This window comes from Amblyomma mixtum, chromosome 1 (assembly GCF_055824585.1).
Source record: "Amblyomma mixtum isolate Tamu chromosome 1, ASM5582458v1, whole genome shotgun sequence".
Taxonomy (NCBI): Eukaryota; Metazoa; Arthropoda; class Arachnida; order Ixodida; family Ixodidae; genus Amblyomma; species Amblyomma mixtum.
The window spans coordinates 261,503,809-261,575,897 of record NC_143012.1 but is presented as its reverse complement, the minus strand read 5'-3'; the positions used below and the strand labels follow the sequence as shown (position 1 = coordinate 261,575,897).

At 45.2% G+C, this 72,089-nt stretch overlaps 1 protein-coding gene across 3 annotated transcripts; it reads left to right on the top strand.

The window, feature by feature from the left end:
* The first annotated feature begins 16,733 nt into the window (after positions 1 to 16,733).
* On the top strand, positions 16,734 to 65,150 carry LOC149371584 (uncharacterized). Of its 3 annotated transcripts, none has more exons than XM_089565860.1 (2): positions 16,734 to 17,990; positions 65,128 to 65,150. In XM_089565860.1, exon 1 carries the CDS (start codon positions 16,779 to 16,781, stop codon positions 17,955 to 17,957), a length of 1,179 nt encoding a protein of 392 aa, XP_089421986.1. In that variant the 5' UTR covers positions 16,734 to 16,778; the 3' UTR covers positions 17,958 to 17,990; positions 65,128 to 65,150. The 3 variants fall into 3 exon arrangements, with proteins under 3 accessions (XP_089421986.1, XP_089421985.1, XP_089421984.1); XM_089565859.1 differs by lacking the exon at positions 65,128 to 65,150 and adding an exon at positions 20,492 to 20,546; XM_089565858.1 differs by lacking the exon at positions 65,128 to 65,150 and adding an exon at positions 20,328 to 20,478.
* The last annotated feature ends 6,939 nt before the right edge of the window (positions 65,151 to 72,089 follow it).

Here is a 72,089-nt window from a genome sequence, read left to right as displayed (position 1 = left end):
GTAATGTTCGCAATCGTTTTTCTCCCGAAACTGTCTTAGGTTTTGGGGGGAAGAGAAATTCATAACGCTGAACTGAACATAAGCCATTTAGGTTCAAAACAGCATCGGCGTTTAGCATAGCAGCGGTCAAGACCGGACCTGTTCATGTAAACATTTCAATTCAATTCACTTTTATTTTCAACATTTCACAATGTTGACGGTCTCCCACGCAAAAAGCTGTAGTAACAGCTTGACGAGGCCTTGATTTCTTCACTGAAATACAATTTCCATCGGTGCAGTTTGTGGTATAAAAATCTAGAATTTATGAGACACTCCGGTCGTTTTGAAATGAGTTCGCGACCTGCCCGTAGTAATCCTAAACTAAATAGGCTTAGAATTAAGAATGATACACTAGAACGGAACGCATTGGAAGTTGGGGAAGTTGGCGAAAAATATGTCCGATTTTTATCGCATCTAAAACGAATTATTCTCTTCATTTTTCACTACATTTTAAATCTTGAGCCTTCTTCAAGCTTGCAACAACACATTCATCTGTACTCAATACTGAAGTGAGCAAAAAGCTAAGCTTCTATTTGCTATTACTACTAGAGAGACATTGTTTTCATCCTCAGCGTTCATTTTGATTCTTTATCCGCAATGCAGTTCTTTCGTGCACAGCGTTACAGAATCGTTATTGCACTTCCACATGTAGTGTAAAGTCATTATTAGAGATTGAAGTCTTACTTTGAGGATTACAAGTCTATTTAGGCACAGCTAAATGTCGCTTACTGTCGACTACCTGAAACTGTCTTCCAAAAATTTCCTTCTCTGAAATACAGCATTTCAGTTCTCCATGTCTTCCCCCTAGGCTACACACAGTCCATTAATCAAGCGGCATGGGATGAATGGCACTACGTTTGTAGCAAGAGCTACACTGGCCGCATTCTCGCCGTTTCACTGTGGCTGGTGGCCACACAGCGAGCTGAGCTGCCACAGCTGCATCGGGCATGATATGAGAGGAGGAACCGGGAAAACCGCGTTGGACAACAGAGGAGGAGCCGGCGTTGCATCGCAAATATAGAAGAGGCGGCTCGGGGAAATTCGTCGGCAGATATGCAAAGTTAGTCGGAGACTGAAAGAAGCCAGGATTCGTCGGCGGATGAAACCAAGAGGAGGGAGCGAACCGAGGAGACGGAGGAAGGACGAGCAAATAAGCAAAAACAATAACAAGAACCAACAAGAACAAACGAACAAAACAAACAAAAGCAAGAACAAAGAAGAACAAGCCTTGGCCTCAAAGTGCTGTGTCAGAGCCATTGAGACGGCTGCTTGCTACTTCACCGACCATCGGACCGTATTTGTGGCAAATGAGAAATAACAAGATGAAGGCTTTGAAAATAAATGCGTTACACTTTAAAAATGTCTAATCTTTAATATAACCATAACTTAACGATACGTAACAACAACACCTAAACACTGAGACGTACCAAACTAAACGATAAAGATGTAACCGTAGAGATAACCAAGCAAAAAAGCAAGATTAACCTTACCTCTCGCAAGGCATATCCAGGCATAACTGAGTTAAGGCACAGCCAATTTTTTCAACCGCAATTACTTTAAGCAAAAGATGCAATGGCACTTTTCTTTTGTGGCGGGGCCCTGAAGGGAGACATTTTAGCCTGCCCATTACGGGAGGACTTAAACTGGTTTACTAAATGAAAAGAAACAGAGTTCTGCGAGCGATAGGAGTCGCGATACTCCAGAAAAATAGTGGTCATTTTGGTCCTTTAAACGAAGACAATTTTAAAGCCTCCAAGATGAAAACAACCAAGACAGAGTCCATTTTCAGCAGGTAGTTCCTTGCGTCGAGACGCTCGCAGTGGTCAGAAGAAATGAACCAATTTCACAGCCGTTGTTTAACGGTCAGTCGTCTTGAGTCAGCATCTGCATTTTACGACATACAGCAAATTTACTACGGTAAGGCAGTTCAAGTCCCCTTCGGCGCGTATGGCGGGGAGCTATATTCTCCGGCAAATATCCGATCCGAAAAATTGCGCCGTAAACCAGAAACGCGTTCTTGTGTCTGACAGGGCCGAAATGAGACCTGTATTTTTAACGACATATTCATCTCGTACAGATATAAGGCACTTCGTCCCTGATGAAATAGGTGGTTACAATATGAAAATAATTTATCCTGCTTTAATTAAGCCCTTGACGTGACAGCAAAGCCTGGCGGGTGTTATCCAGGGTGGTTACCATAAGAAACTAACTTATTCTCCTCTAAATTAAGCCCTTGATGCGAAAGCAAAAGATAATGTGTATTATCGAGGAAGAAGAATTTAAAAAAGTGTTAGCAACTGAGAATTTTTCTTCTGTAGGCCCTTATTGAATGCCCGCTGCAGCCGCGAAAGGACTGCCGCCATACAGAAGTTTGGGTTAGCAGTAAAGAGAAAGAGAGGAGAATTGAAATTGACCTGTGTTGTATTTTGCCACGCTTTATTGCCAATGAGGCTACTTCCTGTGAAAACACAACTTTTTAACTAGAACAGAGCAAAACGTTAAATACAGCTGACATACCAATGAGTTCGTTCCCATTAGAGAAAGAAAGTGAGACGGCATTAAGGCGCGTTTTTTTTTTCTTTTTGAGCTCGCCTTTCTTCGAGGAATTAGTTTGTCTCCCTGGTTTCAGAAACACCTCGGAACACAATGAAACCACCTGTCGCGAATTACCTAGTTTAGTAAAAATGCATTCCTCTCTTACTCTCTATTTACCATTAAACATTAAACCTGTGAAAGCTGCTACCTTTGACGTCCGAGTTGATAGCCAGAAAGCAATAATGCTTTGCCGTACTTGATTTTGAAGGCTACGCTCAATTATACGTAGAATAGATAAGGATAAATTGGAAAACTAGTATAATTGTTGTTCCCTGATATTTTAAATACTCACTTTCTGCAAAATTTAATTTCTGTTACATGGAAATGTTTTTACGAATGCGCTAAATAAGCGAATATCGTAATGAGTACTCGCAAGGTCGTGAAGGATCGCATTTCGTATGAGAGGCTGCTTCGGCAGGGCTAAGATTCCTGACATAGGTAGGAATCATGCCGGTTCTTTCTTTTAAATGATTTTTCTCTTTGAACGGTTGTCGCAAAACGGTATCTACCGTATGCCCTGTGTAGAATTTTAGCGCAACTTTGTTCGCTCAAGAGTCAACACACTTGAAATAAGAAACCAGGAAGGACCAAACGCTTCCTGGAAATGATATCACGACAGCCACCTCCTGGTGTCACTGCTTCGGGGCTAGATGAAACCAAATAGCGTTTCCTACGCTTCGACAAGAACATTCTTGCAGGCTCGCATAACCACCCCAGTCAGCAGGCTGAGAGCACATTTTGAAGGCAGCCTTAAAGCGCAGTGGCCTTTTGCATGTACACCTAGTTAAGATGCTAAACCAAGGCGCTCAAATGCCAAGTAAATTAAGCGTATCGATGTTCGAATGCAGTCACAAGCCGCAATAAAGGAAACACCTGTGACACGAAACCAAGACGATTCCTCATTTATCGCTTTCCAGGTGGTTTGAAATAGTGTCATCTACCTTCTGTCATTGTTTTTTTTTTCTATTTTTTGGATACGAAAAGCGATTACACTATTAGTTTTTACCTTCGTATTGTCTAGCTTAGGCTGACCATAAAATATAATGTCACACATTGAATGTTACCTTTCGAAAAGATTCTGATGTTCTAGGCTGTGGCGTCAAGTATTAGAGATTTATAAGCATTGTAAGGAATTTTTTATGGAATTTAAGAGATCGGTTTTCAGGGGCACTTTTGGGCTTGTAAATGTTCTCGGAATAGTACGTAGCAGCCCCTACCAGCATCCTTTAATAACTGGTCAAAGAGGCTCTCGTCCATGAAGCTAGTAATGAAATTAGTAATTATTTCATCTTTTGCGTTTCAGAAACGAAGTTGATCATATCAGTCGAATGAAATTGTTGCTAACAGCAGACCGCAGGTAGAAAACTTGGGTGACGCTTCAAGAGTAGAGTGCAAAGCGTAGTGTGCAACATACGCGTATATCACTTCTGGTTGTTCATTGTGCACAGGATGTCTTTAATTCGTGACTATATTTGGTGACTCTAATTCGTGGCACTAATTATGAACTATAAGTCACTAAGTGTTTATTGAGATCACCGTGGCATGCGCTGGCCCTGCAAGGGCTCTAAACTGTCGCACTGAACCAGTTCTCAGTTGTGTGGAGGTAGCGCAGTAGGCTGGTGGCACAAAGGCTAGTGGTTTGATTCTGTTCAACCACCTGTTTTTTTTTTCTTTTCTACGAATGTGTTCGCACGATGACGCCATCATACGTCACGACCTTCTCGGTCATTAGGAATTTCTTGACCTAGACACTGGCGCCATTAGCTTTTCTCAAAAATAGAAACTCCAATCCTATCGCATTAAAACGATGGAATTCCGTTTACGTTCAGCAACTCTACAACACACATGGGGTCCGCAAACTAGTATGAGTCCTTGCACAGAGTGGGTCAGTGAACAAAGCTGGTTACTGGCATCGTAGTCGAATGCAAGAAGAAATTGTATAGGGTAGAGCAAGTAATGCGACGGCAAGAAAACCTATGGTCGCTAGGGTTTTTTGTGAGGCGTTTTCACCGAGCTTTAAAATATAATGCCCCCCTTTTTTTAAAGCAAAATCCATTCACATAACGCTCTACCGAATTTGTAATCTCAACTTGTCCTTGTCTCGCTTTCAAGCAGAGAATGATTCAACCGCTTTTTACTGAGGTTTTTGGTTTATGGGGTTTAACGTCCCGAAAGGCTCATGCTGCGAGTGTCGCCGTAATAGAGGGCGCCGAATAATTTCAAATACCTGCATGCGGTTCTTTAATGTGAACTGTCATCGCGCAGTTCAACGTTCCAGAATAATTTAACCGCCTCGGCCGTCTGTTTTTAACTGATGTGTACAGCAGAAAAATCAACGTAATCTTGTGGTATCACGCATGGCGACTGTGACAGCGTCAACATCTCTGTGGATGCTGCCAAATTCTAGGAAAACATGCTGCGTTGTTCTGCAAATTAACGATGCACCAAAGGCACAATTTCTTGACGAAAGCGTTTATCAACTGAAAATAGCTTACGAACTAAATTTTTTTCACAGATCACATTTCAATAAAACGGTGACTGTATACGCAGATCTCTTCTCGGCACGCTAGCATTTTTTTTTTTGCTAATTGCGTTTTTGTTGTCGCCGAAAACGTTCCCTATTGGTTTTTACCCATTGCTCCAACTGCTCGTTAGGAACAATGGCCAAATTTTCAAGGAAAGATTCTTCTGGGCATCATAAGTACGTACAGTTACCTGAAATATTTTCATAAAAGTATGGTACAATAATTCTACAATTAAAACTGATTTCCAAGAATTGTTGACTTCAGGAGATGTGTCACTATCTAGTTATATTTTCGTAGCTTCGCGTTCTTATGAACTAAGATCTCCCCTGAAACAGGAGGTCACTACCTCTCGAATTATTATAGAAGGAATAATTTCTGATTGTCGTTTTCTATTTCCAATTTAATTAAAGAATCTGTATTTTCTTTCATGTCGGTAACCTAGTTCCACCCGCTACTTTTTGACTCGGCATGTAAAGCACTCTATTTCTCTGTTCAAGTTTTCTGCATGCTTGCTGGTAGTTTTCTGATACCCTTTCACCACATTAGGTCAACGGTTTGTCTCTAAAAATTCACAAATACCTTAGCTGCTCATTTATTTTCGTGCAGTGTTTGCAGACGTTCTTTACAAAATATTTTACCAGCTGTTTCTCGCCTCTCACACCACACCCAGCCCCACTCCCCTATGCTCCCTCATTTATTGCCTTGCCATGAGCACCTAAATATAATTTCCTAGCAAGTCTCCGATTTTTCTCTTCTGTCGACAGACCTTCTGCCCTTAGGGACCGAACTCTCTAGCGCCATTATTTCTTTGTAAATATTTCTGCCTACGCTATAAAAGTTTAAATACAGTTGCTAGTGAGTGATAATGCTCCTTAGTAGACAAGCAAAACGCCAACACGTTTTGTCCGCTCACCACACATTTAGCTTTGAACCACTAATTGTATGTTCACCTTTCTTTCTGCCCTTCCTTCAGGCGAAGTGGAACATTATGAAGGGCCGCCGCGGTGGCTCAGTGGCTATGGTGCTCGGCTGCTGACCCGAAAGACGCGGGTTCGATCCCGGCCGCGGCGGCTGGAATTTCTTTGGAGAAGAAATTCTAGAGGCCCGTGTACTGTGCGATGTCAGTGCACGTTAAAGAACCCCAGGTGGTCGAAATTTCCGGAGCCCTTCACTACGGCGTCTCTCATAGCCTCAGTCGCTTTGGGACGTTAAACCCCATAAACCAGACCAAACCAAACATTATGAAGCTCTAAGATTTCTGTGTGCGCTTTAGAGCACCGGGTCGTGTCAAGACACTCAACAGTCGACGTGCGTTTCTGTTATTTTGTAAAAAAGCTGAATTCTAACATCTTCTCTTCATATTGGCGGTTTTTTATGAGTGAAGGTCTTGTCTTAATTATTAATCTTGCGTTAATAAATACGTTAAGGCGTCCTTTATTTCCTCTTTTTTTAAATCCTCATCTGCAGCGGACACTTGATTAATGTTCTCTAAGATCAAAACATTCATTAACCGTAAGGCGGATTCACATTCTCTTAAATGAACTCGTGCCTAGCTGTTTCTTGAGCTGAGCTGCGCAGGTTGAACGCAGATATCTACGTTTTCCTCAGTATTCGACCCAACTTTTCACGTAATGAAACCCAGCCGCGCACCAAAAAATTGCAGTGAACCCTTTTCATCAATATTCTTCTCAAGACTTGTCCTGATGGATGGGATTACTACGCTACCAGTGAAATAATTATTCAAAAGGATGTCTTTAATGAATGCTGTGGGTAACCGCTTGGTCCTTTTCTTCTAGGCTTCTGCAATGCAGCAGGTGCCCGGATAAAATGCTGCGAGTTGCACGAGGTGGTCGCCATGTTACCCGTTTTCTTTCCATTTACGCCCAGAAAACTGTCCTGAACTTGAGTCAGTAATCTAATGATGCGCCTTTCTTCATGCAGCCTGCGTTTCGGGGTTTTCTGGTTAGAGGAAGGCTGGAAGTGTATAACTTTTTAAGTGAAACTCACCCGAGTAAAGCTCACCCGAGGGCTATTAAGCCTCTCATTACTTTTTTGCCTCTCTTTTATTCCGTACGTAAATCAGCACGGTACATGGCACGCAGTAAATGATGCCGTTTTCAAGTGGTTCTTAAAAAAAAATTATGTTCACATCGTAACCTATAAGAACGCTATACAGGCGTTATCCATCACAAATTCTTTGGTATTTTTCCGCATGGGAATTTTTCTCAGTCGCTCTAAAAGAACGCGGGAGTTGCGGGTAGCTCTGCACAACGCACACACGCGGAGTAAGCTGCTTACGGGGCTGTCAATACAAAAATGAGCGAAAATATGTGCGGTCAAATCCGCATAGGTTCCACATGGCGCTGCGGAATATTATCGAAACGGACGAAATTACCGAATTCAAGAAAGGTGAGCCGTCCTAGAATTAAAATTTGCAGAAGTCCTGTGGAACTATTTCCTAACGCCTTCTCTCAACAGCGCTGCGAAATCATTTTGTTGTCTTCCTGTTAGCCTGTTAACCGAATTTTCTTTGTATCCACACAATTCTCTTGTGTCACGAACGCAGCGAAGTGTTGTTCAAACATTGTGTTGCGAAACACAGGAGGAAAAAATTCCCTGCTTCACGAGTTTTCCATTACAACCGGGTTCACTTGTCCTCAAGCTGAAGTGATGCCCTCAAGAGAGCCCAACATATCTCAGTAGTCGCAAAGTCAAAGAGTCGCGTATCGTCAGTGCCGTTTGTGGTAGCACATTTTTTTATGTCATCAACTGCCGATCAACCCTGCAAGACCTGATGGAAAGAAAGATGACAAAAAAAGAAAACTGCATCCTGCAACACTTTCTTTAGATGGCATACTTACCCACTCTGAAGGGCGGCGAAAAGTTATGACCCTACTTTTATCGGTAGTGAAGCTGTGGGTTCCTGTAACGAAGCACACAAGCAGAACAGCCCTTTATTTTGTTTATTACCGATGCTTTCGTAAGAGAAACGCCGCAAAGCTTCTTTCTCTGAGGAAAGGTAGCTACGGAAACCGTCAGGCCGAGTAAAGTAACCTATGATAAAAAACGACTGCCATTATGGCTTTCTTGACACCATCACTCAAGTGTGGAATGCCATTTGGCGCTCTAAAAAATTCTGCATAAGCAATACAATGGAGTTTCTAACTCATCATTGTTTGCCTAAAAGATGATCATATGTTTTGGAGCATTTCTGTGTCACGAAATTTTACGCAACCACTTCACAGTAAGTGGGTCCATACCAGACTTTTCAGACTTTAAAAAACAATAATATTTTAAAACTGCGCGAACAAAATACAAGGACCGAGCAAGAACACACTTCGCGCAGTTTTAAAATATGAACGATTCAGACGAACTAGCCCGCCAGAAGATACTTCTGATTTAAAAAACAAGTTTGATTCAATTCAAGGATTAGCAGCGATGAAGACGTAAATGTGTAAGATACGTAAAAAATGTTGTCGGAGAGATCCGTTCTTTTTAAGCCACGTATTGAAAAAAAAAATCAGAATGGGAAATTAAGAGATGTTACGTGCAGGGCTTCACAACGAAGTCTTGAACAACTTACAGTTGACTAGAAACGTCACTCTGTTGATCTGTTGAGCTAGTCAAGAGATACGAATTCCAAGAGTGAACGATGAGGGACGAGCTCGGAATGAGATCGTCCTGTTTTCTTCTCTCCTGTGTCCTGTCTCCGGCTCAGTTTTATGCTTTATAATTATGTGACAGCCACCAAATTACGATTGAGGCATCGAAAAGACAGCTTTGTTTCTTCGTAAGCTTCCTGTGACTAAAATGATTATTTATAACTAGCGTGATTCAGTAGGTTTACTGTAGGAAGTAAAGTACTAGAATGTGCGAGTAGTTTTCTCTTAAGACAGGTTTTAAAGCATATTATTGCAAAGAGAGAGAAAGAAACAGAATAATTAAATTTGTTCTAGATATGATTGCCCTCACACTCAAACATTACAGAAAAACTGGCTTGTGCTTTATTAGCAATGGGAGCTCTCCCCATTGTTCCTCCAGTACACAGATAAGAGGCACCAGCATGAACACAAAGTTGCTAAAATTTCAGCTGCTTCTAACAATCGTTTCGTACCCCTCTTCTTATTCGCGCATTAGACGCTGTGGATCAAACCGAGATATTGGGTTCTGCCTTTTACCCTTCTTTCGCAATTTTACTTTTCTTTCTTTTTCAATAATAGGAAGAAGTCCGTGGTTTACTCACCAAGAATGCATTCTACAAACGCAAACAAAAACAGCGACCGAGCTGTCTCTCGAGCGTTTTTCTTCTCTGCGTCCGAGCGGTATGTGGAACTTCTGCGCTTAATAGAGTTGTTTCCCGATAACTCATTGGTCAGCGCTTTGTAAATGGCATTTTCGCAAAGCTTCACCAAGTGATCTCATGAAACAAGTATGTGTCGGCGTTTCTGGTGGATCGAAGCCGCTTAAGTCTCCTTGCTCCAAAGCTGGAAATGGTTTTACTCGCTTATACTTCTTTCGGGAAAGGAAACCTGCAGCACAATAGAAGCCGCCTGTTTCCGCACTAATCATTTCTGTGTGCGCGGACTTGGCAGCGAAAAGGACAATGAAAGGAAGCTAAGCTTAAGTGCAGCCCTACACCCATGCGTTGCAATGAAGAATAGTCGGAAGGGGTTCCGAAAGGAATTTCCTGCTGTCATTGCGGGGCACAATAAATTGCTTTCTCGACGTAGCGCGAGGACTTACCCACGTCGTTAGCGCCTGAGAGTCCGCACGCACGTTGTTTGTTTCCAGCGCAAAGCACCATTAGTGACACTATACCGTTTCAACAGCGTGGGCTGCTTCACAGGCTACTGAGTGCCATCGCTACAACTGGATATATTCTGGTTCCACGGCAAGATTCTTGTGTGGCATGGGCAGGCGCACAGGATTACACAAAATAGCACAGGAGAACAGTCCCTGTGGAGCAGCAGTCATAACGTAACAGTTTTATGACGCACGCGGCTGTTGAAAAGAGTTTTCAGTACTAATTTATTCTTAGATGTGTCGCATCACAAACAGCTACAAAGACACCGGAAAGGAGTTCCACTAGCCAGTGCCATGTTCGCCACCGTACATGTGCGCGGGAGAGAAAGGAAATAAAGATAGACAACAGGAATAAAGTTCGGCTTAGTTCGTAGTATGCAGTTTATCCATGTTGTCCTTTTCCCTAGTAACAATCCTATAGCCAGTGGATAATCTCGGACCCAATGAGGGGGGGGGGGGGACTTTAAAAGGATTAAGAGTAAAATGTTTTGTATTAAGAGTATAAAGAACGCATCTCTATGAAACTTGGCACAAATAATGCCCAGAAGTATTACCACCAAAAAAGCGTTAAGGTTACAAACACATTAGAAGTTTTTAACTTGTTAGTTTCTTTACATGTTCTCCCCTTTATATCACTAATGGCTTGAAACACAGGGCTGAAATTTACAGTGTGGAAAGTACATTTATACGTCCGAAGAGGTGCGAGATATAAAACTCCTCAGAAAAAACAACATTTGAAGGAATTTCGCTTCATTTAAATTAATCCAAAACACTCTTTTAAAAGGAAGAAAAAATTCTTGAAAATGCGCGTTTAGATTTGCGGCAGCTTTGTATTCTAGGTACGCTTCGTTAACATAAATATGTATCTATCACAGCTCATTTTAGCCCCATGCTACTAACCATTCGGGAGACAACAGAGAAAATGTCTTAAAAATGAAACGAAGTTGTGAAGTTTTACTTCGGAATTCTTAAATTTTCTTACAAGTGATATTTATGGACATTACTGATCACAAGTTAAATTAATGTACCTTTTCTTATACCATTGCTTGAGAAGGGCAGGAGCATAGCCTTAAAAACGGAGTTCTAATCCTTCATCTACATCGGGTGCTTTTTGTTTCGACGGCGAAAATTTAAAAAAATACGGTTTTACAGGTTAAGGGAAGCGTTTTGAGCTATAGTAATATAAATGTTGGCGGACATCAAAAAACAGGCAAGTCATTCTAACTAGGAAAGCGACTAACTAAATTCTAATGGTTACCATTGTAGCTATTGCCGTTTGGCGTCTGACTAGAAGAGATTTCTTGGCCGGCCTTTAGTAATATTTCGATCAGTCCTGAAAAGTTAAAAAACACGGTTTCCCTTGCCGCTGTCACTCAACTAATTCTGGCTACATCGCTCCATAATGCATGCGCTTATGAAAACATGCAGGTAAAGCAACCCTTCCCCTTTAGGTAATTAGTCGAAATAGCTGAATTGTGTCGAGCCCCAGCGTAGAGGGTAATCCCGCTTTTGAAATCATAAAAAGTGATATGACTATTACTAATGACCGGCTACAAATCTGTGATTGAAACCATGCATGCTTATCGGTAATAGTTAAAAATGAGCTATTCGAAATTAATAACCAGTTAACTAGGTAACATGATTCGCCTGCTTCTTGACGCCCACCAACAATGATATTACTGTGCAGCAAAAGCTCATCTTTGACTCAAAAATCACAGTTTAAAAAAATTTGAACAATCTAAAAAATAGCAGAGGTCAATTGCCACTACTTACGTGTGTGAATGCGAGATTATAAAGATAATATAGATAGAGGGGTTCGGCGATAACGTGCAACTCTAATGCAGTGGCCAGTGAAGCTGATCTGCTCGCGCCTTCCGAATAAAAGTTCATGAAGACGACGATGCCCAAACCCCGCGCGACAGCCTGGCAGCTAAGTGAGCCAGTTATTGTGCCGTAGTGATGTCGATGCTTTGCACAAGCTGATTGCGTCGTCTGGCTGCTCTGATCGTTCTTTTTTATGCGAATTTACGCATCATGCTAATTTGCTGAGCGCTTTCTCCCAGTCCGTTTTTCAAAATTTCTTCTCTCTCCTTCTATGCTTCTCCCTCCTCCTATTTACCGCTCAATGTAGTTTGAACAGCCAGGACAGCATGTACCTAAGCGGGTGCGAATGTTACTATAACAGTGTGCTAAGACTTTCTTCTACAAGCTACATATTAAAACATTGCCCGAGAAAACTTCGGTTCAGAAAAAGGGCATTCTTGTTGCGTCTGTGAACTGCCGCCTCTGTGATTTTCCTGAAACAATCGAACATCTCTTCATCAATTGTAAGGTCGAAATTAGGTTTTGGGATGTCTTGCAGCTGATCTTCACAAAACAAATTCATTTGGCTTGTCATATTACACATTATCTCATCTGAATGCAATATGTTTATCAAACTCTTGCTATGTTTTTTTTTTCTGATTGGACTACAGAAATACATGAGAAACTAGAGAGAGCCGCCACGGTGGCTAAGTAGTGGCAGTTTGTACACTTACGTATAAATTGGTTCTGCGCTTCGGTCCATACCCACAATCATATAGCAGCAGTACCCATAGCGAACACTGCAAGTAGAAGCGAGATGATTGCAAAACATTCCTAGAAAAGCTGTGGCCGCGTGATTCTGAAACGAATATGTAATGATTCGCATTGCAGGGCTAGGCTAATTTTATCCATTTGCTAGAACAGAGACCTCTGCCCTAAAAAAGGGTGCGGCACATTTCGGGGGTAGTTTACATTAAGGAAATTGGGATATTTACCACTAGTTTTTTTAATAAGCGCTTCCTGACCGCTGCTGCTAACGGCTCCCCTGACCCTAAACAGAAAGGAAATGTGCAGTGCTACAACGGCAGACGCCTGATTGCAAGTTTCCGCATTTTTCTTGCAGTATCATTTTTTTTGGCTTCCTAAAGCCATTCAGTGCTCTATGCCTATTTTTTTGTATTCCTAAAATCGATGTGTTAATCAAATCGTATAAAAATTACATGACCACAAAAATCGCGCTCTGGTAATGAAATCAGGCCCCTTTATATTGCCGCGAATATTTATAGTGTTTGTTTGATCATTCCTGAAAGCTGCCGGCACGCTGCTTTATCGTTTTGTTTCTGATGCAAGACGTGACCAGATTTATCTCGATTGATCGCATCCAGTCGGAGCAGATTCTAGATTCTTCCAGAAAGTTCTTGTAACTTTGCATGTCGTATCTCGAACGTTCTCCATCAGCTTTAAATTGAGCACTGCCGAAAGCGGCGGGCATTCTGTTGGACGACCACCGGGCCTTCCGTTCGACGACCGCCGAACACGCTTGTGGCTACGCCGCCGCCGAGTGATCCAGTCTATTGTGGGCGCAAGTCAGCCCAAATAAAGCTCTTCCTTAGAACCTATTTCCGCAGTACTCCTGCTCTTCACCACTACGTCACCGCTACGTGACAATATAGACTCTAACGGAATCATCTATCAGAAAAGTAACCGCGAAAACGTGACCACGGCTACGTGCCCTGCGGCTGTTCCTTTTAAAACGTCTCAACATGAAGCTCGTCTTGAACCTATCGTGCAATTACTTATCATCGGCAGCAAATTCGACTTTAATGTAAGTAGTTTTGCAAGGGCTCCAATGAGCACTTATCAGCTTCATCGTGCTCTTCATGCAAAAGTAAAGTAGAGGATGGAACGAAGAATTAATTGCAGGGGAAACTGTCACTCCTCACAAAAGAAGTCCACTCGACGAATTCGTTCTCCTCCGCCTTTTGCTCTTTGAGAGGGGGATGTCGATGCGTGGGGCTTAATATTATGTTACACTCGGTCGATTCAATATTCATTTTCTGTAAGCGCACTGGGGGAAAATAAACGAGCACCTGTGCGTCGAAAACGAAAAAGATCTTATAGTGCGGACGCTTTGAAAACTTCGATTCATTAGCGTAGCTCAGGTGTGCCTTTACAATAATAAAACTCTTTTATGATTATCATGGACGCGCATTATTAAAAAGGTTGACTGGGCGAAATCGCACATTAATATTTGAAGCCTGTCGACCTTATTTATGAGGTGAGAGTCTGGTTCACGTTCCATATAAAACGAAGTCCTCTCCTCAATGTCTTTTATTCAACGTTCCGTTTTTTTTTGTAATTCGCGCGAACTCAGGAAGTATAAAACAGTATTTCAACAATCCTTGAAAATTATTGGCAAAATAGAATTTTAACCACAAAATTGAGCATTGTATTTTCGTAGTAAATTTTTTATGTGATGGTAGTCATTGCAAAAAGATGTCGCATAAACTTAACCCCACGAAAATAGAGCAAAAGTGGGGGGTCCCGTCTTGTTTCTGTTCTCATAGCTATATTGTAAACCTTATTGAACTGCTTCTCCTGGATACGATATAATAAAAACTACTCGCGTCCGCTTGCAGCTTTTCCTGCGTGCTTTGCGCGCATTAACTCTCGAATGATATCCCAGTACATCAATCCGATCGAGCTCATACCTTTGCTTTTGCCTTGAGGGCTCCATACCGTGCATAGAGAAAGTAAGGGATGAGAGAAATAAAAGAACTAAGGAACGAAGAAAAGGGGAAAGAAAGAAAAAGGGAGAAAAGAAAGAGATAAAGAAGGAATTGAAGAAAGAAAGAGGGAAAAAGAGGAAGATAGAAACAAAGATGAAAAACGAAGAAGGAAAGAAAGGAACAAAGAAAGAAAGCAACAAATAAAGAAAGAAAGAAACAAATAAAGGAAGAAATAAAGAAAGGAAGAAAGAAAGAAAAAGAGAAATAAATAAATAAATAAATACCGCGACGAAAGCCTGCAGGAAGGCCAGTGGTGAATAAATGAAATTAATGTAATGAAATAAATGAGGCTGAAATTTATTAGGATACATTTTTTTAGGATACTTTTCTGAGCATTTTGACAGGAAGAGTAAATTTGGTAGTGAGTAGGCCTCTTTATCCTTTTCTCCTTTCCTACATGAGAGGTGCTGCAGCGTCTCCTGTGGGTTGAATTAGCGAATGATCCGCTATAGGTTGTACGCTTAAAGCCTGTGTTCCAGGAAGAATTTTTCTCCGCTTTAGACTTCTTTGATTTTTGAACCCATAACATTTGGCACTGGGCGAAGAGGTCACCAAATAAAAACAACTTGGTATTTACCCGGCAATAATCGCAGGCGGTATCACTCGGGCTTCTGAACATGGAGCTCATGGAGCTGCAATTCAAACTGATCGCTGTGAGGGCGACGGAATGCGACGGTCATTGCACCGGAGTGGCCTGATAGGATTCGCTTCCTGCAGGTCGGCAATACATAGCGGGAGCCATATGTATGCGAGCCTAAAGGTGTACTAAAGAGGATTCTGAGGTCGTCTTTTTACCGCGTTAACTCCATCTACACGCTTCGAGTATTCTTAGAAACGTTGAATTACTGTCCTGTGCCGCCGACTCCTCTATTAAATCGACTTAAACGTCCCGGGTCTGCCTTTTATTTTAGAACTCACCTCCAAAATTAGGAGCCAATCAAGGTGTGGAATGCCTTTCAGCCAGTCGGTCCCACTATAATTTTCTTTGTAGGTTTTCGTGACTAGTTTCGTAGCTGACTATATAGCTGGAAATTAGGCCCACAAAAATAAAAATACGTGTGGACTTCTTCCTTTTACGTATAAATCCGTCGATGACAGAGCAACAAGCCGCCACGCGACTGGCTGAAAGACACTCCACGCGTTGGTTGAGGCCTCCTAAGTTAGGGCATGAGTTTTAAAAAAAAAGACGGGAGCTGAGACGTTTACTTCGATTTTATAGGAACGTCGGCTGCACAGGACAATATGTTGAAGTTTCTAAGAATGCTTGGAGAGCGCAAGTCGAGTTCTCGCGGTAAAAACAAAGAGCTCAGAATCCTCTTCAGTCAGCATTTCACGTTTGGTGAACGTTAAGAAAAAAATTCAGGGGGCACTTTGACTATCTAAAGTGGACAGAGGCGGAAGCGTTTTCCGCACCACCTTCGCTGTTTCTGTCGCACTGGTGGCGTCACATATAATTGAGTACTAATTTCTAAGTGACGACAAATCACTAATTAATGGTTAATTAATTATTAATACCTGAATGCTAATTAACTGCTAATTAATGACGCTTAAGTATCGCCTTTAGGAGTGGAACGCGACAGCGCGTTGTAGCGCTGCCAGGGAGTCCACGGAACGCCACCACCCGTTCGGCGCGATGCTTTGCCCTTTGAACGCAACGCTTTTTGAGGAAAGGAAATGGCGCAGTAATTCTCTGTCATCTCGGTGGACACCTGAACCGCACCGTAGAGGAAGGGAGGAAGTGGGAGTGAAAGAAGATAGATAAAGAGGAGCCGTAATGAAAGAAATGAAAATTGTATTTGAGGAAAGGAGATTACGCAGTAACTGTCTCACAAAATTCAGAGGGCCACTTTTTTGACCTAAAGTGTGGTCACTGATGTGTGGTTAAGATGTTAAGCTTCGCCCCTAAGAGTGGAATGCGACAGCGTCTTGCAACGCTGCCAAGGAGTCCATAGAACGTCATCGCCCATTCGGTTCTACACCTCGCTCGTCGGTAAATTGGTTTTTGAGGAAAGGAAATGTATCTGTTTCTCATTTGTCGGTGGACACCTAAACCTCGCCGGAAGGAAATGGAGGAGGATGAGAGTAAGTGAAGACACCGTATTCACTAGACGCGCCTTTGTTCATTCCAAACCATCGAGCTGGCATGGCGGAGTGCATTCCAAACCGTCGAGATGGCATGGCTGTGAGATTCTGCTTTTGGCTGCCCTGCTAGACGGACGCAGAAATGGCTCGCTCCGGGCGAGGTGTCGCAACGGCCTTTGTTGGTCGGGATGAATCGGTGTCTGGACCACCTCCTGGTTATCGCTTTCTGCTACCGTCACTGCCGGCTGACGAAGGTATGCGTTTGTGTGTTTTCTTGCACGGTGATACCTCGAAGCGTCCGTATCGAATAGAGGACTTTCGTCAACCATTAGAAGATGCCGGCGTCCTTAGGGATGTCAGCGGCATTGGCGCTTACCAGATGAGCCACCTCTGGCTCGTGAGGTTCCGCACCCAGGAGGCGAAGGACACTGTACTTGCGGCTGGGGGCCTGAGTGTGAAAGGCGGTTACTGTGCCATTATTGATCCCTGTCGAAAGGAGATCAAGGTGAAGATTCACTGGGTGCCATTTCACATACCCAGTGAGACCCTACGGAAGGCCCTGAGCGAGTTTGGGGAAGTGATGGAAATTCAGCATGAGGAATGGAGTGTTCCAGGATTTGAATCGGCGGAGTCGACAACACGTGTCGCTCGAATGGTGCTTAAAGAGGGAGTCACGGCGGAGGAGCTACCGCATCTTTTCAAATTCTACGGGGGCTCCGTCCTTGTGGTTGTGCCTGGTAGGGCGCCTGTTTGTCTCCGATGTCGCAGACGCGGGCATATCCGCCGCGACTGCCAGACGCCTCGCTGCACTAAGTGCCGAGCCTTTGGTCATGTCCGTGAGGACTGCATACGTAGTACGTACGCCAGTGTGATAGGGGCGGCCTCAGAGGACTGTGATGATAAAGAGGATATCATGGACGTTGAGGAAGCTGAAACGGCGGCCCCTGATGATCGTCCAAAGAAGAGTGCGTCTGGGGAACAGGGAAGCGTCTCCAACGGAAACATGGAAACTTCGAGCAAGACGCCGAACAAACAACGAGCTTTGAGCAACGCGACTGAAACGCCGCCGATGAGTGACCAGGCGTCTGCCATGAACGCCGAAGCGGAGCCAGTCGAGGATGAAAGGGCATCACATGACACCTTCGGTCCGGCTAAGCGTGCCAAGACGGTGTTGCCGTCCCCTTCACAACCTTCCACCGAGGTCAGGTCGCAACGCCTTGAGCGCCAGTGGCTCAGACCCACCGGGGCCAAGGGGAAGTATGTGCCTGAGTGTCGTTCATCGTCCGCGTCTCCCGTGCGCAGCGCAAGGAGCGCTGATTAATCGCCCCTTCTCGGAGGGTAAGGCGTACGCCTGGTAAGGGACTTGTACCTTTTTGTGCTCAGGATTTCAGCATGGCTTGTCTTCCGTCAAGTTTAAAATGCGGCACGTTAAACGTGCGTGGACTAGCAGCTAGACGTAAACAATGTCAGCTAAGGCGCCTGCTCTATGAGAAAGACCTGGACATTCTTGCAGTACAAGAAACAAAGGTAGAGAGTGCGAGCGCGACAGATGCTATGGTTGCGCAGTTCAAGCCGCGATATAACGTGCGTGCTAGTCATGCAGTGGGGACATCAGCGGGCTGTGTTCTGTTAATTAAGAACAGTCTTAATATCGAGGAACAAGCAGTGGTGTATTGCACGAGGGGAAGGTTTGTGCTCTGTGATCTGTTGTACGGGGAGGAATATTTGAGAGTTATCTGTGTGTATGCTCCTAGGAAACCCCGTGAACGACTTTTGTTTTTCCAGGAACTATGTGCGTATCTGGAATGCAATAGACTTGTCATTCTTTTAGGGGATTTCAATTGTGTTCTCAGTGCAGATGACCGATCAGGCTCAACAGTCACCGAAAGCGAAAGTGCTGTTTTCTTGCAAGAAAACATTGAAAAGTATTCACTTCAAGACGTAGCCCAGTTTGCAAAGGGCGGAATGAGGCGTCATTATACACATTTTCAAGGGTGTAGTCATGCTAGCTAGATAGAGCTTACGTTTCCCTTGAGCTGGCGGCTATTTGCGATAACTACATCGTCGAACCGGTTACGTTTAGCGATCACTGTTGTGTCATATTCACCATTGGCAGGAATGTGACACCTCAAGCGAAATTCAGCTGGGACTTGTGGAAACTGAATGCAAAGTTACTAAAGGACGATTCGTTTGTTTTAGAAACAAAGAACGTGTTAGAAGAACTTCAGTTGAATTATGGAAAAAGTTGGGCAGAAAAGTGGGAGGAATTCAAAATTGATGTCAAAATGAGGGCTATTGAAAGGTCCGTAGAAATCAAGCAGGCTGAGAAAGCGAAACAGAAGAACCTAAAACAGATGTTGAAAGAATTAATTACAGAGGAAAATAGAGCTCCGGGACTATACAGTGACCTTAATTATCAACGAAGTTAAAGCAAAGCTTGAGGTTATCGATGCGACATTGTTTCAGGGAGCTGCAATTCGTGCACGAGCAGATCGCTTGCTGGCAGATGATATGCCCAGTAGGCGAAATTTGACGACAGAAAAAAGATACGCTAGAAGAAAAGATATCGTAGAAATTGAAAACAAAGGCATTCTGACAGACAATCCCAAGGCGATAAGGGAGGCTTTCAGTGAGCATTACCGTGATTTGTTCGCTTCCAAATCGGCAGATGTACAGGCCTTTCAGGATGAATTTTTAAGTCTATTACCCCGACTGACCAGTGAACACACTGACATCCTGTCTGCCGACTTATCAACAGCGGAATTAGAATGCGCTATTGATGAGCTTCACTTGGGGAAATCGCCAGGTACTGACGGGATAACAGCAGAATTTTATAAGGCGTTCAAAAGTGAAACTGCTCTCATTTTGCAACGCGTTTATGAAGAGTCATTTAGAACTGGTATTTTACCACCGTCGTTTTCTCGTGCACATACAGTACTTATACCGAAAACTGACAATCCTGCTCAGCTTAAGCAAGTTACAGGTTATCGGACGATAACGCTTACTAATGTTGATTATAAAATTTTTATGAAAGTATTAGCCAAACGTTTACAATCAGTTATGGACATCTTGGTTGGCCCCCACCAGACGTGTGGAATTCAAGGGCGGACCATCTTCACGAATGTTCATGTCACTCGGAGTATACTGGAATGCTGTGACGCTGACTTTAGGCGAGTCGCAATGTTGCAAATTGATTTAGAGAAGGCATTTGACCGTGTATGTCATGACATTCTTTTTAAAATCCTTGAACATGTCTGTGTTGGAGAAGTTATTTTAAAAGGGGTTAAAATGGCCTATAGCAACTGTACCACGAATCTGGTTGTTAACCGAGAGCTCACAGACAGAATTGCCGTTAGAGCATCCGTGCGGCAAGGCTGCCCAATGTCACCGCTACTTTTCGCTCTGTACCTGGAGCCACTTTGCCGAAATGTAATAAATAACAGCTGTATTCGTGGTTTCGAACTGGAAGCATGTGAAATTAAAGTATTGGCTTATGCCGATGATGTGGCAGTTTTCTGTAGTGACCACAGCAGCATAGAACATGCGATGTCGGTTGTTCGTAGATTTTGTGATGTAACCAATAGCGTTGTTAACCTGGACAAGTGTGCGGGCCTTTGGCATGGGAATTGGGCATCAGCGCCTTTGTTTCATGCAAGTGTAAAATGGTCACATGTTCCTTCCAAATACCTAGGTGTACCTCTTGACAAGTATCGAGATAACGATGACTTTTGGAAGGAGAAAATTCAAGAACTCTCCACGCGTGCACAGAAATGGTCGGGGAAGGAACTGTCTGTATTCACGCGCGCAAACATATGCAATGTATATCTGGTTTCAAAAGTGTGCTATTTGTTGCAGGTCCTTTCATGCTCTCGACTTAGCATTCAAAAGTTTCATCGTCTCTTCGCAGTTTTTGTTTGGCACTCCTCATGGGAGAGGACTAAACGTGATAATTTATTTCTGCGTTTGAGAAAAGGGGGTCTTTCCTTGTCACACTTGTACCTGAGGCAGGTGGTGTCAAGATTTCTGTTTCTTCGAGATCAACGCGACCCTTTCCTGCGGACATTTATTCAAGTGAGGCTTTCTTCGGCTTTGCAAAACTATGTTATTTCCAGTGTGGACGGGATGAGATACAGTGCAAGTAGGTTTTTGAAAGAAGTGGTCTTTGCTTTCCGGTTTCTGAATGCGCGCTTCAGTTTGGAATATCTTTCTAATGTCACGCGTAAGAAATTGTTAAAAGATTTGCTCGACTCTGTCTTCCCGGAGCCAATCTATCGATCTATGTATAGTGGAGGCCAAGCAGGAAATGTTTTAAAAAGAGTACGAAAAATGTTGGTGCCAGCGGGTGTGAAGACGTTCTTCTTCAAGTTACACACTGGGACGTTGCCGGTTAAAACATGGATGGAGGAAAAGGGATTGTTTCTACCATGGGGTGCTGACTGCTTGTTGTGTCGCAAACCAGAGTCAATAGAACACGTTTTTATTGATTGCTGGGATGCACTGCTCTTTTGGGACGTGCTCCAGCGTACAATAAAGAAAGACTTACCCCTAACGCCGTATGGGATACGATTCCTGGACATAGAGCCGGATCTTTATAAATATGATGTAATTTTCCTGCTTGGCCTGCACAGTATTTGGCGAAGCAGGATGGCTGTACGACACTGTGATGAAGATGCGCGTTCTGTCCGCGATTACTTCAAAGAAAGCATATTTAAGCTACGTGAAGTGTACAAGGAGCTATGTTTTGGAGATGAAGTTATCGAGTTGATGGGATAGTTGTGTTCCCTGAGAAAGTTTTGATTTTCTCACACGAGTGAAACACATGTCCGTTCTTGTTGTTTGAGTGTGCAGCGCAGAACATCTGTTTATGATCTGTTGTAATCTGTCAAAACAGGCAATAAAGACAAAAAAAAAAGCTGGCATGGCGGAGTGGATAGCATGCTCGTCTCTCACGCCGAAGACCGTGGTTCGATTCCTGAGCTCGACCAATTTCTTAATCGCTTTTATTTATTTATATGGCCTGACTAGTAAAGCTAATTGGGTAATTAAGCAATTAACTAAGCTCAGTCCCACTTACTTGGAGCATCACTACACGATCCCTTCAATTGGTTGCATGGTTACTAGCCAAAGTACAATTGGCCCCGTTCGAAATTCGCGCACTGTGACGTCACGACCGTTTCCACCAATTGAAAAGCGTGACATTTTCTGTCGACAACTGCTGCTTACAACGATGAGACATTAAAGGCTTCCGCCTTAAAAATGTGAATAAGAACGAAAGGGGCCAGAAGATGATGATGATGATGATGAAAACTTTATTTATAACAAGGGAGACACGTCGGTCCTTGGGCCCCCGCACGGCCCCACTGCACTCAAACGTTCATGTCCCGGAGGCTCATGACGCTGGCAGCCCGGCCGGTGGCGATGGCTTGCTTGGCCGGGTCCTCGGAGCGCAGTAGGGTCTCCCAAGCCTCCCATGAGGTAAGGTGCTCCAGGCCCCGCGGGGGAGGATCCGCCGGGCAGAGGAAAAGAATATGGTCGAGGGTGGCTTTGGGGTGGTGGCAGAGGGTACAGGAAGGGTTCGTGTGGACTGGGTGATATCGCGAGCGTATATAAGGGGAGGGCAAAGTGCGTGTTTGGAGCCGCCTCCAAAGTGTCTGATGGTAATTGTCGAGGGAAGGATGAGGTGGGGGGTAGAGCCGACGCTCGGCTTTGTAGGCCTGGGTCATTTCACTGAATGAGTGCATGCGCTCCCGCGAGAACCCCAGGTCGGAGGCCGCCGGTGCCCGGTTGAGAGAAGCTCGGGCTAAAGCGTTGGCGGCCTCGTTTCCGGGATTCCCGGAGTGGGCAGGCACCCATATCAGCTCCACATGGCGGGGCGGGTGAGCGGCGAGGGAGTCCAGTATGCGAAATGCAGGGACGTGAACTCTCCCGCGAGCAAAATTTAGTATGGCAGTTTTGGAATCTGACAGTATATATCGCGCCTCCGTGCGGGTGATGGCCAGGGCAATGGCGGCCTCTTCGGCCTCCTCCGAAGTGGCAGTAGGGGTTATGTGAAGTGTGGCAATGGGTTGGAGGGAGGGGTTCGTGATGGCGACAACCGCGTCCTCGCCCGTGCATGCGGCATCCACCCAAACGGCATACGGTTCCGTGCCATAGTATTTGTGGAGTGCCCGTGCGAGAGCTCTGCGGCGGGGTTCGTGGTAGGTGGGATGCATGTTTTTGGGGGGAGGTTTAATAAATAAATCGCGGTGAATGAGGCGGGGTACCTGGAGCTGTGTGGGATCGGTAACTGGTAGGCGTATACCGAGGGTGTGTAGGATGCGTCTCCCGGTGGTGGTTCTCGCGAGACGTATGTATTGTGTCTGTCGGTGGGCCTCAATAAGCTCCCCTATCGTATTGTGCAGGCCTAGTTGAAAGAGTTTTTCGGTTGAGGTATTTTGGGGTAGGTGGAATGCTGTCTTAAATGCTGTTCGAATCATGGCATCCAGGGTGGAGATTTCCCTAGCCTGGAGTTTCAGGTAGGGGAGCGTGAAGATAAAGCGGCTGAGGACGAAGGCATGAATGAGACGACATAGGTCATGCTCCTTCATGCCCCGGTGGTGTGCAGAAACGCGGCGGATTAGGTGTGATATCGACACAGTTGTCTGCTTGAGTTTCCGTATGGTGAGTGTGTTTTTCCCGTTGTTCTGGATGTGGAGGCCAAGTACCCGGAGAGTGTTTACCTCCGGGATGGGCCGGTTTTCCAGTGTCACGGTGATGGGGGCTGTGGGACAGTTTCGTGTTGTGGGGCGGATTATGAGGAGCTCCGACTTCTCCGGTGAGCAGGAGAGTCCGATACTCCGCGCATGCGTTTGGGTGAGGATAGCCGCGGACTGTAGGGTGTTCTCTATGTCTCCATCACTGCCATGGGTGGTCCATAGCGTGATATCATCGGCATAGAGTGTATGCCGAAGGTGAGGGATGGTTTGTAGCTTGTGGGCAAGGGGAATGAGAGTGACATTGAAGAGGAAAGGGGAGAGGACGGACCCCTGGGGGGTTCCGACCCCACTAAGGGTGTATGGGGGGGAGATGTGGGGACCGAAGTGAATTTCGGCCGTGCGGTTAGTAAGGAATGTTTGAATATAGGTGTACATACGTTCACCTATGTTCAAGGGGGAGAGAGCCGCCATGATCGCTTGATGGTCCAGGCGATCAAAGGCCTTGGAGAGATCCAAGGCTAAGACAGCTTTTGTGTGACCCGGAATGAGGGGGTCGAAAATGTCCTGCGTGAGTTGGAGCATGGCGTCCTGTGCTGACACATGGGGACGGAAGCCCACCATGCTGTGCGGGTAGAGGTCTTGCTCCGCCATGTGTTGGGTGAGTCGACGAGTGCGACGTGTTCGAAAAGCTTGCCTAGGCATGAGGTTAGTGAAATGGGACGGATATTTGAGGGTGTAAGTGGTTTGTGGGGCTTTGGTATGAATATGATTTTGGCGTGACGCCATGATTGGGGAAGAGTGCCCTCCTGCCAGCATTTGTTGAAGTACTCCGTGAGCTGGGCGATCGACTGATCGTCCAAATTGCGGAGCATGGCATTAGAGATCCGGTCAACTCCTGGGGTGGAGTTAGAACGGAGAGTCAGGAGGGCCGCTCTGACTTCTGTCTCCGTGATCTCTGCGTCGAGGTTGGCATTCGGGGCGCCTGTACAGGGGGGCAGGGGGTTTGAGGTACCGGGAGTTGTATGTGTGTTTCTAAGTATATTAATGAGTGCGTCAGGAGAAAGGCCGGTCTTGTGTATAAGGCGTGTGACGTGGTGTTGTGTGGCTGTTTTGGATTGCGTGGGGTCAATTAGGTGACGGAGGAGTTGCCAGCTACGTTTGGAGGACAGATTGCCAGCCAAACTGTCGCAAATCTGACCCCAGTTTGATCGGCAGAGCTCCTCAGCGTGCTCAGTAATTTGTGTTTGCAGCGCGGCCAGCCGCTTTTTAAGGGTCCGATTGAGCTTTTGCCCCTTCCAGCGCTCTAGGATGCTATGGTGGGCCTCCCAAAGGTGGGCCAGGCGAGTGTCGAGGGTGGGCGTATCTGTTGTTGTGACAAGAGTTCGCGTGTGTGTGGAGACATCGTTCATGAGTGATGCCATCCACTGGTCGATGTCTATAATGGAAGCGTCAGGGAGGGCCGCCCGTGCGGAGCGTACAGCATCCCAGTTGGTGATTTTGTGTGTTAGGTGACGGGCCTGTCTTTGCTTGTACGGTACTGTAACGGAGAGGATGTAATGATCGCTTCCTAATGTATGACGCGTTGTGGCCCACGTAATACCAACAAGGTTGCGGCTCAGTGTCAAATCCGGGCTGATGTCCGCGCTGACACTGTTACCAATCCTCGTGGGGGTGTTAAAGTTGTTGTGTATTAAGGCGAAAGCCTTTAATGCCTCATCGTTGTAAGCAGCAGTTGCCGACAGAAAATGTCACGCTTTTCAATTGGTCGAAACGGCCGTGACGTCACAGTGCGCGAATTTCAAACGGGCCAATTGTACTTTGCCTAGTAACCATGCAACCAATTGAAGGAATCGTATAGTGATGCTCCAAGTGAGACTGAGCTTAGTTAATTGCTTAATTACCCAATTACCCTAATTACCTTTTCTAGTCAGGCCATATAAATAAATAAAACCGAATAGGTAATTGGTCGAGCTCGGGAATCGAACCCCGGTCTTCGGCGTGCGAGACGAGCATGCTATCCACTCCGCCATGCCAGCTCGGTGGTTCGGAATGAACAAAGGCGCATGTAGTGAATACGGTGTCTTCGCTCACTCTCATCCTCCTCCCTTCCCTTCCGGAGAGGTTTAGGTGTCCACCGAGATATGAGAGACAGATACATTTCCTTTCCTCAAAACCAATTTACCGATGAGCGAGGCGTAGAACCGAATGGGCAATGGCGTTCTATGTACTCCCTGGCAGCGTTGCAAGATGCTGTCGCGTTCCACTCTTAGAGGCGAAGCTTAACATCTTAACCACACATCAGTGACCACACTTTAGGTAAAAAAAGTGCCCCCCTGAATTTTGACGGGAGTTCACCGAGATATGTGAGACAGTTACTGCGTAATTTCCTTTCCTCAAATACAATTTTCATTTCCTTCATTACGGGCCCTCTCTGTCTTCTTTCACTCCCACTTCCTCCCTTCCTCTACGGTGTGGTTCAGGTGTCCACCGAGATGACAGAGAATTACTGCGCCATTTCCTTTCCTCAAAAAGCGTTGCGTTCAAAGGGCAAGGCATCGCGCTGTTGTGTTTCTACCCCCCCCCCCCCCCTTAACTCTGTGTGTTCCCGTCACACCTGTGTCCACTCGGACCACGTGGGCCCGATCAGGCAGCTACCGTGAACAATCGCCAAGGTCGACAACCTCGCGACGACCATGGGAAGTGAGATGCTTGGAATGCCCCTCCGAGCCTCAGCGGATTAGTGTAGCAGGAATGTCAAAGGCCATTGTCAGCAGTAAACCCAACGAAATTCCTTGAGGGGAGTGCAGCGGCGACGAAGGCAGGCGAGGCCCAGGAGCTATTGTCCGAGCGACCACCGTGAATGCGGAGGCGACCTGGCGGCGTCGTCACGCTGGCGGATAATTGAAGAATTCTGTGTCCCCGACTCGCGTTCTGGGCAATCGGCGGGGAGGCAAGTTCATTCCCCTGCTGGAGGACTTCGGGAGATTCCTTTCCCACAGGGCTGGATGAGTCAGCATTCTCCCCCTCTCATCGACCCAGCGGCGTGAGAGTGGAAAAACCCGCACCTGCCCAGCCGTGGGTGGTATCAAGAACGCCCCCTTCGGTCCATCTGATTGGACAGTGCTCGTCGACCATTATTCCCCAGCCAGGGATCTGGGGAAACCGGACGATATTTAACTCGGCCGTGAGTGTGGCCAAGGGAAGCCTGCTAGCTCCAGTCGACTACGGTTGACGAAGACGTTGCCCTTCCACTGAGAGCCATTCTCAGTCCCGCTCTATGTAAATAATGTAAATATGTGAATACAGTTTTTTCCTTCTCTTCCCCTACTCCCCGTCTCCGGCCCACGTTCCTTCCTCCTTCGGCATTGCGGCGGTGCTCCTGGACCCGATGCCTGGTGGGACACGCTTCTAGCATCGACAAATATATCAACTGGTGGCAGCGGTGGGATCTTCCACGCTTGGTCCTGGCTTCAGCAGTGGTGAGCGCTTGACTTTCTTTAAGAATCTGCCAGGCTTGATAACTCTGGAAATTTATCACTTCCTGTAGATTGTTTTTCTGCACGTGCTCGCTTATGCATTTCACGTAGCAGCTTGTATTGAAAGTCCTCGTTCGGAAGTTGCCATGGATTTGAGCAAGCTAAAGAAGCCAGAGTTGATGTTGCTGTGTGAAAAGCTGGGTATTGAGGCCAGGAAGAGTCACAGAAAGCCGCAGCTGATTGAGGCTATTAGGGAATGTGGTGCTAAGGAGGGAGACAAAATTTTGGAGACCTGGGAAGTCATTCAGGAGGGAATCAGGAACGCTAAGGAGGAGGCCGACAGGGTTGAAAAAGAGCGCAAGGAGGAGTCCGACAGGGTTAAAAAGGAACGCAAGGAGGAGTCCGACAGGGTTGAAAAAGAACGCCTTTACCGCAAGGAAGCCGCTAAGAAGGAGGCTGACAGGATTGAAAAAGAGCGCAAGGAGAAGGCCGACAGGGTTGAAATAGAATGGCAGGAGCAATGCCGTAAGAGACGCGCTGAGCTCGAGGAACTACGTAAACGAGAGCAGCAGGAGCTCATACGTACGACTCAATTTCTCAGACGGAAAAGGGCCCGAGATCGGTTGCGGACTTTTCAGAGAGGCGAGAGCTTCAGAACGTTCCTCGCGAGTTTTGAACAGATATGTGCGGAAGAAGAACTAGATCAGGGCGAATGGTCAATGATGTTGCTGGCCATCCTTCCTTGCGATGTCAGCGCCGTATTAGCGCGACTGTCCGATGAGGATGCCAGAAACTACGACAAAGCGAAAAGTGCCCTCTTCCGACACTTCAGAATTCGTGTACAGACCGAGTCTAAAATCCGAAGTGATAGCAGCGAGCAGCGCCCCCATCAGTGCGTCAGCGACCAGCCAAAGAGCCCCGCTTGGTCAGCTACGCACATTGTAGTTGCTCAGAAGAACAGTGACAGTCGGGAAATTGATGTGATAATCTGCGGCACAGAGCGTCGTTGTCTGCCACCTGACAGCGACTGTGGCGCTCCAAGCCAGAGCGCGGCGTTAGATGAAAAGCGCGATGCCGCGCAGATTTTCCTTGCAACCCAGATAGGCGTAGGCGCAGCGCAAAAAGGCAGTCCTCCAGAAAGCAGTCGCGCGCTGAAAGTGGCAAGTGCAAGTTCTATTGTAAGCGAGGAATGCGCCTCAGCGCTGCCTCGAAACAATGATCAGTTCAACGATCAGGGAACGACAGCCGCTCGCGACCAAACACCCGAAAATGAGTTATGCTCCACTGAAACCAGCGTGTCTTTGCCCATTGCCAGCGTCGCGATCGAGAGCCCGCTCGAGGTGCGTCTGACCGGTGCAGCCGTCTCCCAAAACCTGCCTAAGCAGCATCCCTCGATTTTCTCTAATCGCTTGGATATGCTGCCCCAAGAAAAAGGCCTTTGTTTTGGAGATAACGCTGCGAAGGTCCTTACCATTTCGAAGGCTCGTGAGGTCGCGGCGCCAGCAGAGCACGTGGTTGAAGAGGGCAAACCTGAACCTGTAAGCCCGAAGCCTGTAAATTCTCACGGTGATGAGCTAGAGCAGGCTTTATTGCAAACTGGCGATGAGGCGAACGCCGGCGACTTTACCCGTGACGGCTCCGCGCTACCTAATGACGAGCCAGCCCAGGACTTACTCACCTCTAGCACAGCGGTAAAGAGTACCGACAGTAGTGCAGGCTATAGTGAGTCTTCCGAAGCAGGCGCATGTGATGAGCTGGGGCTAGGTGAGGAATTGAATACGAATCTAGTGTTGCCCCACTCAGATGGCTTTCTCGAACTCCTTCGTGTGGACAGAGAAACGTTCACCGCTGAGCAAGAGAAAGACCAGACTCTACGAAATTTGAGTCACCAAAGTGACATAGGTGTGTCACGGAAGAACATACCTTTCCAGCTCCGTCCTGGCCTGCTGTACCGCCAGTATAAAGATAGGAAAGGTATCCAACACGACCAACTTACTGCCCGCGTCGCGATCGAGAGCCCGCTCGAGCTGCGTCTGACCGAGGCAGCCGTCTCCCAAGACCTGCCTATGCAGCATCCCTCGATTTTCCCAAATCGCTTGGATATGCTGCCCAAAGAAAAGGGCCTTAGTCTTGGAGATAACGCTGCGCAGGTCCTCACCAGTTCGAAGACTCCAGAATTCGCAGCGCCAGCAGAGCACGCGGGTGAAGAGGGCAAACGTGGCCCTGTAACCCCCATAAACTCTCACGGTAGTGAGCCAGAGCAGGCTGGATCACCAACTGACAATGAGGCGAACGCCGACGACTTAACCTGTGACGGTTCCGCGATGGCTAGTGACGCGCCCCGCAAACCAACAGCGAGGGTTTCCACGGAGCGGCACCGTAAAGAGGTGGCCAAACGGGAAGAGTTAATTAAGGGGAAAGTGCGGCTCTTGTTGACTGCTCGACTAAAATCCGAACCGCGTAGCCGCCCCAATTTGCCACCTCGGTGCTCAAGAGTTCGCACCCGCCCCGTGGGAACACAAGCCAAGAGAACGCAACGCGCGAACCCAATCCGAGAGAGACGGATACGCTGGCACGGCATTCGCACTCGTTCGTTCCCTTCTCGCATTCTGCTTTCTGAGCGTCAGCTAAACTTCAGAACCGCGAGACTTGGACCAAGAACAGTTAAGGGTCCCAAGCTGAAGTTCCTAGCCTTGTGTAATTTTGCACCTGCTAGAGTAGCTATCCGACCGCGGCCGCGCAGGGGGCGGCTGAAAAATAGGAACCAGTAAATTCCCTGAGTCGCACCGCTGTTTGCGGGCAGATTCGAGGAATAATCTGTTCTTGAGTTGAATGCTTGTCTCTTTTTGTTCATTTAACTCTCCTGTACAGAAATGCAAGCTGAAATTCCTAGCATTATGCAATGTCTCATCTGCTGAAGCAGCTGTCGGACCGCGGCTGCGCAAGGGGCGGATATGACGCATAATCCCATATTGAGTTTAATGCTTGTTTTTTGTCTTTTGCTCATATATCTCTCCTGTACAAGGATGAGAGCGAAACTTTGGAGATTGGCATTGCCGGACTCAGTTTACATGCGTTGCAGTAAAGTGCGAGGTAATGGAAACGCTGATGGCCTCAGCCGAAGCTTTCCCGTGTAATGCCCTTTCCTGACTCCCCAGACGTTATTCCGCTATGCAAATTTGTATTTTGTTTTTTTGCTTTAGCGGGAATCATTTTTGTCTGTTTTGTATGTGTGTTCAGCAGCTCCACCTTCCCTTTGTGCTCTCACGGGCGGTGGCTTTCTGTGACAAAAACTGTGCTACGGCACCCCCCCAAAATTTTAGAAAGTTTTCCTCCCTTTTGACTAAACAAGCTCTGGGTATTCTGGTTTGGTCAAACATGTCAACTTTCGGAGGAGGACGTAAATTTCACGCTACAGCTCATTTTCTCTAAAGAGGTTTTGTTGACCGAAAACAGCTTGGCAGTTCTTGAAGTCGGTTTGGCGCTTTCTGCTTGTTGGGCTGTGTACCTTGCTGGTTGAGACCGTTACAGTTGTCAACGAAGCAAGAAGAACCTTTGGGCCCAGCTTTGACCAAAAGCCGAACGGACACAACTCCAGGTCTCTGCGCGCAGCAGCGTTGGCTGCAACCACTACGAGACCTCTTCGGGCGGCGGACGTGCTGTTGTGTTTCTACCCCCCCCCCCCCCCCCCCCCCCCCCCTTAACTCTGTGTGTTCCCGTCACACCTGTGTCCACTCGGACCACGTGGGCCCGATCAGGCAGCTACCGTGAACAATCGCCAAGGTCGACAACCTCGCGACGACCATGGGAAGTGAGATGCTTGGAATGCCCCTCCGAGCCTCAGCGGATTAGTGTAGCAGGAATGTCAAAGGCCATTGTCAGCAGTAAACCCAACGAAATTCCTTGAGGGGAGTGCAGCGGCGACGAAGGCAGGCGAGGCCCAGGAGCTATTGTCCGAGCGACCACCGTGAATGCGGAGGCGACCTGGCGGCGTCGTCACGCTGGCGGATAATTGAAGAATTCTGTGTCCCCGACTCGCGTTCTGGGCAATCGGCGGGGAGGCAAGTTCATTCCCCTGCTGGAGGACTTCGGGAGATTCCTTTCCCACAGGGCTGGATGAGTCAGCATTCTCCCCCTCTCATCGACCCAGCGGCGTGAGAGTGGAAAAACCCGCACCTGCCCAGCCGTGGGTGGTATCAAGAACGCCCCCTTCGGTCCATCTGATTGGACAGTGCTCGTCGACCATTATTCCCCAGCCAGGGATCTGGGGAAACCGGACGATATTTAACTCGGCCGTGAGTGTGGCCAAGGGAAGCCTGCTAGCTCCAGTCGACTACGGTTGACGAAGACGTTGCCCTTCCACTGAGAGCCATTCTCAGTCCCGCTCTATGTAAATAATGTAAATATGTGAATACAGTTTTTTCCTTCTCTTCCCCTACTCCCCGTCTCCGGCCCACGTTCCTTCCTCCTTCGGCATTGCGGCGGTGCTCCTGGACCCGATGCCTGGTGGGACACGCTTCTAGCATCGACAAATATATCAGCGCCGAGAGGGTGGTGGCGTTCCGTGGACTCCGTGGCAGCGCTACAACACGCTCTCGCGTTCCACTCCTAAAGGCGAAGCTTAAGCGTCATTAATTAGCAGTTAATTAGTATTCAGGCATTAATAAGTAATTAACCATTAATTAGTGATTTCTCATCACTTAGTAATTAGTACTCAATTATATGTGACGCCACCAGTGCCACAGAAGCAGCGAAAGTGGTTCGGAAAACGCTTTCGCCTCTACGCACTTTAGACAATCAAAGTGCCCCTGAATTTTTTTGTGAGGCGGAGCTCTTGTACCAAGGACCAGAGACGCCGGCCTCGTCCACTGGTGGTGCGGTAGCCCCAGTCAGTATGCTGACTGTTGAAGTCTCCTCCGATAATCAATGGATGCTTGCCTGCAAGACGGTGGAGATCTCGCAGTAGCGTTTCCAATGAAGCCATCGGGTGAGATGGTGGGTGGTATATATTGGCGACAAACATCGATGGTAGTGAGTGTGTATCTTGTATGATTTCTGTAATTACGCAGGGCGTCTCGGAGGTGATGTAATGAGTTTGGTGTGTAATGGAGCGATGTATGAGTGTGGACGCCCTGGGTGTATTCGTGGCGTCCGAGTGAACAGATGTGTAGCTAGGAAGTGTGGCAGGGCTATGTGTGTCCTGAAGGAGAAGGATGTGGGGCGTGGGAAGTGTGGGGAGGAGGAGTTGGAGGGGTGCGCGCTTGCCCCGGAAGCGGCGGCAGTTCCACTGAAGAATTGATAAGGAATTAGGAGGGAGCCCCGCCATACTGGAGCTTTGGTGGGGTGAGGGCAAGCGGGTTGGTTGGGGAGTTCTGTGGGGTAGGTGGGCTGGATTGATGCGGCGGATTGAGGTGTAGCGAGGGAAGGGCCTGCTCTATTGTTTGGAGGCGGGGGTCGTACTGTGCAAGGCTCATCTCTAGGGTGTGCGCCATGCGCGTAAATGCCGCTTCAATTTGTTGCTCGAACCGCTGGGAGAGGTCGTCGATGAGGTGATTGAATTTTGCCTCTAGACGCGCGTCCATCTCAGCGAGTTTAGCATCCAGGCGGGCCTCGAGGGATGTCAGGTCGGTCTGGGTAACGGTTGTGGGCTCTGTTGTTCGTTATTTCTTGGGTGGGGGTGAGGGTGGGGATTGGGAGACGGACTCTTCCACGTTTTCTGTTGTTGTTTGAGGTAGTGGAGTGTGCTGGGCGGGAGGGACGGTTGGTGTAAGCTGTGGAAGGACGGAGGTGGGGGTCTGGATAAGAGAGGTAAGACGACTCACCTCGTCTCGCAGGGCCTGGAGCTCCCGGTCACGGGGATCCACCTGTGTGGGCGGAGGGGCCGGGGGCTTGCTGGCATTGTTGACTCTGCCGGCCACTCTGTCCGCCCAGGAAAGTTGACGAGCCTGTTGGTCTTGGCGGCGGCGAGATGATGAACGCGACTTGCTGGACCGACGCACGTCGGTGCGGTCCGCGTCTCGGTCCGGTGTGCGGGAGATGTGCTGTTGCAGTGAGGCGGGTGGTGAGCGGCGTCCCCTGCCTTTGCATCCTCTAGTGCCGGTCATGTGGGCGCCTCCACATAGTATGCAGGCTGGGGTGCATGTCGAAGTGTCCTCTCGTGGGTGGGGGACGCCACACCTTGGACAGTTGTGTGTGCGCTGAAGGGTGCACACGTCCGAACGGTGTCCAGGTTGACGGCAGTTTGTACATGCGTCGAGGTGTCCTCTGTAGGGGGTGCAGTTGTGGAGGCCGCCTCCGTAGGAGATGGTTCTGGGCACCGGGCCCCCCCGGAAAGTAATGAGGATTGAACGGGTCTGTCCCATGCGGCGTGCATCAATGATGGGGGCCGTAGGGTTGCCCACGATGAGGTCTTCTAGAACCTGTGTCGGGGTTTCCTCCCAGTAGGCGTTGGTAATAACTCCCCTTACTGCACCATCCGGGGGGCGATGTAGGCACTGACAGCGTAGGGTTGGTTTCGAATTTTGAGCTGTTGAATGGCGACCAGGCGAAGCGCGTCAGCTTGGTGAGGGGTGCTCATGGTGCATGTGTTGTTTATGGGGTGAATGCGCAACTGGGTGGCGTCTGGATCTTGGATGTCCTTGGCCGCAGCTATCAGGGCGAGGCGAAGCTGGCGCGGTTGAAGGTCGGTTAAAGAAAGGCCTCCGTTCGAGCGGAAGACAATCTTGTAATCGCCCGCAGGTAACGGTGGCTGGCGTTGCGACCTTTGCGCCGCGAGACGCGCCGCTCGCAGCTGGGACGCTTGGTGTATGGAATGTGTCGGTCGTGAGCCGGCGCTGGCGTTCGCCTTGTCCTGGATCTTCGGCGCATCTTTTTGGCGGGTGGGTAGGTTCAGGATATGAGTCCAGTCCCTGGGATTGTAGTCCTTGGGGTTGATGGTCTCCCCGAGCACCTGGACCTCCATGCTCTCGCTGTGGGTGAGGTGGTAGGTGAACGCACGGTGGCGCGAGGCCTAGTGCGGCAGCTGGTCGGTTAGGGGTGGTTTGCGGCCCGTGGGCCCACGTAGGAGAGACCGTCGGCCACCAAAGTAGAGCTGATCGTAGTGCTCACCTTTATGAACGGTGTAGTGAAGAGGTGGGCACTGCGGGGCTCGTACTTCGAAGAAATCGCCGTGTTTGTACGGAGCCGATGCGTAGCGCGTTCGCACTCACCGGCCCCCTAGCGGTCAGTCGCCAGAAGATGCGAAATCGAGACTAAAGGCAAGTGTTAAAGAAACTTCAGCCGGTGTGCTAAAACTATGGCCAAGAATGTCATTTCGGAGTTCATACGCTCAAATACAAAAACCTTGCGGCTGCATTAAATGTGCAACTTATCGTAATTGACTCGTTGGCTGGAAAACACTATTTTTTTCTTTGATTATAACGCCCCAAGAGGGCGGAGCCCTTAATTCAGGGCTTCATTAGGTGCTCAAATCCGGCTCCTATGTTCGATCAATATGTGCTGCCTCTTAGTTTATTTGCATGGAAAGTACGCCTTCCCATTGGCAGGAAACTTCGTTTGCATATCCCCTGAGACATATTCACGGAAGAGAAGTTTGAAAAAGCTTTAAATGACTAGTTGTCCAAAATCTTAACAGTTTGATTTCAACGCCTTCTGAAGAGAACTGCTGTCTTAGGAGAGAAATAGGCCTCGACGCCTCTCAGGAAGACGTGCGCTGAAGCCAAGATAACATCGAAAAGAAAAAAATGAATGCACTTAGGGTAAAAATTTTGCTTTCTTCATGAAATATATTAACGCATACAAAATATTTCGTTTCGCAGGGCAGTTGGTGCCTGTTTTGGCATCCCCAGGAAAAAGCTTCAACTCATGCTGATTTACTAGAGCAAAAAAGCCTTGTAAGGCAAGTGTTGGTGCAAAATATAACTGCAAAAAGTACTGAATATGCTGTGTAATCGCGTTTGAGATGCGATCTGTTTCTTTTTATTCAATTATCAGAGAAACGAGACTACGGCTTCGATGAGAGATTCCATGAGAGCCATCATTGGTCTCATATCTGCTGGAGAGGGGAGGGCTGCTTAGCGCTGATGCTTTCTGCGCTCAGTATGCATCACAGCTGTCCTAGCCCTAATCTTGACTGAGATAACGGTTCAAAGTCCCCCCCTTTGCCTGACAAAACCTTGTTTTGTGTGTGCGTTCTTTTGTGTTCCAGTACGTTCGTACGTTCGTTTGTGTAGTTGGCACCGACCGAAGAGGCGGCGCTGGTGGAACTTTCCTGCGGCTGCAAAGGTCCTAGTGTATTCTTGGCTGGAGCGTGCCAGACCACCCTCCGGTGCCCTTTCCGGCCACCTGCTAAATCCTATGAGCCACGTTTGCTACACTGGAGTTAAAAATTACGAGGAACTTTAGCGGCTAAAGTGCTGAAAGGCGAAAGCCTGAGTGCTGCATTCTGCTACGCGATTGTTCACTTCACATTTTGTTGGTGCATTAATTAACTGCCATTTAATGACGCTTAAGCTTCACCTTTAGGAGTGGAACGCGACAGCGTGTTGTAGCGCTGCCACGGAGTCCATTGAATGCCACAACCGTTCCGCGCGATGCCTTGCCCTTTGAACGCAACGCTTTTTAAGGAAAGTAAATGACGCAGTAATTCTCTCTCGTCACGGTGGACACCTGAGCCGCACTGTACAGGCAGGGAGGAAGTGGAGTGAAAGAAGAAAGAAAGAGGGGCCGTAATCAAGAATATGAAAATTGTATTTGAGGAAAGGAAATTACGCATTAACTGTCTCGCATATCTCAGTAGCACTAGTCGAAAATTGTATTTGACGAAAGAAAGTTTAGCAGTAACTGTCTCACATATTTCGGTGGACACCCGTCAAAATTCGCGCGTGGTGACATCACGACAATTTGGACCAATCTGAAACGCGGACAAATACGCCTTGCTCGTCAGTAAATTGTTTTTTGAGGATAGGAAATGTATCTGTCTCGCATATCTCTGTGCACACCTGAACCTCGCCGTAACGGGAAAGGAGGAAGATGTGAGTGAACGAAGACACCGTATTCACTAGACGCACCTTTGTTCATTCCAAACCATCGAGCTGGCATAGCGGAGTGGTAGCGTGCTCGACTCGCACTCCGGAGACCGGTGTTCAACTCCCAAGCTCGGCCAATTTCTTACTCGGTTTTATTTATTTATGTGGTCTGACTAGAAAGGTTAATTGGACTAATTGGTTAAGTAAGCAATTAACTAAACCCGAACTTACTTGGAGCATCACTATACGATCCCTTTAATTGGTTGAATGGTTAGTAGCCAAAGTACAATTGGCCCCGTTTGAAATTCGCGCACTATGACGTTACGACCGTTTCGACCAACTGAAAAGCGTGACATTTCTTGTCGACAGCTCCTGCTTACAACGATGAGGCATTAAAGGCTTCCGCCTTAATAAAACTTCGAAAGTTGTAGCAGCACGCAGCGCTAGTCGGACAGTGTTGGGGCCTCAGTAAATGCCTTGAGCCGTATGCGGTGGTCTGTTTAACTATTGCAATCCCGAGATAGTTTTGGCCCGACCGACTACAATGAGCCGAAAGGCTGCATCGCTGTATTAAAATCGGCAAGACCTCGCGAACGTTGCTTGAGACAATTTATAAACAAAAAGGTGAGCGATAAATGCAGCATTAGTGGTCTACAGTCTTTCAGCAACAGCAGGGTCATAATTAGCTCGAAATTCATAAAATTGCGTAGGTTCCAGAGCACGGCGGTTCAAGTTCGCTTGTGCAGAGGCTATCCGAGTTAACTGTTATGCTTTTAAGAAATGGAAGAAATTCGATTGCTCCGACGGCTTATCGGCTTACCAAAATTGTAGTTAAACCCTAAAGCGGTTTAGTGCACCCTAATGACCAACCGCCGTAATTGCGTAAATGCTCAAGCACCATGACCGCAGCCAAATGCATTCCATTGCCGTCTTTGTGAATTTACACGGCACGCTAAAAGGGTGCGCAGCACACAAAAATATGTGAATTATTAAGGTCACAGCTTAGTATACCAAATCGGAATTCGGTCGATGTTACAGCTGCACATACTTCAGTAATGCAGGATTATTTTAGAAACGTGTCTTCTGTATATTTAAAATGCATCTCCAGGTCTCCAGGAGTTCCGTTCGTAACGCGCTTGTAATCATGGCCGGTGATCACTGAAGTCATTGTCGTGACTTTCGGTCTTGCCAAAATTGACGGTCCTACGAATACTTAAAAACTTTTAACAGTAGTCTTCTTCGCACTTTGTCAGAGACACTTTACCATCCAAACAAATCATCATCAGCATTAGACTAACTACTCCCACTGCAGGGAAAAGGCGTATCTCTAACTACCACTATCCTTTGCCAGATGCAGCCACCGTATCCCCGCAAACTTCTTAATCTCATCCACCCATCTAACTGACATCCGCCCCCTGCTACGCTTGCCTTCTCTTGGAATCTACCCGCTACCCTTAAGCACCATCGGTTATCTTGCTTTCTCATTACATGCCCTTCCCGAGCCCATTACTTCAAATTGATTTCGAGTAGGATGTCTAACTCGTGTTGCTTTCCTGGCCGAACCTGTCCTCTTCTATCTGTTAATGTTAGACGCCTCATTTTTTCTGCATAGCTCGCTGGGCTGTCCTTTAGTCGAACCCTTCTGGTTAGTCACATTTACTTTGCTTTCAGCGGAAGCACTACAAAAACTTTGAAACTGCGCATTGCAAAACGATAACTGGTGGCAATTTTCCGTTCCTTAACTAGAAAATATCAAGAACTTCTGCGCACCACTTGCAAGCATAAACGGTACTCTGAACTCCCTTGCGTGCAAAATTTCGCTTGTTCTATATATTTCGTCTTTTTTTTCTTTGCTACCTTGCTGACACTTTCTGATAAATTCTTTGTTGCACACCTTGCCTTCCAAGCGTTTTCCGTTAACAGTCCATTGAACGCTTCTCTCCATTACGTGTTCTTTTAAATATTTACGTGATTTTCCCACCCTTTGGCTTTTTTATCCCATTCTCCGTGTAACGTATAATGGTACCCTGAGGGTAGCATAAGTACAAATCGTTGGCTAAACAACGCAAAGGCTTCCTTGAAACATGCGGCGACAACCGCTTGTAATTTTTTCTCTGCTTCGTTTTCCTCCATTTCTCTCTCCACTTCGATGTCCCTTCATTTTTTCCGCGTTGAACTTCTTCGCAACCTTCTCTCTTCTTCTTTTTCTTGATTTTCTTCTATCTCGTTTCTCTTTTGGCTTCGTTCTTGGCTAGGCTTGCCTCGCCTTGCCGCCGATCCGGTGCTGACGCTGTAAAAATTAAAATGGCTACCGCCACACAATGGCTCAGGGTATGCTCGCAATGAATTTTATTGCCGTAATAGCAATAAGTAAATAAACACGCATAAAGCAACAATGAAGTAAATGCGAAGCATTCGCTTTGATGCAGTACCTCTGCCAATCAGACACGGGCTTTAGGTTCCGCAAGATGGCCTATATGATATGCCTGGTTTTAAAAGAATGGTATCATAATGCGTGGTACCAGATAAAGTCAATGAAACATTTTTGTTGACTTTACCGCGAAAATAAATGGAGATTTACCGTATCTAGCGGTACGCGAAATTTGAAAGCAGAACCCATTAAGGTTCTAACTTCCGTACCAGACTACAGGGCAAGAGTATTGAAATAAAATGTCCCGCATGTCGACTGTCAGCTAAGCAAAAATTCTTTGATCAACTCAAAGGTTCTCGAGATTAAGAAGTGCACACTGACAAGTAAAATCTCGATGTTGTTTACAAGACTTACAGGCTTCCCCTGCGGTACTGCACGCAGGGAAGCTATAAATAGCAGGCTTTAGAATGTACATTTGAAGCAGTCGAAAAAAGAAATATAATTTGTAAAAACATACAACTATTTATAGCCTCCGAAGAAAGGAAAGCCAGTTGTGTGTGAGTAACCACAACTTAGACAGTTACACTGAAATAGTGTACGTCGAGCTGAGCCTACGGCATACTCTTTCCATGCCAATAAATTGGTTTGGTTAGCCTTAAATATGAAGAGAGCCAGGATTGCTCTCACCTGAACTATAAGAGAGAGGCCATAGTGTCAACAGCGCACGCTTCTGTTTCCTCTTTGCAAGAAAAAAACAAATAAAACGACACAAGTTAACACAACACGCTCCATGCGAGAGGTCAAGCAGGGTTAGGTTCCCCTGGCGCTGCGTTCCAATTCATCGACAAGCAAATAGCAAGTAGTTCATCAATGCTGAGATCACAGCTCATAAAACATTTTGGTTGATCGCAATTTTCTTTTTGAAACGGTATGTGGCTCATTTTTTATATTCAGCATGCAAAAAAATAGCCGCGAATGAAGAGAAATCATAATTTATGGTTCATTAAGTTTTGTTGTCACATATATATTTCGTATTTAATTATCGCCAAAATCGAGAGAAAGGGCCAAGTTGTAAAATATCAGCCGAAGCAAAGAAGTGGGGAGCGTACGAACAATGTACAAGGCATTACCGACAGGTCCGCCTGACCTTTCTTTCTTTCTTTCTTTCTTTCTTTCTTTCTTTCTTTCTTTCTTTCTTTCTTTCTTTCTTTCTTTCTTTCTTTCTTTCTTTCTTTCTTTCTTTCTTTCTTTCTTTCTTTCTTTCTTTCTTTCTTTCTTTCTTTCTCTCTTTCTTTCTTTCTCTCTTTCTTTCTTTCTTTCTTTCTTTCTTCCTTCCTTCCTTCCTTCCTTTCTTTCTTTCTTTCTTTCTTTCTTTCTTTCTTCCTTCCTTCCTTCCTTCCTTTCTTTCTTTCTTTCTTTCTTTCTCTATTTCTTTCTTTCTTTCTTTCTCTCCTTCTTTCTTCCTTTCTTCCTTTCTTTCTTCCTTCCTTTCTTTCTTTCTTTCTTTCTTCCTTTCTTACTTTCTTCCTTTCTTTCTTTCTTTCTTTCTTTCTTTCCTTCTTTCTTTCTCCCTTTCTTTCTCTTTCTTTCTTCCTTTCCTTTCTTTCTCTCTTTCTTTCTTTCTTTCTTTATTCAATACTGCAAACCTTATACAAGTCGAAGCAGGGTGGATAAAATGGCAAACAAAACAATAATAACAAAGTTAGTAAACATCAAAGTGTGGCGAAAGGCAATAAAGAATCATTCCAGTCGGTTACTGTGCGAGGAAAAAATGAAAATTTTAATAAATCGGTTCGTGAAAAATACGGCGTCAGAGAATTAGGATGATGATGGCGTGTATACCTCGACGTTGAAAGCGACAGATATGGGGCACGGTTAATAGCCAATTCTTGTTTCCAAAGCAAGTAAAGAAATTCCAAACGTAAATTTTTTCTTCGTTGTGCAAGACATTGAATACCATTAACCTGCATTATGAGGGTGAGTCATACGGGGAAAATTTAGAGTAAATAAACCTTACAGCTTTTCTCTGTACCTTTTCTAGGCGGGTGATATTGTGTTTAGTAAACGGGTCCCAGACAACGCACGCGTATTCGAGTTTCGGTCTAATTAGTGAATTGTAGGCTAGTAATTTTACGCTAAGGGGAGAAGTTTTAAGCTTATGTCTTATGAAGTATAGTTGGCGGAGTGCGGAAGAGCAGATGTTATCTATATGTAAATTCCATGATAAAGTGTTAGTAAGTGTGACACCCAAATACTTATATTTAGTCTTGTCCAGCAAGGGTGACCAACCTAGCCTGTAGTTAAAAGAAAGCGGAGATTTTTGCGAGAGAAGCGAAGAAAGACGGTCTTATCAGTGTTAAGTTTCATGTCCCACGTTTCACTCCATTCAAAAATCTTAGCAAGAGAGGCGTTAAGATGGATTTGGTCGTCAATTGAAGTTATTTCATGAAAGAGCACACAATCATCCGCAAACAACCTGATTTGCACATTCGCATTAAGTTCAGTGGTAATGTCATTAATATACAATAAAAATTCAATATTCAATTACAATAGTACTATCCCCAGCAAAGGGCCGTGACATGGCGCGAAATACATCAGTGAACATTGAGATAATGTAAAGTTGACAAAAAATTAGAAATTTAGAAAAAGATAGTATACATGAATTGTTAAGGGCATGAATGCAATTACAAATTATTAAAACACATTAAACTGTAAGAAACAGAGTTTACATACTCAGTTCAATCAACGGTCGAAATCCATACACCTCATCCACTTCGACCCACATACTGTCAAGGCGGTTCGACTCGACTACCGAGCGTTGGAGAATGAGCTTCGCAACGAAAGAAGTCACTGAAATGAATATGTTACAAAATTACTTTAACTGCATATCTGTAAAGTTTTATAACCCTGCCCTTGGTTTGCTTTATCCTTGCAAGTCTAACGTGCGTTTCATACCGCGTAGGTATATCCGTGTTAGAATAGCGTACGGGCTGTGCGCTTGTTTGTAGCACTCGTGGTACAGCAAAAGCGCGGTCGCGCACTGATCGGCAAGAGTTCGGAAGAGTTCGGCGTCCATAACAAGTTATGGACGCCGTTTCATTTACCACACGTGGGTTCCCACACTTCTATAATGGCTGGTTCGGCCTCGCAACTGTTCAAACAGGTGGCTCACTTATGACAAGTACTCTTCGTGATGACATCGGCGCGTATAATGAGGAAAAGAAAAAAAAAAGAGACCATTGTAGCTCAGTTCTATTTTCGCTTTCAGTGGTAGTAAATGGTTCGAACCTTACCACCACTAAGATTGGAAAAGCACGAATTACATGCTCACGACATCTGAAAAAAAGGATAGATAATGTCTAGGGTAAGAAGCATAGCCGGGATGAAAACGACCGGCCAGCTTTTCTATTTTAATCGTGAAAATAAGCTTTTTGCAGCAACGCTATTAGGACAGAACTGTGGCATAATAGCTAAACAGGCACTGAGTTCGCATGATTCCAAAAAAGTGCAATGAATCCGTGCCAACGATGATTTTCTCCAGTCCCAAAAAGCAATACAGCAGCTCTCTAGAGGGACGGAGGTGGCAAAAAAAAGGCAATATCTTATTAACACCTGCTTCATTTGATTCCTCTCGATAAGAACAAACAAGAGTTTTTAGAAGAGAAATATAAACTTAATTAAGTATAAGAAAGCGCTCAAAAACCGCCGAAAAACTTTCGAAACTTGAGACTGCAATTCCGGTATTGATGTCCTTAAATGCATTAGAGCGTGAAGTTCTTTGGCGGCTTCGAGTTGATGTTGAGACCGAAAAGAAACAAGAAATTCATGATCGGGTGAATTGGGCGGGAACGCTGACCAAAACCAAATTGAAGGAAATTCTCTAGCTTGAATGACAATTACACCCTGCAATGGGACATTCATACGAACAGGAGAAGGCAACAGCGATTTCGGTTTCCTGTATATAATCTCCAAGACGTGTCATAGCTACATATCATGAAAGTGCGTTTGCATAGTCGGCATGCTTTCTGCAACCCGCCTTGAACGCATAATGATTATCCGCGTGCACGCTGACAGCCTCGGGCTGTCAACGAGCTACGCGTGGCGCGGTTGCATGCCGGTTGAGACATTATTATACCGGTTATATGAATGCGCCGCTTTCAACCAGCCGTGCTTTCGAAATGCTCGCAGCCTACGGGGCGCTGGTACGTATCCTAATAATACGGCGGCACTCCTGTGGCCGCGGGACTGCACGCACCTACAACCGAGCAACCATTTGCCTGTATACACATGTTGAGCAGGTGGATGTGACGATCATCTGCATTTCACTCAGCTAAGTAACAGGGTGCTCTGCGCGTGCTTCTAGGCAGTGAAAGCATTCAAACGCCTCACCACGGCTGCTAGAGTAAGGTTAGCGTCGCGCGTGTCACTCCGTGACAAGACACGACATGCGCACGGCTTGGTATTGTCGCGTACATATGTTTATTATAAATAGTGACCACCCACGCGCAGTGTCGAACAATGCGAGGACACCGACGCATGAATGACTCTACTCAGTAATTATTGTGGGTGTCCATGTGAACGTTAGCTTTATATAATTGAGTATATTCTCTCCCAGTGCTATTTTCTACTAGCCCTCCTGCCTGTCTTAACCTTCCCATGTTCTCCCTTGTCACTTCTGATTCCGCCGGCCGCAGCTCAGTTGCATGATCCAGCAGATAGCTATTGCTGCGGTCAACACCTAAGCTTTGCGTTCTGTTTCATTTTACTTTATGAGTTAAAAACCACTTCCACTATACCAAACAAAAGTTTATACGAGAAAATTATTGTCCCCGAGAGAGAACCGCAGAGAGGAAACAAATTAAAAAGAGAGAACCTAGATTCTGCACTAATAACCAATGATGCAAGAGGGAAAAAAAAGAAACATCTCAAATAGTAATATTATAGGGTCTGTCGAGTACGACGCGTAATCACGTATTGCTCAGGGAGAAAGTTCCGCTTGTGGTAAGAAAAATTCTGAAGCTAACTCCATTGTGTGTGCATCTTTCATTTCGATCATAGCATTCCACTGGGAGAGCACGCGCTTTTATCTTCTGGGAACTCATTTACGAAAGCTGATTATTAAAAGCTTGGCCCTCATTTCTCGGCATACGTGCCTAAAGAAAACAACAAAAAACCCCCTTAATTGCCCTGACTAGCTGCGAGGAAACTTCGAGCATTTGCGAAGGGCCAAGTACAAGATGTGATTGAAGCCACGCTAAGAGGCCCGTCTAGTTCAACTGTGCCGTATCGCCTCCCGAAGGGGAAGGGGAGGCAGTGTGCTTGAAAACTAAATTGAGGGCTAATATTTTATTACTCGTCCACTGATCCCGCTTTGATTAAACGCTCTAGAACTTTTCACTAATGGGCTGTATAAGTGTGTTTTTCTGATCTTTGTCGATCTTTAAAGCCCTTTTCACTCAAATGGGATTTTTTCTTAAATGTTTATGTTCAAAGATTTTCTTCCCGCATAGTGCCGCGCCGCTTCAGTTGTCGGTCAATCTGTCAATCTACAACGTCGATTGCTTTAAAAGTTTCTGCTCGAGGGGCCAAAATTTCTAAATATGAGAGAGAGATAGAGAAACCTTATTCAAAAATAATATTAAGCGTCAAAGATGCCGTGATCACGGACCATCAAAACCAACTCTTCCGTGAGCTGGTTCTAAGCTTGCCAAGCCAGGCAAGTGTCGTGATATTGGCCTGTAAAATAAGGGGATTGAGTGGCAACGCGGCAAGAGAAACGGAATATCCTAAAGGGGCACAGTGTTAGGGAGAACTGGTGCATGTGGTGTTGTGTCGGATAGGGTATGCAAATCAATGGGCAGGACTAAGGATTGTATTTAGACGTATGCGGCACAGAATGCATATGCATGGTGGTGAGAGATATGTCCAGAACAGTAAGTGTTCGCAGTTTCTCTAATTTTGTCACACTGAAAGTTTATTAAGGTCAAAGTGTTATATAACTCTTTAGCAATGAAACCCGGCGTCGTTATCGTCGTCCAGGAAACGTGGTCCAAGAAACCTCCGCAGACCACAACAGCAGCGAAAAAAATACATCGGAAGGTGTGTAAATTAATCCAATAAATTTCAGCTTCCAAGGCAAGGCCGCAACCCATAGGCCACAAAAGAGCGTTGCTTCTTTGCGAATAATTGTGAACCTACTCAACGCATTGCGTCACGACTCTATGCTAATGAGTACGTGTTTCTTTAGAAAGGAAGGAAAGATAATGAATTAAAAATTAGGGATTTCGCCTCCAAAGCGCGCAAGTTGTCTTGAGTGCGCTCCATAATTTTTTTTCTTTTTGTAGAGGGCAGTGTCCCAGGTGGGTGGATAAAGCCACGGAATTCCTGGCACATGGTGTTCATGTTCGCGGGCGATTCCATGCACCACTTCATTGCATGGTATTCTAGTCTCACCAGGTATCGATCCTCAGTGTAACACCATGGGGACGATGTTTTGTGAAAGCTCCTTGTAGATCATCCTCATTGTATCGCTCGAGTCAATCCCGTATGAATGGCGCAAATAGCTTCCATTGAAAATGTGTTTGTGTTACGTCCTTCCGGGTTAGAGGGTGCTAGAGAGAGGTGATAAGTACTTTCGATTATCGGTAGGGTTTCTAGAAGAACTCTAGTTTGGGCTAGTTGGTTCATGATTCAACAGGAAAATGGCGCAAAAGACGTGGACAAAAGAGACAAACACGACAGGACCAGCGCCAACTAGAGTTTCTAGAGTCGCTGAAGAACGGGGATCAGTGTAAGAGCCAAAGGTGTGTGTGATAACCTAGCTGCCACTCTCAACTCATTAAGCAGCTCCTTCGGCGTTAGCTCATGATGCATCTTTGTAGGCGATTGTCGAACCAATAGGATAAGCATGATTATTAACAGGAGTAGTACATCTGCCATGGTTGGTATTAGCTGCAACGTTTTTTTCGAGTGGGCGCAATGCGGGGATATAACACAGCGGGTAAGGAGGGTGAATGATGGGGAGGTCGATGGATTTTAGAGCAGCTTGCTGATGCATTCAGTTTGCTGTTTTTTTTTATTTTTTCCGCTCGATTTTGTGATCTCGACATTGATGTATCAGGTCTCGGAGGGACAAGGGATCTCAGTGGACACATGCATGGGGACCTTAAGATCGGTCTTTTAAAATTCTATGAAGCGCAAACTCAGTGTTAGGCCATTGTGACATGAAACGGCATAGAGAATTATGCTGATCGCTAATGCATGTGTAGCTGCCTGAGTTGACCCTCGTGTAGTCCTGGGTGCTTAGGCACAATGTGGCGGGCTAGATGCGTGAGCTGATGCTAATCATTAACAGCTGGACAACATCAGCTTGACTGATTAGACGACTCTTGGATATTAAGTACAAGAATGCGGCAGGGCGATATACGATGGATAGGGTGACCTCCATAGTGAGAGGGATCAGATGGTTGTGTTGGCGTTGATAACGGGCTTTGAAAGCGGTAAAAAAAAAAGAGATTTGTCAGATACGGCAGATAGTCCTACTGTGTCAAGCTAAATAGTGACTGCAGCGATACTTTGCCATAAGGCGTCCTCCACTCCGCAGAAGGCCCAGAAATGCAGCCAACAGTAAGACTGTCGCCGTAAAGTATCACGCACGCAAGCAACTTAACCTCGTACATTTATAGCATGTATATAAGTCAGAATTACAAGAAGTTCAGGAGAAGCCTTTCTAGTTCCCTTGTCTGTCATTACATAGTGCAATGCACTGAACGAATAAAAGAGAGTGCCCTCATATCATTACTGGCTAAAGGAGAAAAAAGGTTACCGATTGGCTGCAGAGTAGAACGACATAATCATCTACGCTTGGGGACACATGTTGGTAGCTGTCCCGAATTACTGGTTACAATTTATATTTTCCTGTCCCAACTGCAAATCCACCCAAAAAGGCCCTGGTTGTTGTACATGTATTTCTTGTATATTCAGCGATCATATATAAAGATCCAGTGCTCGAAGCATATTGCGGGTACTAAAGTAAAAAAAGCGATATCAAGGATTAAAAAGCGTCAAAAAGGCGATAATCTGCCCCCCCCCCCCCCCCCCCCCCCCCTGGCAACAGTCGCAACAGTCGGGGATAATAATGAACTCACTAAGCTGCCGCAAGCGCAAACTGCCCTGTGTAACTTAGGTTATGCTTTCCGAGTAGTAGCAGGCCATGTTGCTTCCACCGTTTTGTTAAACCCAGCCTTTACAATCCGTGGCAGGCATGTTACTTTCAAGCAGGAGGGCCCCCCCCCCCCCCCCCCTCCTGCTTCAAAGTAACGTGCTTGCCAGAGATTGTAAAGGCTGGGTTTAACAAAACGGTGGAAGCAACATGGCCTGCTTCTACTCGGAAAGCATATCCTAAGTTACACGGGGCAGTTGGCGTTTGCGGCAGCTTAGTGAGTTCATTATTATCCCCGACTGTTGCGATTACCGCAATTGGTGCGAAAGAGCTACAGTCCATTCTACTCGCTTTTCTGATGGTGTTGGAATTTCTCGCTCATCGCAGCTTTAACCACTATAGCGGTGACCTCCGCATACTTCCTCACTCACGATGCGTTAATCTGAAAACGGTTGCTGGTGACCACTTTTAGACGCATTCTCTTCGTAGCTAGCTTAAAATATGGCCACACCCCTGATCGTCTCTCTCGTTTTGTTATCCGAAAGACAATGCTGTCGATATCAGTAAAATCTGTTACAATAATGAAACGTAATTTGAGTGTGTAAAGTAAACAAACGCTGCAGTCGGCGTCTCTTCGTGAGAATTTCATCGAAACTGTGCCTTGCACGCTTTTATGTGTAACAAAATTGTGTACATGACCAGGTATTTATGTTTTCTTGTAAAAAAAAAATAATTTATAAAGGGCAAATTCTAGAAAACGTCAGACATTCTGGAACGTATACATTTCACGTGGGATTGTTAATTTTGGAAATTCCTGATTAGGTCCAGTAGGCTTGCTCATTTATGTTTTATATCATATCTGATGACAATAAGAGTTTTGCTGCTTAGGGCGAAAACGATATACGCAAGCTAAACCTTATCTTACTGTTTCCTTCTCCCGTGAAACGCAAGCCCTCTCTTCGAATGCTGCTTAGCGCTACACTAAACTTTTTGATATAACCAATCCTCTCTTCTTAACATATTGTAGCTTCTTCGGTTACAATGAATTTAATATGCAGGCTGTAGAGTGTAATGCCCCATCACAATGGGGTCCTAGAGAAATATGAGAGGCAGCTTCGTTTTGAAAGCGCAGAGGTTAAATGTCATGAAGTGACTAAAAAATGCTTCCACCGTGCCCCACACTATTGTAAAAATAGACGTCCTAGTATGGCACAAGAAGGCAGCTTACCACACGCGCCGGACCTAGGAGCTGCCTTTTGTTGTATTTTCGTCTCTCCTTAACTCGCATTTCAGCGTTACTTTTCACGCAGACTTGTGAATAAAACATGGCTGAAAACAGAGAGGAGGAGAAGACGTATGCAGAGGAAATACCTGTAATGTAATAAATGTCCTGTTGCGCAAAGCAGATGGATATATTCTCCCTGCGCCATTGAACGTGCAGTTTTTTCGGTATAGGGGAAGGAACTGAACTTCGAATTTTTTGCAAACAATAAAAAAAATGCGAAACGCAAATATGCTTGAACATGCGCCTGAGCGACAGTGAGGAAACCACTGGGCAAAGCCTTCGCAGCGTTTTTCGGTACAGGGCGCAAACTTCAGAGGAGAATATACCCGGCGTAGTACAAAATATCGGTTTCACAGAATATCCACGCGTATTTTTGTGTGGCCGTCCTCCCTCTAGATGTTGCAGCAGTATCAAACACACATCTAGGAACAGGTTTAAGGTGAAGTTGAAAGCATTTTTAAAATTTAACTCTCCTTACAAAGATGCTGTTGACGTCTTTTATCTGTCCTCGATGTGATGCCAATTATGTTATGTCAATGTCAATGGTGTTATGTCAATGATGCTATGTCAATTTTTTTTGTGTGATGCCTTTTGTTTTCATTAACGTTTTTTTGTTACACTTGTTAAAATGTATCGCGATTACTTATGACTGTACCCCCCCCCCATATGTAATACCCTCTTCTGGAGGGCCTTTAGGGGTAACTTGAATAACTAAATAAATGAGACAAGTCGCGGCAGGGCGTGTGGATGCACTAGAATAGAAAATCGGTTTTGGAGGAAGGAGGGGCAACCTTCAGCTTCACAATGCGCTGAGTTCAGTTCGCTTCGAGCAAGCAAAGCAAATGGACGTGTTTGAGCGTGTAACCCTGTTTCATCGCTGCGTCTTGGAACAACGCTACGCGGCGAAGCTTTGCGTTAAACTGAGTAAGTCACTCACCGAGACGTTGGAAATGATCAAGAAAGCATACGGAAATGATGCAATGCCGGGATCGCAAGTGTTCCAAAGGCACAAAGCATTTACAAAGGGCCGTGAAGAAGTTCAGGACGACACAATCAACAATACCGCCCGCAACCGTCGTCGACGGGCACCCAGACCGTCGCTAATCACGAGCGTCTTCATGGCCGTAAAAAGTAACAACTACCATCTTAAACTCTGCAGAATCTATAACCATGTTGCCACTGCGGAGAAGTATGATGATTCAGTTCTTATACCCGAAAATTATGGATGTGTTTCTTTTTTGAACTTGAACTAATTAATCCCAATTTTATTCTCATATCGCAAGACTGCAGCAAAAGAGTTAATGTATGCGCATATCACTTGTCCAAACGCTCGTATTTTTCTGTTACTTTTGATAAAAGCATACTCCAATACTTTTCTATTGAGCCCTAACAACCCTGTGCGTACGCAGGAGAAACATTAAAAGCAAGTCTTTGGTACACATCGGAATGTTATACCATTCCTATTTATGGTCATAATAGTACATAACACAAGTGTAGACTTCGTGCACAGTTGAAAACAATTAAAAGTGATGACCAAGATTACCGGGCTTGTGTAGCTAGGATTGTTTCTTAACCTCTTATTGAATATCAAAACTTTGCGTGTAGAGCCAGAGCACCCTGATAGCAGAATACGCATAGTCGCTATTTCATAGTAAAAACTAAGACGCCCCTGCTCACAGCAACCATCAAATATCTCATACTTCATTGAGCCATCATTTTTCTAGTGAAGCCGCGAACCAATGAGCGCTGGTCGCTCGCTTTACGTTTGGGGCCAGCAGCCATGATTTTTTAAATATATTATGTTAATTACGAATTAGCACACCCTAGAAAAATTATTTCGCACGTTCTTCGTTCAAAAGCGCTGTCCAATAATACATTCAGTTTCAGCGATTCGAACTGAAAAAGCACAACGCAATGCCGCAGAATGAAACGTATATTGCATTCCATTGAAACAAGCCGAATGGGCGAGTGCTGGTCCCTTTATGCGAACTGTATTTCTAATGTGATTTGTGCGCAGCTCGAGCACCTTCTACAGGCGCTAGATATGCTTGCAAAGGAAAGGAAAAAAAATCCACCGCGGGATTATCACTTGGTAGGTGCAAGTCGTAAATATTTAACATTTTATATCTCTTAGTCTGAAGCAGCATATTCCTTAGTCAATGGTGTGGTAGTTATCAAGAAAAGAAAAAAAATTGTTTAAATCAGAAATGCTCCTGCAGTTAATAACATTGAGCTCACTGAGCAACACTCAATTTGAATTTCTTAACTGCTGATAGGCTCTTCAGGCACTGCAAGTGCTTACGTGGTTAAAAATTACTGTTCCAGTCCATTCAAAATTTTTATATGAAAAAAAGCAGAAAAAGACAGTAATCATTCTTGCTTGAGTGAGGATACTGGCCGGATTAAGCTAAATGTTCAATATTTACTCATTACAAATTTTCCCTATTGCGGCCTGCATAATTTGACCGCAAGAAAATGCATCTCACATCACAGTAGTGAAAAGCAAAAAGTAGTCAAACGGCTGCACCATTTGAATTTTTTACAAAAGATTTTCGCAGCACAGTGGCAACATTAGTTTTCTCATAGGAACAATAAAGTGTTCTCCACAAATGCAACGTATCAGTGCGTGTTCATCATTCTCAGACAAAAATTTGAAAAACTGAAAAATTGTAAGATACTTTTAAGAAAATATTGAAGATAATAGTCCATTCTTTTGATATGTAGCATAACATTTCTTTTAAAGTGTTTCCATTGATCGAATCGAACAGTTGAGGCTGCCATAGGAAACCAATGGAAACGCTTTTGACGAGAATAAAAACGTTAATAGACAAAAAAATGCAAGACCACCGCCAGGTGATGTGTGCATATATTCATTGTCATAGTGAAACCTTATATTATATCAGCAAATGGCGTTCTTGAATGATTTCCCGCGCAAAAATGCTTTCTACCAGAATTGGTGGTATCTCACTCCGCAGGCGCGAAAATAAACTAACCAGCAGCGAAATGCGTGCTCCAGCTTTCTTCGCATTTGTCAGTCAACTTCTCAAAGAATTCTAAATTCACCAACCCCATCAAACGCACTTTCAAAGAAGCCTTTCTATGTTGGAACCCACAATTTTAAAGAAAGCTATAAACAAGTTCATAGGTTACGATTGCTGTAGTGGGAAGCAATGCCGGTAAGTACGAAAGCACGCACCTAGGAGGCCATCCGGAGAATCACTGGGGGAATTCACAAAAGACAGCCGTTACTAAAGGCACCGCTGGAAGTGCTGCCAAGCACTGCGCCAGCTCGGGATTACTCTAGGCAAGTAAGCCTCGGAATGGGAGCAACGCAGAACCTTTACCCTTGTGCCTTCCTAAAAGGGAAACATCAGAAGGCCGACCGAGTCTCTCTCCGATAAAGCGGCTGGGTGCCACATTCGCTCTCTGTCCACATGCGGAGCCCTGCCGGTGAAATGCCGTCATTTCTGCGCTTCCACTGCTCGCTTGGGCTGATGTAGAGCTTATTGCGCAGTTCCGACTGCGGCTTGCATTGCCAGTTATCGTCCACAGACCCACCATTATTGCCGTTGTGGCGAGCTTCTAGTTTGCTTTTTTCCTCTGGCCGTTTTTTCTTACTCTGTCCTGACGATTCTCTGCCAATTTGTTTGGCTGTTTCTACTCCGTATGCTGCGGATATTCGGGTTACGGCACTTCGTGCAGTCGTAAGCAATCGTTCTGCGATATCGATTCCGTGCAATCTTTATAAGCAGCAAAGAAATCAAGATACGGCGCTGCTGTTTACTGACATCAGTGAGTTGGTGCACAGAACACCTAATATCTCACGTGTCCAGGTAACCCTTGCTGGCAGTGGTGAGGTGAATTGGTGTCGTGGTCCCAAATGGAGCGAGCCGGAAGCACTATTTGTAATTGACGTGGTTTCAGGGAAAGGGGGTGGAGCGATATGCACCGCACTGTTTCTGCTGATTTAGGAGAACAGTAATGAATGCTTGCGCAAACGAATTCCAATATATACTGGCTCCGTTGCACTGCTTCTTCGATAATGAGCGTTTCGTCCAATGTGTCACCGGAATCAGGAAAAAGGAGGCGGTTGGCATGAAAGGACCGATGAGCGGCAAATTTCCTAAGTCGTTAACGCCTTACTTTCAATACTGTGAGAATTTTAAAAATACCTTTACCAGCAGCTTTAGAATACTAAGATTTTTTAGAAATCACTCGATACTTCAACTCGGCCCACGCAATAGAAATTCGGGAAGGTACTTTCATTCCTCAAATGGAACTCGTGTCTCACCAGCGAATAATTGCAACATATAGCTGACCAGTTCATGGTCTAAAATATTAGAACACGCAATTTTCAAAAACACTGTTACTTTTTCGGGTGCAAGCCTTTCTTCACACCTCCGCAGGACGGTTTTTAAAGTAATTTTCCCGTGATAGGTTACTGCCGGTTCCACTAACTAGACAGAGAACAAGAAGCTTGACGAATTTCGCTTCTCAAAAGCTTTGGAGAATATACGTCACCACATATTACTTTTTAGCTTAACTAATTTCACATTGATTGCAACATTTTGAAATAATCCAAATTTTTCTCCGGCAAAAATAACGATTTACCTTCTATTGGTGAGAGCTTGGTGATGGTGTTTGGTGGACAAAAAGTGATCAAAGGAGGGGAAAGTCTCAAGGTGCTTGGCAACGTTTCGACCGGAGTACGTGTCTTAGTCTGGGCAGAGTTCAATATATGTGGTGTGCTAATAGGGTCTTCACTCCGAAGAAGTAGGCCCGGCCAGGGGGATAAGGGGGCGAAATGGGAAGCGTGTTAGGATGGGGAGGTCTAATTTGCTCCTCGGAGTAAAGACCATATTTAAACCACGCCTATGATGAACGCTTTGCCCTGATGAAGACGAGTCTTCTTGTCGAAACATTGGCAAGCACCCTGAGGTTTTCCCTTTGCTTGTTGATTTTTTGAAAAACTTACCTTCGAGTGACTTTCACTCGGGTTTGCCACAATGGTCATTAAACCGCTTTTGTTTCTGATTTGCGGATATGATGTTCCTTCCATTGTGAGCATAGCAGTAATCTTCTTCCTGACTATTACGCATTTCTTCGCAGAGTAGAATCACCCAATGAATGCTAACCTTCTTCAGTGCGATCCTTCTAATGGTTCCACTTCGTACTTTGGTTAGCTTATAGAACCAACGTCTAAAAACTTGCGGCCTTAACCACATTCTCAAAGAAAAAAATGCCATAGAATTTGCAAGTTGGCGCACCTCCAAATCTTCCAAACGACCATAAAAGGTTTTTAAGAAGGCCCACCGCTGAAAATAGATTACGATAAATTAGTATAAAAATTAAGGTAGATTATTGCATAATCTTAGGGATTAGTGGGCGGAATAATCTGGAAGCGTAGGCCAGGGTAATACAATCCCATAAATTAATAGAATCAAAGGCACTGGAAAATTTCAGTTCTCGGATTTTCAAAGTTGTCACTGCTGATGACCTCTTGACGATCTCTCGACCAATCTGGGTATTTCGTTAGGAAGAACTGGGTGGTTTTTGCTAGTTGACAGCCTAAATGCTACCGAAAAAAAACAAATGGAAAGCGACGGCAGTATCGTGACACGCTAACACTCCGTCTGTGTGCTTCTTAAATACCGTTCACTTAGAGTCTGCCTCTGCATACATATACCTCGGCGTCCCCATCTGTGCACATGTGGACGTCCAATATGTTGCTTATTGTAGAAGCGCATCGATCACTGATCCGAAGAATACATTAACGTAAAGATTTTTTCGTTCGCGCAAGCGGTTCTTGTACTGTAGTGCTGCACTTGTTGAAACAGTCATTTAGGCTTATCGCAACTGTTTTCCGTTTACTACAAGTTATGTAAAGTTTAACGTCCCAAAGTGACACACGGGCTGTGACGTACGCCGCATTCGAGGGTGCGGGATCATTTAGGCCAACTAGGGTTCTTTACGTGCGCTGACATGGCAGAACATGCCGGATTTTTTCGCATTTTGCCTACAGGTACTGGTCCTGGAAGCCTGAGATAAGCAGTCGAATCACGACGGCACAGAGCCACTGAGGCAACTTTTTGAATAGAAAGAATGAATAAAATCGCTGATGTAGTGCATGGTGTCTGAGCAAGCCATCATCCTTTCTTCTCCGTGTAGTACATTGGTGAAGTATTTTTAGCCCGCTTTGATGAAGAAGTCTAAAAAACGGATGACGGACCACAGACATATGCCAAATGCTTTCACGGCATTATTTCTGCTGAGAAGATTTTAAAAAAAGACATGCGAGTTGACGCTACACTTTATTTCTTTGACTTTTGACTGATTCACTTGTCCATTGAAGCAGTGCATGCATGGGAGAAACAATCTCACAGTTTGAGGGGTAATTCAGTATCAAGTGCTGTCTAAAAATATAAATATATCCACAATAAGCACGTTTAATTCGAGATAAATATGTTAGCTAAAGAACGTGCTCTATTAAACAAGTGTTTTAGAGAGCACAGTGTCTTTCATTCTTTGTATTTGTACAGCGTGTATGTTTTGCGAATAGCACTAGTGTGATTGTTTTAACTGTTATGTTTTTATTTCTGATGATACTGCAGTCATCGAGAAGCGTATATTAAATGAACACGCACTAGTGCGTACTGTTTTCGCAAAATACGAAAACATGCATGGATCTCTCAGTAGAATACGTCTTCCATTGATCGATAGCAAACAGCTGCTGCAAAGAGTTTTGTGGATGTTGCTTTGAATTTACAAACTTGAATTCAGTTCTGGTCAATCTGTGGCGCGCCTAAAGAGATAATAGAAAAGTAAGTTCCCAGCAAATGCTTGCTGCACAGAAACGAACAATATTACTAATAGACTCCCCGTTCGAATGCGAGTTTCAGGAGTGCGGCTTGAAGTCCCGTCCCATCACACACTCTCAATGAAGCTGCACCGCTCTTTTACAGACCTGCGGCAGCGCCACCCTCCCGGCCATGTGGTATAAGTATGCCGTAAAGACACCGCTCATCGTGAAAGTTTGAGATATTGCTTGTCTGGCTCGATTCGCCTCTCACGTCACGCAGTACTACAACGATCACTGAAGGTCATATAGCGCCTAAATTTTCACTCTTCTGACTCCCGCTGCGCTCCGTTCCAAAGAAGTAACACTTGCCATGCACGCTGTTGTTGGAGGGAGTCTACTTGACGACGTGAAATGTGTCGTCGTCAACTGTTGGGGGACCAAACTTGGCCGATAAAACGCAGAGCTCATGAAGGTTGTCGTAACAACCATGCGAGGTCATACCTAGAGTGAAAGAAATGTCGTTGCCGTTAAAGTTACTGTTCTAAATTTGCCTTAGGTTTCCTTCGAAAATCGGATGCGGCCAGTTATCTTAAAATGTGTCATACGTCAAGGCTGCTTTGCTGTTCGCCGAAAGCCACCAGCCATCATTGTATGGCCTGCTTATACAATTTCTATTCTTGGGACACAGAACTGGAGGCAATTTTTGCTCTAATCCTGGACATATTATTTGTATAATTTACAAGCATACGTTACAATACTTAACTTGCGACTGCAAGTTCTTTTCGTCTCTGCACTCTACCGTGCAACTAAGAGCAATGTCGGCAGCGGCAATTGGGACGTCGCTGGGTAGTATGTGGGCTGTTCATATTAGATATGTTAGTGGGTAGAGTGCTCTAAGCGATCTCTGCATGTTGGGGCGGCATTGTTGTCCATCCCTCTCTCTGTCCCTGCTTTTCTTCCATACTAAATAACCATTAAATAATGAGCATGGGAACAACCTGCGGCCTGCGTCTGAAACGGTCGACTGTCGCGAGGATGTAGCGAGAACATTAAGACACAAGTAAGGGGTCCCACAATCTCAAGATGCCGACGGTGGTGACGACGGCCTGTTGCAAGCAAGCCTTGGTTTGAAAATCTTGTATGGCGTTGCACATTCGTTGACTGGCAGGATAGAGACGAGCGTGTCCACATGCGGGCACCATAGTTAATGCCAGTTCATCGATAGCTCTGCGAGACAAGGTGGAGATGTGGTGTATCTTTCACGGGTTCTGACAAAATTTCGGGGAGGTGAATGAGGTGTGGGAATGGAACTTCATTGAAACTGAATCGAATACGTATGGTGCAGCTCTCCTGACGAAAATAATACGAATACTGCAGCTATAGGCCGAATCTAATATAAAACAAATATTTTCACGGATAGGCGCAACTTGTGCGAATATTTGTACATAATAAGTTATTCTGCCAATCTGCCAGAAACGAGCGGTGGCGCTGCTTCTCATTACTATTAACTGATGGAGTTACACATATGGTTTCAAAAGCTGCAACGCTGCACTCATCTGGAGTATAGGCAGCATTATGTAAGTATACTAGCTCTCTGACCTTCATGTGTTACGTATAGCAAACTAGCAGTATAAGACTGAAAAGCACAGCAAATGAACGTGCCACGTTTCAGTTGACTAAAAGGGCAAGACCTACATTTCAGGCGTAGCTTCTGCAGGTGCATACTAGCACAGTGCCGTGATGGATGTAGTTAGAGAGAGGCGCAATGTGTGTGACACGACACTCAGTTATTCGTAAATGCAGAGCGGAGATGTTCTCAACGCACCGGAATATTTATATTCTCTATAAACGTAATCATAACCGCGTTGGCACAGCCATGCTCAAGCCGTGTAAGCTACCTAAGCTGGTGCTCCACGCTGATTTTGGCAGGATCCAGCAGTGAAACCCGCTTCTGTATTTTCATAATCATAAATCAAGCTTCTAACTGAGTGGGCGCAAGCTGATGGTGAACGTTAAGAATATCACGAGCCCGGTGCTGCTTGCAGTGATGGTGGGGATGAAGTAAAGAAAAATAGTGTCATTGTGATCTCAGAAGAACATGTTGATGAGTCTAGGGTAACTTCCGACTGCACCTAGAGCTGCAGCTCATAGGGGATTGCCTGTGCAAGCAACGGTTTGCCTATTTAAAGTTAATGAAGATCATAGTTCTCTGCCGTCACTCCCCATCAGTGCTGAGCTTTGCTTCGCTATTGCATTTTAAACTGAGGACGACTACTGGAGCTCATCGTAGCGAGTACCGCCATGCAATAACAGGTGCCCGCGTCTCTTTGACGACCCGGCAGTCTGCTGCAGCTGATTAGCAGAGGGCTGAAGGGAAATCGTGGAACAGCAAAAGTCCGATCACTATACAGGCGGTGATAGAATAGTTGAAATTGGGGTGCTTTGTATACTTCCGTTTGTTGCGGAGAAAAAGAACGCAAATATCACGTCATTCTGTTCACATACAAGCACGGACAGCAAATGTATTCTTCGTGGTCAAACACTGATAGTTGGAGTCCAGTACCATAGAGCAAAACACAAAAAAATGGACTGACAGGTTTTATCCCAGGAGTAGGAGAAAATAAGTGCATCTTTAACAGTCGTTTCATACAACTATCAAAACAAAAACTAGATTTTAAAGGGCTTTGCATTATAGCTCGCAAACAATGTGTTATCTTAACAAACGTACCAGGAGATGACATTCTCACTCCAGGGATGAAAAGTGCAACGGGTAATGTGATCAGACATTTCCTCGAATAGCCTTCCGGTCAACGTAATACGTTCTCACGTTCGCTGCTTGTGGTTATTTCCGGCTGCAGCACTGACGAGGGAACCGGAAGGAGCTGCGTTCATCGGTAATGAGGTGATAAGCGCGACCCAAATACTCCTAGTTTCCCTCCTCACGCTGGACAGCATATGAAGGCTTATGATCGGTCCTGAATAACTTGGTTACCGACACGTGAAAGCACGTTTGGAGCAAACGCAGGAAATTGGGCTTCTCGCGCACAACAGAGCACTGGGATAGTTTTCAGTTCGGATGCTTCCTTGTCAACGGGAACAATGCCAGCATGGAAGGCGAAGCCATTTGATGCCAATATAGTTACTCTGATGAAGGCCTTGGAAGAAACTTTCTGGAAATTATGTTAGAAAAGCGACACGAAATGAAAAAAAAAACTCCTGACAAACCTGACAACACGCAGGCATAAAAAATAATGTCAGGTTTTTCTTAAAGAATGAATGTTTCGTGCGATACACATTTTCTCCAGAAACGCGTCTTTCAGTGAAGCACGAAAGAGAAGTTTGCGACATGGGCAGGAGTTTATTTTTTGTGACTGCTACTTGAATAGATTATACTACGTTGCAAGTCGAGGCGTGTAGGCTGAACAAAACAGCCAAAAAACTTAACAGTGTGTTTTTTTTTCTGGGACTATGTTTCAGTAAGATGAAATGGGAAATGAAAAACTGGTTCTGCCGAATTGCCCTTTGAAAACTCGTGCAACCGGAGAAAATGTCGCACTTGGCAGCGACCAGATTAGGACTAACCATAACAAACCGAAACACGCTTCCATAATGCTTTCACAAGTGCGGACACACCGTTAGCTGAATGTTTTTGACTGTCCTGTTCTGCGAGAGACTTGCGTAGGGTCTCTGACACGTTAAGAGTGCGCTGAAATCAACCTGTATGCATGAAGCATCCGTGGAAAGAGCATACACAAGTTTTAGAGCAAAAAGCTGTACTTCATTCATGCTGAGCCTGAAGGTCATCTGGCTCTTAGACTTGACCGCTTACGGAGGCGCACCGCATCTACAAAATCGTGCGTGGAAGGTGCCTCGCTCTTCATCTTCATGTTCGTCGTCAGAGCTGCACGCTTTGCCGACCCGTCCACCACTGCGCTGGCTGCTGCTCGGGCGCTCCTCCTCAACCGTTGTGGATTGAGATGTGTCACGTGATTCGTTCTTGCGAATGACAGTCATGTAAGGCAGTCCATGGCATTCCGGGATTAACACAGCTGAATATCTTTAGAAGTGATTCTCCTAAGGTGCGGCCCGCTTTAGAGCTGCCATGCCAGTGAGACATGAGTCTAAAAATGGGCAAAATACGATGCCAGCTGTTTACATTTACTCTTCCCTTTTGTTATTTCCTTCTTCCTTATGGGTATGCCTATGAGTGTAAATATCATTAGCATATGATTTGTAGCACGCATTTCATAAAAGCCCGGTACTAATTTTTAAACATTGGGCTTTATAGCTAAAGAGGAGCTTTTTGTGGCATAGTAATACTGGTGTCGGCGGACCAAAAATGCAAGCGAATCATGTCATCTAGTAAAGCAACTGACAAAATTGTAATAGTTAACTTTTTACTATTATAGATAGGCGCCTAACTGCAATTGGATATCTGTAGCGAGCCGGTGGTAATAGCCATGTTAGGCTTTCAAATTTTGAAAATTCGATTACCCTTAGCGCTGTGGCTGATGAAATTTAGTCCACTTTTCGTGCAAACCGAGATTCGTGCACCTTCACAGAGCTTAAAGTGACATCTATCAAAATGAGTGAATCTGTGGCGCACATGTCCCTAGACAACCTATGCCGCAACCGCACTGCGGTGCACCTACTACTCGCGACTTCACTGCTCTATCGCGGACAGGGCAGAGAATTCAACGGGGTACGTGCCCCGCGAAAAAGATGATTTGACGGACGTCGATTTGCATTCTCCACAGGCGCGCTGTTTCCGAATGGCGCTTGGAGAAGCCCACATTTGTTGAGCCAGAGCGGCGATCGTAATCTCCTTTAGGAAATTCTTAAAACTGATAAGGCTTTTAGTAGTCCTTGGTGCTATCAGCTACAACGAAATTACCAAGGCCCTCTGCCTGGCCCGCCGAACCTTCCCTCCGCCCAGCGACAAGCTGGACAGGGCGCACGCGGTGACCCTCAGACAACTGCAGACGCTCACGTACCCCAACCCGGAACTATACCACAGGCTTTACCCCGGTACATACCCGACAAATATATGCAAAGTCTGCAACGCCAATGTAGCCACTTTAACTCACATGCTCTGGGACTGCAACAAAAACCTTCACGGTGCTAATTCCGGAACCCTCCCGCCGCGGTTGGCCGCTGCCTTGCGCAGCCCCAGCCTCGGGGACCAACTCTGGGCCGTCCAGCAGGCCCGCGAGGCGACGGCGAGGCAGCGCCTCGACGTCCCCACGTGGGAGACCTAAGGCCCCGTCAGCGAAAGCTCTGCAGGACTATGAATAAAGTTGTTACCAACCAACCAACCAATAAGGCTTTTAGTAACGGTCAGCTACAAATTTATTAATGCAGTCGGGTGCCTATGTACAATAGTTCAAAAGCTAACTATTACAATTTAGTTACCACATACTAGTTAATATGATTCGCCTGTTTTATTACGCCCTCAAAAAACATCAAATTTTTTATGCCGCAAGAAGGTTCTTTTTAGGTGAAAACACCTATTTTTGAAATTTAGAGGCGGGTTTCTCTAAAGCACCTTTCGTACGTCGTATAACTACGCCACTAAAGATTCGACAATTCCGGAAATTTGGAACTTCCATTATTGATTTTTGAGCGCTTTATACGCAGTTACCGCTGTTGGGGTACTTTGGGCCCTCATACCAGCCATTCAGAAAATGAATGTAACCCACATCAAGTGATCGTCGCCGCTCTTATGCTCTAAAATTAACGAAAACACAACGCTTGCATTAACACGATCAAAGTCGCGTTCCTCAGCAATGCTCTGATAATGTTGCGCTGCGGTGCCCTTCTCGTGATTGAGCTAGGAACCCATTTACAAAGAAGGGCATGTTCGGCAACCTAAGACCATGCCATATACCAGTGTTCGAGAACTGCCATATATGAAATATCCTTACATAATCCCGTTCACAACTACTTTCGACGACGGGACTCGGTACAAATATTAGGCTGGGCGTGACGCGGGCGCGATTGAAGCGGAGTATGTACGGGAATCTCCTCAGAAGTACCGCGCTCAGCAAAAAAGAAACTAACCTGGTTATGCAATCATTTTGTAAATGCTAATTACATGCTTTGCTGGTCCTTATCTCTCCAGACAATGCGTGATATTTGTTTATCTAATAAGTCTGGGAGCATTACAGTTGAATACCTTCACCAACTCCCTCAGCAACTTACCTTAATCAATTCGCCAGCCATGTAACTGCCCTCTGCCGCATACAGTTAGTATTGCACTACAGCATCGCCAAAATGGCGCCACCTCTTGAGGCTGCCCAGCGAACCTAGCCGCGCGAAGGGAATCGCGGACGGAGGTAGAGCGATGTGACTACGCACATTTTTCTGTGGAATGCTACTTAAGGTAATGTGCTCTCTCCTAGATACCAAGGTTGATTCGCAGAAAAAGAAAAAACAAAATACGTAAATACTATCAGCTGCGACAAGTGTATTTTGAAACGGGAGATTGAGCAGTTGTGTTTGAATCGGCAACGGGACGCAGGGAACGCAGTCGCCATGGCGGCTACGACGCTGACTTGCTCAAATTAGCGGTATTTCGCTGAACAAACAATACCCGAGAAAGTGGCCAGTGACATATAGTGCACCCTAGGCCGCGCTTCATTCCTCAAACATGCAAGCGCAAAACACGTGGTTTCCTCACAAACTTCGAGTGAATTGCGTACATTGTAGGCGTAGATTGGGGTAGCTCGAGGCAGTATAACCGAAACAGCCTTTGTATTTACTGGACGACTGAGCTGACAACGTTGACAAGAGCCAAGACACTGGCGTTTAACGGTCGCCAAAGCATCAAAAACAGTTTTATTCAGCAGTGTTGGCTTCGCAGAAATACAGATAAAACATATCGATCTCCAAGCACATTTCTTCTCTCCGCTGGTATGCCTTTCATGCACGCTTATAGGGAATTGACTGGTACCGTATACCTCGTAAACGACACGAAAAAGAGACAGAAACCACAGAGTGTACGATAAAACGTAAGCATGCTTAAGAAGGCAAAACTTTGTTTGCAGTTAGCATAATTTGCGCACCGAAAATCTAAAGAATTCAAATAAAGCAGTGGTGCAAATTGCGTACACACGCGCTCAAACGAGCCGGACGCATGAGGCGAGCTCTTCGGATTGTGGGACAGCCGAAATTTCTTGTTCTCTTTGCGGCAAGAGTAGTTACATCTGTGCACATGAAATAAAATTGATATTATATACTTAAACACATAGCTGCATTTCTATATTCCCAGCAAAATGCCATAATGCTAAAGTAAAAAAGTTAATCAAAAGATTTTCGCTTTTTAGCCTAGTAATTACTTTACATCGCATGATTATTGACATTCATCGTAGTCATCGCTATGATCGTGACAGAATAACTACTTAATCTGAAATAATCCTATTTAAAAATTGCTTAGCCTGTCTCCACGCACTCGTACACCCATAGAGCAATTTTTCGCAAACACCTCGCTTGCAGTGAGACTTTGGGTGTTGAACACAAAGGCCGCCACCAGAAGTTTTCAAGTTCCCAAGACAAACACTCAGAGGGCGTGCTAAATACGGGCCTATTATTTACCCTGTCATATCAATCTAATGCAACCGCAGGCAATGACCACCATGATTTCGTTGAGAGCACTGTAATCTGTACACTATCATTCGGTGGATTCACCCATAGTGACGACAAGGGCAAAGATGAACCGGCAAATGTATTAACCCATGTAATATAATGTTATCAAGGATTTTTTTTATCTTCAAAACATTTAAGGGAAATATTAGATTTGGAACTAGCCAACTGTTTTTCCTGCTGGGGTTGCCATTTTCTTTCAAGCAGGTGACGTACTTCTCGAACACAATTTAGCCGTCAGTTATTGTCACCTTCTTTCACCAGCATGATCATGAGCGTCTTTCTTCTTGGGTTGCCGCAACGGCTAGTGTATAGTTTTATATTCGGACAACACTAGTGGACTGGTAGATCAGACATCTATGCCGTCCTAATGTATTTAATACGTAATTTTGTTTCATTTCACTCAGCACCAATAAAGTCTGTCGCCTTGTGACACGTCAGATTAAACAAACATTAGAATTTCTAGTCATACAAGAACAGAGACCCGCAAGCAACGTTTCACGAACTTAAAAAGCGGAGTTACATAAGCGCTTAACATTCGAGTTAATAGATGGCCTTCCTAAGCGAAATGCAGAAGGGTGTACAAAAGAGCTGGGAAAGGTGATGAAGAAACAAAGCAAAAAACACGGGAAAAAGAGGAAAAGAAGGCAGCATCACTAAAAGTGATAAAAATAAAAATGAAAAACTCCTGTTACCGTGATACATTCATGTAAGGGACTTTAAATGTAATCGGCAGCGAACGGCACAAGGAGGAAGTGCACAGGTTTAAGGTTCATGATAGACGTAATTCTTATCAAGACCGTACAGAAAAAGCGGACAGCAATGCCTCGATTTGGCACTCTCTCTTTCTTGCCTGAACACATGAGGTGGTGGTGGTAGTGTGACATTTTTATTAGAACATCCTTTCCATTAGGCGTTCAGTACGTCTTCAGATGAGGTGACGTCTGCTTTCTACATTACGAAAGTGGCATAATCCTTTCTATCTTTTCCGCTTCTTATTTCGCTCAAACCGGGATGTCGCGCGATGTCTGCCCACTAAGAAATTTCTCCGTGATGACTTTCTCGCACATTTTCGACAAGAAGGTATTCAACAACTCGTCAGGTGCAGTAGTCAGGATCGAAGCCAAAAAAAAAAAGAGATTTTAACAGGTTTTTGGGGAGTTATTTCTGAATGCGTTTGAACGGCCTATTGAGCCTCAATTCACAGACGCGCAATAAAGTTGGAGCCGGGTGTGTTGAACGCGGAGGTTGGTTTAGAGGTGATTGAAATTTGAGCATAACGAGAAATCGCAACGCATTGGACAGCAATAAAAACACTGTACACTGCAAGGCGAGAATTCGCTACGCTGATCCTATGCTTCAGCGCATCCGCCCATGAGGTCAGCTCCCATTGGGTTGAAGATCAGCCTAAAGCATTTTATTTTTGATGTTCTGTCGTTTTGTCAGGAACTGCTTTAAAATAGGCAAAAAATGTATTTTGCATCTATGTGAACGAAAAAACTGATGCATAGTTTTTCCTTAAATTCTATATACGCGCAACAGTAGATTTGTGTGAAGGTATCGACGACTGCGAAGACAAACAATTCCCTGTCTGTGCCTTTGGACCCCAGATGGAAGTTGGTGAAGACGACGGTGTCCAATTCAACAGCGCGAGAGTGTATTGCAGTTTAACAGAGGTGTATTCGGCCGCAGCTGCAGCCTAGTCCTCAAGCGCCGTGGCCGCGCCACCGCGGGTTTGAATCCGCGGCTCGGATTTGATTTATTTTCACTTTATTCTTTCATTTGGCGCTAGCCCAAAAAGATAGTGAATCTGCAAATATCGTAAGATCTCCGCAAATTCACACGCGTCCTAAGATCTTGCTCAGTGTTTACCACGCACAATAGCGTGAAAAGTGCGCAAATGCATCTCTTACATCTTTATCCAAGCTCGCCTGGCAGAAATCGATAAGCTTCCAAGGTTGCGGTGGTTGTAGTGTTTATATGAAGACGGGGTTAACCTTGCAACTTGAGAGGGGTGCCAACGGGAGCAAGCTGTAAACCTCATGAGCAGTAGTTTTCTTAACAGATAAGAGAACAAAATAGAATATCATCCACGAATGTCTCGTGTTTCATGCTCTATAATGCGTACAATCTCGCGACACAGCGTTGTTCGAAGAAAGTAGATCATTTCATTCACTTAGCAATAACAAATAATTGAGCTGACGTTAACGACACTATTTTTTGGAGTCGGCCTTCAGAAAAACACAGTCAGCCACGAGAGGAGTGGTTCAGCATTCTTGCTGATTCTTGCTCTCAAAATCATCAGTGTAAAGGTGCAGCTGGCAATCGCAGGCGTTTTTCAGCTGTTCAAGTACTAAAGCTTTGCCTTCAGTAGCAGGCACTGATCGTTTTTACCCTAGGCCTGGAATGTGTGTGAGGGAACAAACTTGGGTTAAGGACATCCGAGTTGAAATCAAGAGGAAGAAGTGGGCTTGGGCAGGGCATGTAATGCGAAGGCAAGATAATCGCTGGTCCTTAAGAGTAATGGAGTGGATTCCAAGGGAAGGCAAGCGTAGCAAGGGGCGGCAGAAAGTTAGATGGGCGGATTAGATCAAGAAATTTGCGGAAATACGGTGGCCGCAATTGGTGAAAGACAGGGTTAACTGGAGAGACCTGGGAGAGGGCTTTGCCCTGCAGTGGGCGTAGTCAGGCTGATGATGACGATGACTCTGCGGAGCAGTAACCGACCTTTCTGGGTCTCTCCGAGACGGGCTTATTGTAGAATGAGGCTTTGGGAGCTCTGAAGACGCAGAAAGAGGAAACGCGCTTCTACAGTCTTGCTGAACGAAGCATGGCCTGCCCGGGATGTCAAGTGAGGAAGGCGCTTGATTACGCATGTAATATTTGTGCTTTAAAAGCAATGTATGGTGTTTATTCTTGTCAAGGATAGCTCTGCGCCACGTTTGGAAAGATTGTGGTGGAGAGTGTTGACGGTCATGAGGGTGTAAATAACGTTTGCATAGATGTGACCTGAAAGTCCTAAAATGTATTCTTTCAGTTGAAAGGCCCCCGGAGCAAGGTCCTTCGGACGCTGCTGGACTGGATTGCAACGACGCCAGGGGTTGGAAACGTCGTATACAAACCACTGTCAAGTGAATTGGGGCGAAAATGCCGATGATTTCTTTAACGACTGGAGGAACGTTCACTGGAACGCTCTGGGAGCGCTCACCCGCGCAGGGCAAGAAGTTCATTTCCCAGCAGATTCAAACCATTAAGAGCGCAAAGAGAGAAACTGGTTTTCCGATGCCTTAGAAGATTATGCGATCACCTAGCGCTGCGTGCATATGCCGGAGGTATTCGTTTTTATTTATGAATTCCCGAGCCGCCAGATACGCTGCAGTAGCTGAAACTGAAGTTAACTGGAATTTAATACCCTTGTGGAACCACAACCACGTTCACCCCCCCCCCCCCCCCCCCCCACGTCTGTGGTTGATGCGGTTGATCGTTTTCTTCCCTGCCAACAATTGTTTTAGGAAGCATCGCAGCGAAATTTAACGTTGCAAAATGCAGCGCGTCGTTAACTTTGAGAAATAAGCCATATTTTAAGCCGCAATAAATATAAGCCCTTATTTGAAGACAAAGCGCAACGTTTTCGAAGCTGACCTTTTTTTTCTGCGCTCTCCGTCTAAAAAAAAGAAAATGCATACTCACTAGGCATTTACGCACGAAACAAGTGAGCACACAAAACTATATCGCTGTATTGTATAAATTTTCGTTAATAAAATAAATAGGCACAGGAGAATGCTCCACCGAGTTGGTTGGCCACAAAGTGCCAGTAATCATGCTCTCTCGAGAGCCCTGTTGCTCTCAAACGTAGCACGGAGCGACAATGCATCACATGGGCGTACTAGATAACAAAACAGTCGGGGATAGTACGTCTGCAGCTGATATTAGACGAGGTCAAATGTAGAGGTATGGTACAGACTTTTGTCCTGCAGTGGAGGTAATGAGCTGATGATGACGGTTATCCTGAGCCGGAAATATCTTTGCACCTCCGCATCTAGCCCGTGCTTGGCAAGTGCACTCTTCACACAGTGCACATCGCAGCGATGCGTTAGCTCTTAGGTGCGCCTTCCTTGATTTTCCCTGATATGTCTCAATTGTAGGATTTCGGTCGCAAGTGGTTCTGCACGCTTCGTACCCTTCATAAATGATGAAAAACTGGAACTGTTAGTTTACCTAAGGGTTTTAAGAAAACGAACTTACAATTCAAAAAAGCCGCCTGAAACTCTCCGAACGAAACGGTAGCCAAGTTATATTTTTTCAATGGCTCTACATTTGCTACTTTGTGTTCTTTTTTCTTTTAGTCACTGCGTACCTCACGCTACACGAGTGCCGTTGTATAAGTTGTGACTGCTATAGAATTGACTCTAAAAGACGAATAAGCCCTTCTGTAAGAAGGATTTGCCGCAAAATTAATGAAAATAACGGAAAGAGCATAGAAGGCGGCAAAACGCTTAGCATATATTGGCTCGCGCATTTTACCAGTACTCAAGATAAGGATTTATTGCTCAAAAAGCCAACTTTCTTTTATTATAAGACGAGTCTTAGTGAGTGGCTTCGCTCGGTTACCGTCTTTGGTTTCGCTCATTCTGCGACTACTAACGGCTCGTGCAGCGCTGGTAGAATAGAACCTTCACCTTCCTCTTGCTTAGTCGCACGGCATCACACGGTTGTTTTTTCTACATTTTGCTATTCCTTCACTGTGACATAGCGCTTTAGGCACCGGCACACTTTAATAAAGAAAAGACTGGGGCGTAGCACAAATGTGCTCGCCGTGGGTTCGGCAGAAGTGAGAGCTGATGCGGCTTAACTCACGAAGGAAGCTGAAGCGTGCATAATTCTGAATGCGCCTCAAAGTGCTCTGTTCTCTTTCACTCGACCTGCAGTGTACCGCGCTGAACGTCGGTTCGGACAGATCCCTGCACTTTGTTCATTCTGCTTAGCTCCAGATGGCTTGAAACGCGCCCAACTAGACTTGTGTCCTGATGCGGCTAAGCTGTGATCAACATAGCGTCTAAGTAAAACTCAGTACAACTGTGTGCGCTTTGCTTTGGGTGTCTTTGCAAACGAGAAATATACAAAGCCATTCCAAATCTCTTTTGTAGGAAATGTTAAATTAGTTACAAACTGTTCTCAAAGAGCGACTGTTATTTCCACGGCAAATCGTTTACCTTTAAGGTTAGTTTAAAATGGCTATTAAGCCAACTTTTTCATTTATCTCCTCCTAGCCTAAGGTGCTGGACGAAACTTCAAGGCAGGGAATTAGAAAATCGCCGAATTTAGCCCGTCACACATTTTTTATCTTTTATCGGCTATTCTACTATTGTAGAAAAAAGAGAAAACGTACTGAATTGTGGTCATAGGACGGGGATTCCCGTTGGATGCCAAGGTAGCCAGGATTCAAATAAAGCACTGGCAGGGCAAAAAAAAAAAGAAAACTGCGCGCAAGTTTGAGTTCCAGTTTTCTTCCGTTCTTTGCAGACTCCCTGTTTTCTTTTTTTTTTTTTGTAGAGAGGCAAACATTCTACTCTGTTTAACTGCGCTGCTCTTCGATGCCAATAAGCTGACACTAAAGAAGACAACACGCACGCAGATCCCTCATAGAGGCAGAAATTATAAAAAGCAACGCAATAAAATAGCGGAGCAGTGGAGCTCTAGTCGAGCGAGCCAGCCTTGTACCTGGTTGGTCCAAATTCAAATTTGTGGACCTTCCACGCGAGCAGATCCCAGTTTAATATACGCCTGTGGCAACTATGGGACGTCTAGGATATCCGCGGGGGAAAAATATCGCGATGTAAACTTACGAAGTTGTCCCGTCGACATGGCTGTTTTCTTCAGAGAACCTGTGTTTTCTATGTTTTTCGCGCCAGCTATGTCAGAGACTAAATTCACGCCCACACGTACCATTGCTTTTCCCTAAGGGTTATGTTTGGCTTTTATTAGCAGATCTCTGATGGTGGTTAGACATCAGATCCAAAAAATGGCGCAGATATATGGTGTTAATCAAAGCCGGCATTACTGAACCGACATATTTGACCTACAAGCAGTATTATTCTTGTGTTTTGAGAAATCTTCGTATTATGAGCGATAAAAAACGTCGAAGCAGTGCTCAGTAGCCAGAGAATTAATAATAAAGAGCTTTTTATTAATAGTATGATACATTTTTTTCCCGATAGGAATAAAAGCTTCATCAGCAAAAAAATGTAGTCTTTGTCAAAAGTAACCAGGCTGCACGGTTTGCTTCTCCGTCGTATATTGGGGCTATTGTGCCAGCCCTCAGGATCTAAATCTCTGTATGGTAAGGAGAACCCCTGTCCTCACCTTCAAAGAAAATTTTTGATCTTTAGAGAAGACGGGAGGGGTCTAATACACGAATGAGAAACAAACCATGCAGCCTGGTTACTTTTGACAAAGGCTGTACCTTTAGTCATCAAATTCACCTATTTGCTTAAGGAAAAGGACGACACTAGACCGGTAGTGATATCACTTCAAGTAAAGGCATGAACACCTTCTAACGCTGTTGCCTTCCGAGCACGTACTGTAATTCGATGTCCGTGTGATTTTCTTTTCGTTGCCCTGCCCCAGTAAACAGTTGTTCGCCCCACATATCCTGACATGTGAAACTAAGGATGTCACGGCTGTTTAAGCTTTTTTCCGCTTCACCGCTTCATATGCCGTCTGCCACATGGGATGAGTATCTGCAACAATTTCTAACCAACACCGCAAAATTATTATGCCATGCAATGTACTTGCGGAAAATATATTCTTCTTTACAAGTAGGCTTGCTTTCTTTTCTAGGTGACGATGTAGCTAGTCCGATGCAAAAGAGGTTGCTTAGAACATACCCCCGCGAGAGAAGTTTTCCCTTCTGATCGCACGTGTGGCTGTCACAACTATACCTCTCGTAAGGCACGTAGGCAGTCGTGACGGCATGTACATTTAGCCATCTTGAACCCGATCCTGCAGAATAATTCGAGTCTTCTCCGAACTCAAATTATTGGAAGAAATATCCAAAAATTCCTGAGAACTGATCAGAATTTCTAAGGTAAAATGTATGTGTATAAACAATTCACATCAAATACTAACGGTTTGTTTTAAAATCTTGCAGAACGACTACAGACTCCCATTCATGGCTTTTTATTTTCTGCCCAGATGCCTGTGTAATTATGCTTTATATAAAACCAAAAAAGTGGTGCGCAGGCCGTGCCACCGACGAAGTAATGTGGTGTTTATGGTGTTGGCACCCGACTACTGCAGATGAGCTTGCGATCTTAAACGAATACATGTGGGCAAATGTATTGTTGCCGACTGTTCGATCAGCTGATTTTGCTTCGGACATTATTATTTTGTGGAAAATGTGACCTTACCTATTTTGACTCGTCGCCGGACTTACTTTAATAAGATCGATACTTCACGAAAACGGTAACACGGGCAAAGGAGAACTGATTTTACTAGACTGCCACACGTGGAAACATTATAATCTCTTCTTTGTTGCCTTTAGATCGACTCATCAAGCAAACACACACAAGTTAAATAATCGTAGCGAATAAAAAACAACCCAGCGAAGGAACTGCTTGCGTGAGCACCCATCTTTTTGTCTCTGTGACGAAAGAGCTTGCTCACCTCTGTACCCTATAGAAATCACGCATGTCTTTTGGTGTTCCAGTTAAAATGATTCAACTGACTGCAGCTGACAGAGATTTAATTTCTTTGTTGCCAATTGGCTCCGTGTTCCCATAAATGAAAAAGTCATTGAATTTGAGTGTAGCCAATTGAAGTTCTCTTGACGAATACCAGGCGACAACTTCTTGAGCTGTAATGAAGCAGGTCAAGAAAATTCGACCTTTTATTTAACTCATGAATCCACAGACTCACTAAAAGTAAACTGAAACTCAATGCACATTTCTAAAGTCAATGAACCCGACCAAAGCTTTTGCGAAACGTCTTGTTCGAATCATTTTTACTTTCCTTTAGCTATATTAATATTTAATTAATACCGACTTCGCTTACAGTGCTCATAACTGTCCTTAAGCAATGATGGAAATGCAATGCGAGCGTGAGAAGATTCTTCAGCCAAGTTAGCCGCCGGAGTTCGTATGTATTCTGGATCTATGTCTTTCATGGGTTAACTGAAGATGTCACCATGGGGCCAGAAAAGCAAGAAAAGGTAATAAATAAGACAGTACACAGCTATAGAGAAAAAACAACAAATAAGCACGATGCTCCTAAATATCTAACACTTTCGAACCACAGACCAAAATCCTTTCACGAATGCTAGCGTCTGCGACGTTCACCTACCTTGTCTGCGACCAAAAAACTAAGGAAAAAGGTTTGGAAGAGTAGCTTCGAGACGCCAAAGAAAAAAAATTGCAGCAATATAGGCGTTAGAGAAAAACAAGCATTGGCCCCGTAGAGTTGCGGCAGGAAAATAACGGCTCATTTAGGGATAACATGGAAAAAAACAAGCTCTATACTCACTCTGAATGCGGTAGTGCTTGCTTGGTATGATATGTTTGTTTATTGTTTATTGGTCTTTCATTACATATAATGGAGGAGATAAGGCAAAAAGCTGCGCACGCAGCTTGACTAAGGCCCTATCCCCTCAAAGGCAAAACAGCAGTGAACAGAGACCGAACACCGATCAGAAACTAGTAACAAGGAATAATGAAGACAATAGTTACAAATGTACAATAGATACAAGTATCTGCGCAAAAGAAAAACAAATTTCGGTTAGGAGCAAAACACAAAATGCAGTGATAGGCCAAGTCGACAATGTACACAATGAAGAAATTATGGGTACGGAAGAAGCATGAGTAGCACAGCATATTATGACGTGAAGCAATGAAGGCACATAAAAATGTCTAGCACATCATTTGACATAGAAAACAAACGAAAAAACGGTTAGGTTCTTATTTGCTGAGCATTGAAAATAGCGATAAGGACACAAAAGTATGGTACAGCTGCACATTGCTTAAGGTATAAAACTAATAAGGACATTACAATAATAGTGTCGTGAATTATCATGAAGGAAAAAAAAGTTGTTTTAAATGTTTGAGGTGAATGTTAAGAATGTCTATATTTTCTTGAAGAAAATTGTTGAGAAGAGTTTGTATCTGATATTTTAGAGATTGTGTTGCATAATTAGTTCGATAATGCTCTACTTTCCAGTATAAAGGATTTCGCGTATTATAACCCGATGGCTCTTTGATTTCCAACTCACCAAGGTTAATAAGATAATTATTGTGTTGTAGTTTGCCACGAATCAAACATTTACAAAGCTGGTATCTATGTATATCATTAACGCTTAGCAAACTAAGGTTATGGAGCAAGGGTGCAATCGGATGATCGTAGGCAGACCGGGTTATAACACGGATTGCCTTATTTTGGAGCCTGGACAGTTTTAACTTGTTGCTTAGTGTGGTAGTACCCCATACAAGAATGCAATAATTTATGTGCGACATGAACCGAGAATTGTATAGGATTAATGCTATTTTCTGTGGAAGGTAGTCTCTATAGCGATGAAAAATACCTACAATGTTTCCTAACTTGGAAGCTATATGGTCCACATGGGCGTCCCAAGACAAGGTTTCTGTAAATAATACGCCTAGCGTTTTAAAACTAGGTACTGTCTCTATTGTGCAGTTATTGACAGTAAGTGTTGTGTTTTTTTGCGGAACAGATCGAGACTTTGCGCGATAAATGATGGCTTTAGTTTTTGTTCCATTAATTACTAGACCATTTGCCCTTGCCCAGTTAATAACTTTATGTAGATTTGAGTTACCGGTGTCAAGAAGTTATCGGTATCCAGCTTTTACTTACCAGTGCTTGGTATGATACGGGCTCTGCCATTGCGCAGGAGAACGTATAGGCAATTTTTTTCCAGTTCTTTACGCACTTGCAAGATGCGCAAGCGAGCACCACTAAACTTTATTAACAAGCACTAAGCACGAAAAAAAA

Coding starts and splice junctions, on each gene's coding strand:
- LOC149371584 (XM_089565860.1), top strand. CDS start 16,779: ATGGCTCGCTCCGGGCGAGGTGTCGCAACGGCCTTTGTTGGTCGGGAT.